General features: G+C 33.1%; 5 protein-coding genes, 1 long non-coding RNA gene and 2 pseudogenes across 9 annotated transcripts; 3 read left to right on the plus strand and 5 right to left on the minus strand.

Moving 5' to 3' along the window:
- Window positions 1-455: 455 nt before the first annotated feature.
- On the minus strand, window positions 456-3,065 carry LOC108487953 (receptor-like protein 9DC3). Its single transcript, XM_017792283.2, has 4 exons — window positions 2,792-3,065; window positions 1,129-2,187; window positions 835-1,032; window positions 456-745 (listed from the first exon to the last, which is right to left on the minus strand). Exons 1-4 carry the CDS (start codon window positions 3,063-3,065, stop codon window positions 456-458), a joined length of 1,821 nt encoding a protein of 606 aa, XP_017647772.2.
- A 10,954-nt stretch (window positions 3,066-14,019) lies between these two features.
- On the plus strand, window positions 14,020-15,137 carry LOC128279249 (amino acid transporter AVT6E-like; annotated as a pseudogene).
- Window positions 15,138-23,405: 8,268 nt separating this feature from the next.
- LOC128293285 (uncharacterized) lies at window positions 23,406-24,552 on the plus strand. Its single transcript, XM_053029072.1, has 4 exons — window positions 23,406-23,596; window positions 23,677-23,769; window positions 23,847-23,948; window positions 24,107-24,552. The coding sequence occupies exons 3-4, from the start codon at window positions 23,922-23,924 to the stop codon at window positions 24,449-24,451; spliced, it is 372 nt and encodes a 123-aa protein (XP_052885032.1). The 5' UTR covers window positions 23,406-23,596; window positions 23,677-23,769; window positions 23,847-23,921; the 3' UTR covers window positions 24,452-24,552.
- A 2,042-nt stretch (window positions 24,553-26,594) lies between these two features.
- On the minus strand, window positions 26,595-27,513 carry LOC108487951 (receptor-like protein 9DC3; annotated as a pseudogene).
- Window positions 27,514-27,928: 415 nt separating this feature from the next.
- Window positions 27,929-30,049, minus strand: LOC108487950 (receptor-like protein 7). Its single transcript, XM_017792282.1, has 3 exons — window positions 29,283-30,049; window positions 28,805-29,168; window positions 27,929-28,708 (listed from the first exon to the last, which is right to left on the minus strand). The coding sequence occupies exons 1-3, from the start codon at window positions 30,047-30,049 to the stop codon at window positions 27,929-27,931; spliced, it is 1,911 nt and encodes a 636-aa protein (XP_017647771.1).
- A 3,007-nt stretch (window positions 30,050-33,056) lies between these two features.
- LOC108487949 (receptor-like protein 53) lies at window positions 33,057-36,864 on the minus strand. Its single transcript, XM_017792281.2, has one exon. The coding sequence runs from the start codon at window positions 36,678-36,680 to the stop codon at window positions 33,330-33,332; it is 3,351 nt and encodes a 1,116-aa protein (XP_017647770.1). The 5' UTR covers window positions 36,681-36,864; the 3' UTR covers window positions 33,057-33,329.
- Window positions 36,865-39,861: 2,997 nt separating this feature from the next.
- LOC108487578 (uncharacterized) lies at window positions 39,862-41,722 on the minus strand. Its single transcript, XR_001871684.2, has 2 exons — window positions 41,629-41,722; window positions 39,862-40,360 (listed from the first exon to the last, which is right to left on the minus strand). It is a non-coding gene; the product is annotated as an uncharacterized LOC108487578 (long non-coding RNA).
- Window positions 41,723-43,301: 1,579 nt separating this feature from the next.
- On the plus strand, window positions 43,302-48,831 carry LOC108489736 (uncharacterized). Of its 4 annotated transcripts, XM_017794452.2 has the most exons (11): window positions 43,302-43,631; window positions 43,881-43,967; window positions 44,533-44,657; window positions 44,926-45,535; window positions 45,602-45,671; window positions 45,827-47,160; window positions 47,413-47,492; window positions 47,599-47,694; window positions 47,774-47,847; window positions 48,205-48,334; window positions 48,513-48,831. In XM_017794452.2, exons 1-11 carry the CDS (start codon window positions 43,547-43,549, stop codon window positions 48,594-48,596), a joined length of 2,775 nt encoding a protein of 924 aa, XP_017649941.1. In that variant the 5' UTR covers window positions 43,302-43,546; the 3' UTR covers window positions 48,597-48,831. The 4 variants fall into 4 exon arrangements, with proteins under 4 accessions (XP_017649941.1, XP_017649939.1, XP_017649940.1 ...); XM_017794450.2 differs by having other exon boundaries at window positions 44,926-45,671; XM_017794451.2 differs by having other exon boundaries at window positions 43,884-43,967; window positions 44,926-45,671.
- Window positions 48,832-56,951: the final 8,120 nt, after the last annotated feature.

Below are 56,951 nucleotides of genomic sequence, written 5' to 3' on the forward strand. Positions count from 1 at the left end.
TATTTTAATAAAAATTTGAAAATATAAAAATACTTTTTGAACTATAATTCAAGACTAAATTCAAAGACATGAAAGAAGAGATAAACAACACCACCATACAAAATGTTACACTCAAACAAACCATCACAGATAGTACGAAATGCAATGAAAGACAGAGGAATTGGTACAATAATAAAGACAGACACATACCAATGCAACCCTTCACCATAGGCAAAATTGTCTACAGAATAAGAAATTATGAAAATACAACACTAATTCTTGAACATTAGTTGCAGTAATTAGATCCTTCTTCATCTATTGCTGCGATTGCCTTTCTTTGACTTTCTTTTTCGCCTCTTCTCATGTTGGTTTTCAACCAAATTCATCAACCAATTCGGTTTACCATTCTGGAAAACAACATATCCCACGAACATTCCGAACACTACTCAGCATCCATAACCTATCAACGCCACTTTCTAACCAAAACCAATGTTTGATTTTGAGCCATCTTTTTCAAGCACACTTGGAGGTGGTGGCTCAATGATGTTGCAACCTTTTGAGACCAGAAACCCACATAGTCCCTTTTTTCCTTCACATGAATCATTTCCAAATGTGTTGAACTGTTTTCCTTGAGGAATTTGACCATGGAGTTGATTTTTAGAAACATTTAAGGACGAAAGATATGCCAGCTCTGCCAATCTATTTGGAATCGTCCCAGACAACTTGTTTGAAGATAGGTCCAACCATTCAAGGCTTGTCAAATTCCCTATTGAGGTGGGGATACCGCCATTAAGGTTATTATGAGAAGGTTGAGCCCTTTCAGTAAGTTAAGCTTCCCAATAACCTTTGGAATACCCCCTTCAAACTGATTGTTTGATAGATCAATGATCATCCACATGTTAAAAATTTTCACCAATTCCATATCTTGTCCTTTCGTAACAATTCCAATGGAATAGGTATAGAAGGCACTCTGATCATACATCCTCATGTACGACATTGTACTCCCAATCTTCTCTAGATTTATCATAGCCTTGAAGCTGTTGATGTATCTCACTGGTAGGGGTCCAGAAAAATAATTACTTGAGAGGTCAAAAATTTAGATTTTAGAGAAAAAAGGGCTAGACTTGGAGCTATTGACATACAAGGAACCATGCATATGATTTGACTTCAATACAAGAACTTGTAGCTGTGGAAGACTTCCCAACCAATGAGGAAATGTATCATTGATCTTGTTGTTACCAAGATCTAGCACTTCCAAACCTTTACAATTAAGGATGGATGGTGTCAAAGGCCCTTCTAACAGATTTCCATTTAAGTTGAAATTACTCAGTTGGCATCCCTTTACAAATGTTGGAGGAATCGTCCCATAAAACTTGTTCTTCTTCAGATTCAAGAATTCAAGGCTGTTGCTCAAATTTCCAAAACATTGCGGAATTGTTCGACTCAAGTTATTGTGGGACAAATCAAGAATTTGAAGAGCACTGGCATTGCATATTAAAGAAGAAACCTCTCCATTGAAACTATTATTTGAGATCAGAAAGATATTGACCGTCGAAGCTAGAATCGGAAGATTTTCACGGATCAAATCGGAGCTTAAGTCAAGAAATGCAATATTCTTCCATGGAAATTGCTCAACTTCTGTCAAAGAGTTATGGGATACATTTAAATACCTCAAAGAGTCAATCCCCACCTCTTGCATCCACTGTGGAATCTTGCCTTCAATTCTGTTGTAAGAGAGGTCTAACCAGTCCGAACTTTTAAGCCCTTTTAAAAATTGGAGGAATTCACTAAGATTGCAAGATGACAATAATAAGCTTGTAAGATTAACAGTAGAAGTGCTATTAGATGTTAAGGATAGGCTGTTATATGAAAGGTCAACATATTTGAGATTTGGAAGGTTTGAGAACATGTTCAACTCTATGACACCACTAAGATTATTTGAGGATAAGCTGAGCCCGATAAGATTGAGAAGTTGGAATATTGAAGATGGAAGAAGACCTTGGAGTTTATTATTCTCTAACCATATCGATTCTAGTGATTTGGATTGGAATTCTTTGATATGCCCATTGATTTGATTTTGAGAGAGATCTATTTCCTTTAAGGTGGGAGCAGTATACAACCATGAGGGAAGTGTTCCATTGAATAAATTGTTAGATAAATCTAGTAATATTAGATCAAGAAAAGCTGCTACCTCATCTGGAATGGAACCTTTAATGTATTTCCAGCAATTGTTAAGTCTTTAAGCCGCGTTAGGTTTGGAATTGACAATGGAAATTGTCCACTCAATTGGTTGTGTGACAAGTCTAAATGAGTGAGTTGCAAGAAGTTCCCCAATAATCTTGGAATTTGTCTACTCAATTGGTTCATCGACAAGTCTAAATGAGTTAGTTGCAAGAGGTTTGGCAAATCAAAAATATTTTTTGGGAATTTTCCTTGCAAATCACAACCACCAAGACTAAGAGACCTTAGAGAAGAGGATAGATTCATGAAGACATGAGGATTAACAGAAGACATGTTGATTCCATCCAAAAACAAATGTCTGACCTCGGTTAGGTTGTGAACAATTCCCTCCAGAGCATGTTTGTCAAAGAGGAGAGATCAAGTGAAACTAATTTTGACAGGTGGGAGACTTGGGACGGGACTTCTCCTACAAACCCTGTATTGAAAAGGTTGAGGTAGAATAGGCTTGTAAACTGATCGAACTCGGATGGAATTTTGGAAAGATTAAAATCATTGTGGGCAAGGTTGAGTTTTTGAAGGTGAGGAAGAAGGAAGAGAGTGGTATTAGAAGGGAAGTTGCCATATAGCCAACTGCAGCTCAAGTCAAGGGCAATCATATGAGCATTTAGGTGGTCACAAGTGACCTCATCCCATAAGCAGCAATCTTTACCCTTCTTCCATGAGTTTGTCTTGGGATAAGATTTAAGTCCAGCAATACCATTGCAAAGGAAAGAAGCATCCTTTGCTATGGAAAAAGAGTTATTGAACTGGATTAGTGAAGAGCAAGAGTGAGATACTGAAGAAGAAAAAGAAGCATAAAGATGGGGAAAGAAGAGGAATAGGGAGAGAAAGAGATAGGAGACCATGTTATGTTTGTAGAGGAAGATGAAGGATATGAATGGTATTTATAGAAAATGAATAAAAGTTATAAGTCTACACAACATTTTATTTGTTTGGAAGATAAAGAAAGCGTTACATATTTTGCCAATTGACGTTTGTCTATATTAGAAGATACCCATTCATTGCCCATACCTTTCCCATACCTTGGAAAGGTCAAAGTTATGGGCACCAAATATTTATTTAGTGTTGGGCATGGAATAATAGTAATTTTTGGTCCCTAATTGTATAGGGACTTTGCAAGGTGGCCCTTGAACCTCAACTATAAATAGGCCTAACCATTGCTCATTCTAATCATCCCACATTTGCCATTCTCTACTTAAGGCATTGTTCTCTCTCCATATTTGTAAAGTTTTACTTGTATTTTGGAGTGAAATATATTTGGTAGTGCCCAAGGACGTAGGCGAGATTTGCCGAACTTCGTTAAAATTCTGGTGTTCTTTACTATTTATTTTCCATATTTTGTAAGTGTGATTGTAGTGATTTATTGTGCTATTAAATTACGATGAAGGGATATTATGGCTAGGAAAGACTTGGTACTTAAGTGATCCTCGTGATCCACCTCTCTTTCCTGGGAATTGAACTTAGTGTGATTTTTTTAGTACAATAATTTTACTCTTTCACACCCTTTCGCGCAATAATTGGAATCAGAGCCAGATTCGTACTTAGAGAATATGACCATTTACGGTACTATTCATGTATACAGTACTATTCACGTATACAGTACTGTTCACGTATACAGTAGTTGGGATTGATGAGAAAAATGGCAGCAGTATCGTCATCAGCAATGACTATTGTGACAAATGCAAAATTTGAAGTAAAGAAATTTGACGCTATCAACAATTTTGGTATGTGGCAATGTGAGATCCTGGATGTCTTATGTCAGCAAGAGCTAGATATAGCCCTTGAAGAAAAACCTGACAAGATGGATGACAAGGAGTGGGCCAAGATCAATAGACAGGCGTGTGGTACAATTCGCCTATGTTTGGTCAAAGAGTAGAAGTACTCTGTCATGAGGGAGACATCAGCGAAGAAGTTATGGGACACACTAGAAGAAAAGTTTCTAACGAAAAGTCTTGAGAATAGGCTTTATATGAAAAAAAAACTTTATCGATTCACGTATGCACCCGGTATGTCGATGAATAACCACGTGAACTCATTCAATAAAATTTTAGCAGACTTGCTAAATTTGGATGAGAAATTTGAAGATGAAGACAAGGCATTATTGTTGTTGAATTCCCTTCTTGATGAATATGATCATCTTACCACCACATTGCTTCATGGGAAGAACACGATCACATTTGATGCAGTCTGTAGTACGTTGTATAAATCTGAAACTCGAAAGAAAGATAAAAGAGATCACAGAGATACAACTGCAGAAGTCTTAACAGTAAGAGGTTGTTCATACAGCAGTAAATCTGGTAGAAGGGGAAAGTCCAAAGGGAGACCCGCCAAAGATGAATGTGCCTTTTGCCGTGAAAAAGGGCATTGGAAAAAGAATTGTCCTAAGCTAGAAAAGGGCAAGGCTATTTCTAATGCATGTGTAGCAGAGCATGATGAGGAGTCAGACTTTAGCTTGGTTGACATGGCAATGGCATGTCAAACGGATGAGTGGATTTTGGATTCAGGATGTACTTACCATATGTGTCCTAATAAGGATTGGTTTTCTAGTCTTAAAGAGCTATAAGGTGGAATTGTTCTTATGGGCAATGATAGTGCTTGTAAGACAATGGGAGTGGGTACAGTCCAATTGAAGAATCACGACAGCTCAATTCAAGTCTTGACAGATGTTCGCTACGTACCTAGCTTGAAGAAAAATCTCATCTCATTAGGGGCCCTAGAATCTAAAGGGCTCACAATCACTTTGAGAGATGGATTACTAAAAGTAGTAGCTGGGCAATTGACGGTGATGAAAGGCACAAGAAGAAATAACTTGTACTTTTTAAATGGAAGTACAGTTATTGGATCAATATCAACAATTTCTACAAAAAATGTAGATTCAGAGGCTACCAGATTATGGCATATGCGATTGGGACATGCTGGTGAAAAAGCTTTGCAGACATTGGCGAAGCAAGGCTTGTTGAAAGGTGCAAATTCTTGCAAAATAGAATTCTGTGAACATTGTGTTCTGGGCAAGTAGAAGAGGGTAAAATTTGGTCCAGCAATTCACAATACGAAAGGAATTCTGGACTACGTTCACAGTGATGTGTGGGGACCTACCAAAGTGGCTTCTTTGGGAGGTACGCATTATTTTGTTACTCTTGTTGATGATTATTTAAGAAAAGTATAGGTGTATCTAATGAAAAGAAAAATTGAAGTTTTGGATGCATTTCTGAAATGGAAAAAGATGGTAGAGACTCAGACTGGTCGAAAGGTCAAACGACTTCGATCAGATAATGGCACTGAGTACAAAAATGATCCATTTCTACAAGTATGTTAAGATGAGGGCATTGTGTGACACTTCACTGTTCGGGATACACCACAACAGAATAGGGTGGCAAAACACATAAATTGAATTATACTGGAGAAAGTTCGATGTATGTTGTCCAATGCTGGATTGGGCAAGAAATTTTGGGCTGAGGCAGTTACATATACGTGCCATCTAATTAACCGTTTGCAGATGTGGAGATGTGGACTGCAGGTGGAGCTTGAAAAGGTTAACAATGATCCAGTTAATATTGAAGGGACAAATGATGAAGAGGTTCCTACCCAAGAACCTCTATAGCAATAAGATTCAATTGCATATAAGAGGCCAAGAAGAGAGATTCGTAAGCCTGCTCGCTTTGATGATATAGTGGCCTATGCACTTCCAATTGCAGATAATGATGTTCCTTCTACTTACACAGAAGCAATAAGTAACCCTGATGGTGTAAAGTGGAAGCAAGCAATGAATGAAGAAATACAGTCTCTTCATAAAAATAGGACCTGTGAGTTGGTGACACTACCCAAGGGAAAGAAGGCAATTGGATACAAATGGGTATATACAAAGAAGGAAGGATTTCCTGATAAAAATGAAATTCGATACAAGGCTAGATTGGTAGCAAAGGGTTACGCTCAAAAAGAAGGAATAGACTAAAATGAAGTGTTTTCTCCAGTTGTGAAGCATTCGTCTATTCAGATTTTGCTAGCCTTGGTCGCATAATATGATCTTGAACTAGTTCAGCTTGATGTGAAGACCGCGTTTTTACACGGTGATTTGGAAAAGGAAATCTATATGACTCAGCTAGATGGATTCAAGGTTGCTGGAAAAGAAAATTGGGTTTGCAAACTAATAAAGTCGCTCCGAGGCAGTGGTACAAGCGATTTGATCAGTTCATGAAAGGGCAAAGGTACACAAGAAGTAAATTTGATCATTGCGTGTATTTTCAGAAACGAACTTTCATATACTTGATCTTATATGTTGATGATATGCTAATAGCATCTAAGAGCAAAGTTGAGATTGAAAGATTGACGACTCAACTCAATCTCAAGTTTGAGATGAAAGATCTAGGAGAAGCTAAAATGATTCTCAGCATGGAAATATGGAGAGATAGAGCTCATGATAGAGTTAGCTTATCTCAAAAGCAGTATTTGAAGAAGGTACTATAGCAGTTTGGCATCAACGAGCAGACAAAACCTGTAAGTACCCCGTTGGCTCCTCATTTCAAGCTTTCTGCACAACTATCTAAGTACCCTGTTGGCTTCTTATTTCAAACTTTCTGCACAACTATCTCCTTCGACGAATACGGAACGAGAATACATGTTGCAAGTTCTGTATTCTAATGCAGTGGGTAGCTTGATGTATGCAATGGTGTGTACAAGACCCGACATTTCACAGGCAGTTAGTATAGTAAGCAGGTATATGCATAATCCTGAAAAAGGACATTGGCAAGCTGTGAAATAGATTCTACGGTATATTCAGAAGACCGTGGATGTTGGATTACTGTTCAAACAGGATAATACACTTGGTAAAGATGTTATTAGGTACGTTGATTCTGACTATGCCGGTGATTTGGACAAGCAAAGATCAACCACTGGTTATGTGTTTACACTTGCTGGAGGACCAATAAGTTGGAAGTCTACATTGCAGCCTACAGTTGCATTGTCAACCACAGAAGCCGAGTACATGGCTGTAACAGAGGCTGTAAAGGAGGCTATTTGGTTACAAGGTATGGCTAAAACCTTGGGGTTGGTTCAGGAGCATATTAACGTGTATTATGATAGTCAAAGCGCTATTCATTTAGCAATGAATCAAGTCTATCATGCACGTACAAAGCATATCAACATACGATTCCATTTTGTGCGGGAAATTATTGAAGAGGGGAAAATTTGTCTTCAGAAGATCAAGACTGCAGATAATCCTGCATATATGATGACCAAGGTAGTAACAGCAACCAAGTTCGAACATTGTTTGAACTTGATCAATATCCTGCAAGTTTAACAGTTCAAGAAGGCACTATCAAGTATTGTTGTCAAAGGCAAAAAGAATTGTGTGAAGATAAGATTATCCTAATCAAATCTTCAAGGTGGATATTATTAGAATATACCCATTCCTTGCCCATACCTTGCCCATACCTTTCCCATACCTACCCATACCTTGGAAAGGTCAAAGTTATGGGCACCAAATATTTATTTAGTGTTGGGCATGGAATAATAGCAATTTTTGGTCCCTAATTGTATAGGGACTTTGCAAGGTGGCCCTTGAACCTCAACTATAAATAGGCCTAACCATTGCTCATTCTAATCATCTCACATTTGCCATTCTCTACTTAAGGTATTGTTCTCTCTCCCTATTTGTAAAGTTTCACTTGTATTTTGGAGTGAAATATATTTGGTAGTGCCCGAGGACGTAGGCAAGATTTGCCGAACCTCGTTAAAATTCTGGTGTTCTTTACTATTTATTTTTCCATATTTTGTGAGTGTGATTATAATGATTTATTGTGCTATTAAATTACGATAAACGGATATTCTGGCTAGGAAAGACTTGGTACTTAAGTGATCCTCGTGATCCACCTCTCTTTCCTGGGAATTGAACTTAGTGTGATTTTTTAGTGCAATAATTTTACTCTTTCACACGCTTCCACGCAACAGTCTATTTAGAAACATAAATTTTATATTTTTAGATAACAACGGCATGACTGATCATTGTCACAAAAAAATTGGAGAGTAAATTCGAAAAATGGTAGGTGGTTTCACAACAGAACCGTTAGTATGTTCTGATAGCTATTAATTACAGTGGAAGATATTGGATTGTCTCCCCAACACAACTTGGAAGTGAAAACATTTGCCTTGAATCTTCGATCCTACCTACGACAAGTCTTCACCCATATGTCAGATGAACCATATCATGAGTGCAGGTTTATATATGCAATCAAGCTTTACTCACTACTTCAACATCACAAATCCAGGGAATCTGTATGTATGTATGTCTGTATGTATGAAATTTGCAGGTTTATATATTTGAATTCAAGCATAGAATATAAATTCAATGAATATCAGTTAACATTAGATTAAAAAATACCCTTTCTGCAAACAAGCTCTCCTTTTTGTTTGTTTTGATTAATGCCAATTGAAACTCCTCCTGCCAAATGGTAACATGAAATAAAACTCAGATACGAAAAAGCATTTCGAGTGATCATCAAGTCCCAAAACTTGTCAAATATAACAAAACAGCATCGGTTTAATAAAACATGAAGTAAAAATAATAAAAAAAAGATAATAAAAAAAGGTTAAATTTTGCAATTAGTCACTGTACTTTATGAAAGTTATGGATTTAGTTATTTTACTTTAATTTGGTCATTTTAGTCCTTGAACTTTCAAATTCTAAAATTTCAATCCTCACCAAAACAAAAAAATGTTAAATTTATTAAATTAAGTTTAGCTATTTCCACGTATTACTCACTAAAACCCTAGTTAACAGATTAGCAAGAATCATTTATGTCGAGATTGAAATTTTAAATTTTAAAAAGTATAGACTTTAAATGATTTAGTTGTAGAATATGAACTAAATCTACACCTGTATGCATAGCACAAAGCTGGTGATTGAATTTAACCAAATAAATTTAACAATTACTGTTTGGGTTAGGACTAAAAGTATAAGGACTAAAATTGATCAAATTAAAATATAGGAACTAGATCTACAGTAGGGACTAATAGAAGGATTTAACCTAGAAGAAATACCTTGTTAATCAGCCCGTCATCTATCACCGCGCTACTTGTCTTCTTGAAGAGCTCGTAAAGAGCTCCTATTCACATCCCATATGTTCATATATGGCTTATAAGACAAAAGTTAAAACAGCCTTTAGTTCATCTACATTCCACGTCTAATCTGCAAGCATAAAATATTAACCTTTGAACTCCATAATAACAACACCAATTTCTAACAATTGCAGAAGAATGTCCAATAATTCCACCTAAATTAACAACAATTTGCAGCATCCAAATTGGAGACCATGCTTACAAATTGTGTGTATTAAGTGTCAAATGGTTTAATGTATAATTCCACAGTCATTAGTGTATAAAGTTGAAACCAGAGTCGCCTATATATGTTGAATAATAGTATCTAAGAAACATATTTTCCACCAGACTGCAAATTCTAACTTGTTTATACTCTTAATGAAGCTACCTAAAAGATATGATGAATTCCACTGCAAATTTTGTATTGCTTGGAATGAATTGACTGTCATTTTCTATTGCTTGCGACAAAATTTTGTATTGCTTTAAATTTAAATAAGAAATAGGAGAAAAAAAAGTACAAGGAAAGAAATTTTGCTAATTCAATTTCCCAAGTCTTTATTCAAAGTTGGTTCTAAATTAAATTGGAGTGAATATTACTATTTCTGTTTTTTGCCAACTAGAAAATTAAAAAAGAAGAAAAAGATGATCCCATATCAAAAGACTATAATAGCTAAAGTTTGTTCCAACCATTAGGTGAGAAAATTTCACATTCATGCATTAAAGTTCGAGTTACCTTTACAATTGTCTTTATGGTGGATGCACTTTTTGAATTATATTAACACTGCAAGTTTGTAACACCCCAAACTCGGCCTAGACGTTATGGCCGAATCTGGCATGTCACATCAAAGTGTCCTTTGAAATCGTACTTGTTGGTAAAAATCCGTTTCCAAGCTAAAAACCCTTTTATTTCTTTTATCAAAATAGCTCGTCAAAATGTTTGTCATGTTTGTTACTTTTGATTTCTCAATCTGATTTAAATCGTGGAAGCTTTCTTTTAAAACCATGAAGTTTAAAATACGTGTTTTTCGAAAACAATTATTATTATGAAAACTCGTTGTTTCTTAGACTAGCATTTTAAAATAAGTGATCAAAGCCCAATTAAAAATTAAAATCCACCAATGGCCTTATTACATAATTAAAAACTCAAAAGTAAATAATGAATAAAGTCCAAAGCAAGACAACAGCAGATGTGTCGCCACCTCCAAGTTCCTCATAGCGTCAAATCGTCTATGGCTGGGGATTACCTGTACAATTAAAAAGGAAATGGTGAGTTTACGACAACTCAGTGTGTAATCCCCTATCAGTCAACCAGTAAACAGTGCATGCAATATCAGTCTGGGCCTGAGCTCTATTCAATAACAGTATAGTTTGTAAATGTCTTATTAAATTCTCACTTCGAGGAGTGCTATGTTACTCCAATAAAATTTCTCCTAATTTATATTTGAATTCAAGCATAGAATATAAATTCAATGAATATTGTAATCTAAATTTATTTGGAATAGTTACTTTTCATTCGTTAATTATTTCTGTTTTAATCAAGTAAAAAATTAAAACTAAAAAGACATAATGATTTATTTGGCATTTTTTAACTTTACAAACAAAAAATCATTTTAGCTGTCCAATTTTTTTTGTCTCTTTTAGCCTTGAAACTTATATAGTTCGTAAAATCACAAAAAAAAAGATGAAAAAGTTAATATCTGTTAACTAACAAAACTAGCACTTACGTGGCTGATGTTGACCCTTAGTAGTTATGACATAACCTACGTGGTTGTTAACAGATACCACACCAACACTGTTTGTTGATGTGACAATGCTACATGATTAATAATCACTAACATGGTAGCGCCACGCCATCACCCATTGGTGACATATTAACTTTTGAGTTCAACTCAAATTACTCTTTCCTTGGTTATAAATTAAGAGGATAACTAATTTGGATGGGAATTGTTACTTTTTATTAACTCAGTTGAAAGCACTATAACACGTAAAGTTTGGTCCTATTGCAGAATTCACATGCAATGCGGGACATTTACATTATGTAGAATTCAACACATGTATGGAAATATTTGTATTTCCACAATCATCATGTTATTAGTGATCAGCAGCAAACTACTTCCTTTTTACCATATATTTTTCATTCATAAAATTGATTACCTTTTTTTTTTAACCAAAGAAGTAAAATAACTAACATTCATGAGATTACAAAGTCTTCTTCCTTATAACACCTCAAGTTTGGTCCCAAATTATTTTCCACACAAAAGAATAAAGAGGAAGAGGACTGCTTCAAATTTAACTATCAATTGTCTATTCACTATACTTTAACCTCACAAAAAAGACCAAGACCAAGACTATGACTATCAATTGTCTATTGACTTCATTGACTTCACACTTGCTGTTGCTTCCTCCCATCACTCTCACCCAAACTTAATTTACAAGCAATGTGGAAATTTCAGACATTTGCCCCACAATGTATAATAATTCACTGCAGGAAAATAGGGCTTTAGCGGCGTTTTTAGTAGCATTTTATCAACAAACGCTGCAAAAATTTTAAAATACAGAGCAATAGCGGCGGCGCTTTTGGTAAAACGCCGCTAAAAACCAGATCATTAGCGGCGCTTTCGGTAAAACGCCGCTAAAAACCAAAGCATTAGCGGCACTTTTGGTAAAACGCCGCTAAAAACCAGAGCATTAGCGACGCTTTCGGTAAAATGCCGCTAAAAACTAGAGCATTAGCGACGCTTTCAGTAAAACGCCGCTAAAAGTCATATAACCCCTATACCCGAACAAAAATCATAAACACTAATCTTATAACCCCTAAAACAATAATTATTAAAATTTATGGTTATACAATATATTAAATATTCTCTTATATAATCGTAAAAGAGATATATAGTATTGAATTTAAAATATTAATGAAATTAATTATCATTATAGTTTAAGATATATGGTTTAGGGTTTAAGCAGGTTTATGAGTTAACTATATATGGTTTAAGATTTACGGTTTAGGAGTTAATTAGTATTTGAAGGTTTATGATGAATTATGGGTTTAGGGATTATGATTTAGGGTTTAAAGGTTAGGGTTGAAGTTTACAATGGGAAAATTATTAACTTCTTAAGAGATAATTTTCTTTCCAGATTCTTACATGGGATGCTATTAAGAAAGGGTGATTTTGAATGTGGAATTAGCATTTGTTGAACTATTAGCTAGAAATTAACTGAAGAACATTTAAGATTCATGCTATTTTGTATATACTCATATTATTTAATATAAGAATATAAACATATATATATATATATATGTGTGTGTGTGTGTGTGTTTTAATTTGTACTACACTAACATTGGCCACACGAATTCCTAATAATATGTATACGATTATGGTTTAAGGTTAGCAATTTTTTAATTACTTTATAGTTTGGGCTTTATGGTCTAGGAGTTATGGTTGGTTTAAGGTTACCGAATAGTTTTGGGGTTTAAAGTTTAGGGTTAGGGGTTTTGTGTTTGTGGTCTAAGGTTTAGGGGTTTAGAGTCTCAGGTTTAGGGTTTTAAATTTAGAGTATAATTTTGGATTTTAATTTAGAAGATAAATGTATATTAGATAAATATATATATTATTATTTGAAAAAATATATAAATATATATATGAAAAGTGGTTTAGTGTGCAATTGTGTACATGAATTCTGTAATTTGATGTAGATCTTGTAAAATATTTACGCGTTATTGATATAATAAATAGCATCATGTATTTTTAAATTAATTTATATGCATACATAATATGTATTTTAAAATGTGTATTAAATCAAAATTAAAGTTTCAAATATAGTTAGGGTTTAGAGTGTAAGTTTATTGTTTGAGGTTTAAAGTTTAAGGTATATTATTATTGAATATTAAACCAATATTTAGAATTTTATGAGATTCTTAGGAATTTGGACTAAACCTAATATAAATATATGAAATATAGATATTGTACTACACTAACATTCATCACAAGTATCATTATTTAGATATAATTTAAAAGAAATTCTAAATATATAGTTTTAAATTTTGATCAATTTTATAAAATATTAAGGTATTAGCGGCGTTTATGCATAAAACGCCGCTAAAGATAAAAAATAGCGGCGTTTTTCAAGAAAACGCCATAAAATTTAATTATACATTACAGTAAAACGGCGTTGTTTCCTCTAAATAGTAATGGCTTTAGTGGCGTCTCTGTAATAAATGCCACAACTCGTATTAGAACGACGTCGTTTTGTAGTGTAGATAAAAGAGGCGTTAGTGGCGCTTTGCTGAAAACGCCGCAAAAGGTCTCATTACAGGCGTGTTGCTGAAAACGCCACAAAATTTCCATATTTGAAACGGCGTCGTTTTTTCTCTCCTGAGGTTTATGCCCTTTACTCGAAATCAGTCTCATTTTTTGCTAAGTAATTTTCCCTCATTTCGTCTCTTCCTTCCCTAAATCCCTAAAACACTTCTCTTTTTCCCCCAAATCATCCCCTAATTCCCCAAACCCAAAATCCCTAACATTTTCCCCAAGTCTCCTTTTTTTCCCTTATTCTGTTCCCCCATCCCCAAAATCCCTAACTATTTTTCCTTTCTTCTCGTCGACAGTCATATGCTTCATGGGTTTGAAATGATTAGTTTTTGAGTCCCCTTCAGATTAATGTGTAGTTACTGTATTACTTGCTTTTTTTTTGTTTGAAATGGTTTGAAATGGGTTTGATCTCGATGATTATACCCTTGTTTTAAGTAAACCCAATACCGGGTTTGGTGTTTCTGGTGCTGTTTTTAACTTAACCACCACAATTATTAGTGCTGGAATCATGGTTTTACCTGCTACTATGAAGGTTCTGGGTCTTGTTTTAAGGATTTTTTTGATAATCCTGATTGGGATTTTGTCTGAAATTACTGTCGAGATGTTGATTAGGTTTGCGGTTTCTTGTAAAGCTAGATCTTATTGGGAAGTTGTGAAAATTGCAATGGGGAGAACTGCTAGGGTTTTGTCTGAGATTTGCATAATTGTCAACAATGCAGGTATCCTGATAGTTTATTTGATTATTATGGGTGATGTTATGTCTGGTTCGGTTCGTCATATTGGGGTTCTCGATCAGTGGTTAGGACTGGTTTTTGGGATCATAAGAAGTTATTGGTTTTGGTTGTTATGGTTGTTTTTCTTGCTCTATCTTTGCGTGTTAGATAGGATTGAGTCATTGAGCATGACTTGGTACGCTTGGTAGCTCTCATTGTTGTTTTCGTTGTGGTTTGCTTTTTTGTTGCATTCATTAAGCTTATTGAAGGGAAGATAGAGGCTCCAAGGAGGAGCCAGATTTTGGATCGAAAATGGCAATTTTGATTTCTTGGTAGTTATCCCTATTATGACTAATGTATATGTTTGCCATTTCAATGTTCAACCTATATACAATGAGCTCGAAGGTGATGTTTTGACCAATTTTGATAGGAATCTGGGAATTCGTTTTTTAATCGCTTTGAATTATATTTACTCTTCATTTGGTTCTGGTTTTCCCTGTTATTCACTTTTCCCTAAGGCAAACTGTGGATAACTTGGTGTTTGAGGGATCAACTCCTCTCATGGAGAGTAAAAAGGTCTTTGGCATTAATGAGAATATTGTTAGTGCATATATATATTGGATCTACTATGATCCCAAATATATGGACAGCTTTCAAATTCTTCGAGCAACAACAACTTTTTCCTTAGGTTTTACGTTCCTTGCTCTAATTGCATTGAGGATAAGTCGCAAGAAGAGAGCATGAGCTTGAAGCAGTAGAGGAAATTTTGTCGTGGTTAATGTTAATCTGGTGTGATAGTTAGCATTCTTTGGGACAATCGGGAATATTTATACCAAATTGCAATGATAATATGTATACAATGTAACTTACTGTCTTTTAATGGTATTGAGCTTGGTCCTATTTCTCCTGTTAATGGTATACTATTTCTCCTGTTAATGTTATACCAAATTGCTGGCTATTTTTTTTAATAATTTTATTTGTTTATTCCCACCTGTTATTATGCAATATAATTAATATTATACCAATCATTAAATGTTGTTTATTTTTAGAACTCATTTGATTGTTTTGTCGACCAGAAACAAACTTCTGTTCTTCAAATGCAATGAGTAGGGAAGTCTCTCGACATTATTAGAGATTAATCCCAAGCATCTCTAAATAAACCCTCAAGAAAACATTTCCAATTCAATCAAGGTAAACATTGTCTTCCCTAACATTTATGTTTCTTTCAACATGTGTTTCCTTTTATGTTTTCAATGTTTAATTAACATTTAATTACATTCCTAAATTTTTAATGTTTTTCCTAACATTTAATTAACATTTAATTACATTCCTAAATTTTTAAGCTTATTTCATCCACTATTTTTTGTGTTTTGTATCGATTTGGCTTCCTTCGTTAAGTTTCCTGTAGAAGCTTACTTATCTTTTATTTTTAAGAAACAGATTTAGGTAATGGAAGATGTATGCCTGTGTGTTTGTGTCTCTATATATGTATGTATTTGGTACTAGATGAAAGCTTTATTCCAGTTTTGAAATATAGACCAAGTTTTGCATACATTGATCAATTTCTGGCTCTTTTCCTTTGAATACATGGTTCTCTTGATACTAAATACTCAGGTACTTTCTGCATATTCTATGATTCTTATTAGATAAGTTATATATCAACAGTTATGTTAGTTTCCATCTAGGCCTCTGTAAATATAAAGTTGGTATTCTGGTTAGAAGAAGTTAATGTTTATGAGTTTTGTGGAGTATGATTCTGCACATGCAAAGTTGGTTTGTTTCAAGCTGTGCATTTTCATGTATACATAATAATGGTGATTCCATTTTGGTTTTTTAGATGTTCTTTTCGTCTGTTTTCATGTTTCTATCCAACTTATGTGTTTAGTGTGGACTTAGATTGATTTAAGAGTTTAATGCTGTCTTGTTGCTCACGTTTTATATAAAAAAATTGTTATATTTTGTTTGAAAATGCTTTTCAATTTCTAATTATAAAATGAGATGTCAATTGAAGGTTATGGTGAAAAAAGAAAATGGCACTGATAATGGTGTTTAGAATGGCAAGCTTATATTGGATATAGTAAATTGCAGCAAGACTCAATATATTATGATGTTTTTCATGGTCATTGGCAAATTCCAGTTGATTGGGGTTGAAGCAATTGATTTTAATATTTAATATTTAATATTTTTAAATGCCTTTAAAAGTTATAACTAATTTTTATCAAAACAGTATTAATTATTATTTGAAGTATTGGATCCTTGAGTAGTTCCTGTCATCAGATCCTTAAGTTTCCTTTGTCCCATTGATGATAAGTGTGCTTTCTATACAGTGTAGTCTTTCCAGATTTTGCTGAGGTGTACAGCTTCATTTATTGCTTCCTGCTCTTCCTGCAAGTATTGGTTCAACTGAAGCTGTCATTTAATCTTCGAATTAAAATTTGGTACTGATATAGATAAAGTTTTTATATTTGCTTAAACTGAAATATATTTGGTGCTACTCTTATAACCTTACATCTGTTCTAGGTACTATCGAGCACCTGAAATAATATTTGGTGCAACTAAATACACCACAGCCATTGACATTTGTTCTAGGTACGTACAGGCCGTTTAGTTGCAAATTTTTTTTCCTTATTTCTATGCATTTTCACTTTAAATTACTTAAAAAATATTACTTTTTGGACTCCAGCCTCTGTTTGCTGGTGAGAGTGGAGTAGACCAAGTACGTTTTATTAAGGTACGTTTTAAATGTAACAGCCTAATTTTCAGTGGTATCGGGAATAGATATTTGAGATCACTAAATCTGACGGGTGAGTTAAAAATTTAATAAATTAATACCTATGAGTCAAATGCGAATATAAAAGCATTTTTGAATTAGTGAATTTGGTGATTTAAAAGAATTAATTAGGTAAATTGGGTCGAGAATGAGGTATCGAGACCTCAACTTCATAAGTCGAGCCATAAATATTTTTAGAAATATTTATGGAGTGTTGGTGAGGTAGTATTAAAATTTAGTCAGAAAATTTTTACGTTTGGGTGGTTAATTAAATAAAAAGGACTAAATTGAAAAGGGTGTAAAAGTTGCTAGAAGGATTAAATAGCTCAATTGTCAAATGAGGAAGGACCTAAAGTGAAAATAGTCCTAAAGGAGATATTTTGGGCGACAATAGCCGAGAAAAATCAGGAAATGGATGAAATAAGGGCAAAATTGGAAAATTGCCAAAATTGGCTAAATAAAAATGGGACTAAATTAGAATATCTAGAATTCTCTTCATTTTCTCTTCATATTCATCAGCTGAAAAACAGCCATGGAGACGGGTTCAAGCTGGTTTTCATACTCTAGCTTCATGTAAGTTTAATTCTTGTTTTCTCCTTGAAATTTTTATGTTTTTGTGACTTTTACAACTAGGTCCACTTGTTGAATTCATTAGTTTTTGATTCTATGAAAGAAATTGAAAGTTGTTGTGAATATGTGCTGGAAGTATATGATGATTTGGCATGGAATTAGAGCTTTAAATTATTTATATGCTGATTTTATTGAAAGAATTGAATAGAAAAGTGAATGTTTGGGACCTAATTGTAAAAGAGTTTGAAGTTAAAGTTTCATACGGAAATTTTGAATTTCAAAAATTATGAAATAACTTATAATGTCTAGAAAAAGTGTTAATTGAGAAAATTATCTTAATTGAGGGGTTAATTGAGCAAGGACGGAATTGTATGAATTGTGAAATTTGGGGCAAAATGGAAATAAACATTTTGCACTAAAACTGTTTTAGATAGCAGCGGTAGTCTAACTTTGAAAAATCACTAAAAATTATAGAAATCGAATTAGAGGATGAATAAAATATGAAATTAAAGCTTATTGAGTCTAGTTTCTTATAAAAGAAATTATGTAAGCAATGGAATTGTAAATCATCAGATACAATAACTTTTGTGAGACAAGGTCAGAATGATTTCGAGTTCCCCTGTTCTGACTTTGGAAAATCATAAAAACTTGGATAAAAATAATTAGGGGCTTAAATTTATATGTTTAGAATTCTGAATGAGTCTATTTTCAAGATAAATAAACGAGGACATCATTCGAATCCTGTACAAGAAGATAATTAATTTTTAGTAAAGAAGGGTCAGAACTGTCAGACAACAGAATAGGGGAGACTTCAATGAATAAACTGTATTAATTGGCCCAACCAAAAATTATGAAATTTTTATGGTAAGAAGGTATATGAGTCTAGTTTCAGAGAAAATTATCAGATCTTAATTTGGAGTTCTATAGCTAAAGATAAAAATAATTTAGTGACTATGACACAGATGGATAGCTTGAATATTCACATAAGTAGATAATGAAAATTATGGATAATGTTACTTACAAGTGTGTTATTTATACTAAGGATGTGGATGGAGAGGAGGAGGAGGAAAAATATACATATATATGAATGACTCGTGTATAAATTGATCACATGCCCGGTTATAATCGATGAGTGTTGGATTAGAAATGATATAATGTTTTATTTGGAATATTTATTATGAAATTATGATTATCGTTATAATACAAAAATTGAACTTGTGAGTTTATATGGCTAAATTTTAGTGATTATTTGTTAATTTTATAAATTTTATGATGAGTTATTTCATATGTATTGGTGATAAAATCGTGAATAATGTAAAAGCATGAAAATTGAATAAATGATCAAATTGAGCATTTCAGTTCAGTAACAATATGAATTGAAGGAAAAGACCATGGTTGGACCATGGAAACAAGTGATAAGTGATAGCTTCGACTACACTTATCTGATCAAGGACAAATGAAAGTGATAAGTAATAACTTCGGCTACACTTATCTGATTAAGGACAAGTGAAATCGATAAGTGATAGCTTCGCTACACTTATCGATCAATGGCAAATGACAAGCTGAAAAGTGGTAGCTTCACTACGATCGATGAAAAGTGGTAGCTTCACTACCGATCGATGAAAAGTGGTAGCTCGGCTACGATCGATGAAAATGGTAGCACCACTACCGATCGATGAAAATGGTAGCCGGCTACCTAATCGATGAAAAGTGGTAGCTCGGCTACGATCGATGAAAATGGTAGCACCACTACCGATCGATGAATAGTGGTAGCTTTGGCTACAAGTGACAAGTGACAAGTGACAAGTGATTTCGTATAAGACCATATCGGGATAAGGCATCGTGTGATATATGCTATTGTATAAGACCATATATGGGATATGACATCGATGAGATATGTGATTACGTGTAAGACCATAATGGGCTATGGCATCATTATGTAAAGATGTGTAAGACCATAGTTGAACTATAGCATCGAAAAAAAACGAAGTACTCAATTCGTAAGATGTTCACTAATTTGAAGAAGTTTGGTAAGTATTACATGGAATTATGTGACATAAGGAAATACGAGTTGATGAGACATGAGCATAAAACTTGGTTGATGGATGAATTCATTTGTGATTATATATTTCTACGCCTTGAGTGTATTATCCGTATGAATTGGTACTCCAAATGAGTTAATGAGAAAACTTCTAGTATGAAATAATCTGAGTTCGAAATGAAATATCATGAAAACGTACTTGAAATACATTGGTATGTATTGTATATGCTATTTGAATTCATAAATGTGAAAAGCAAATGTATGTGGAAATATAAAATGATGATATTTGTACATGGAATTTATTGATGAATACGTACATCAAAATTTATATGATAAATTTTAGTGAACATTGAAATTGGGCTCAATAAGTGATTTGGCAATTTAAATCGTAATTGGTAGGAAGAGTTAATGAATTGCATATTTATGAATTGTTACACTTCTTTGTCTAAAATATGAGGAAGTGATGGTAATTGATACATGGAAATATGAAACTATGATATATATAAAAATATGGAATATGTTTGATAAATGTGTTCATTCATAATTATAGAATTATGTACCTCATGTGTGCTATTTGCATAAAGATGATATTTCAAATACTTTAGTGAATAAAGCTTAAATATGAAATAGTATGAAATCGAAACAAATTGTTATGAAAATGTATTTAAATTATCTGTAAGTGTTTCATGCTTCTCGGTAATGCCTCGTACTCTATTCCGGCGACAGATACGGGTAGGGGGTGTTACATTAAATATTTTAAAGATTCAAAGTATATAGGCATCGTCGGTGGTTAGATGAAAATCATAGATATAGATTTCAGAAGGCTTTATTTGACGGTACTGAAGAGTTGAAAAAAGCTCCTGAGTAGACCATTGGATCTGAAATCTTATTCATGTTAAAAGATATGGATTTCAGTTACGGAAAGCTGAATCAACCATCTAACAGGTAAACAAATAGACGATCAAGGGATAAATCTGATGATGAATCTGACGAGGAGGATGACCCTAATGAGGCGGACTTGTGGAAGAAAAGAAGTATTTTTTTTGAGTTGCCTTATTGGGAGCATCACATATTACGCCACAATCTTGATGTGATGCATATTGAGAAGAATGTCTGCAAGAACATCATCCGGACAATTTTGAACGTCGATGGTAAATCAAAAGATAATCTTTAAAGTCGACTTGATTTAGTTCACATGGGAATTAGGCGTGATCTTCATCCCCAAGTACTTCCTAATGGAAAATATTGGTTGCCGCCTACAATTTTGCAATGTCAAAGGAAGAGAAAGAAATGTTCGCACGGTGTTGAAGGATATAAAGGTTCCGGATGCGTATTCATCAAATATATCTCGATGTGTAAGTCTTAAAGATCGAAGACTATATTCATTAAAATCACATGACTATCACATCCTGATGCAAGATATACTTCCAGTTGCTTTACGGTGCTGTATGTCAAAGAAGGTAACATCCTCGTATAATTGAGTGTCCAATATAATGAAAGCAATTTGTGGCAAAGTTCGAATGTTGAAGAACTTGAAAAGTACAAGATCGAGCCGCTTTGACATTATGCAATTTGGAGAAGATCTTTCCACCTCCTTCTTTACTATTATGGTGCACCTTGTCATTCATCTCCTCGTGAAGCAATAATTGGTGGGCGGTTTTCTATCGTTGGATGTATCCAATTGAAAGGTGCTAATTTATTTCAAAGGCATTCACCTTTATACCTATAGTTACCAGTTTGATAATGTTGTATACGGTGTTTAGGTTCCTAAGCAAATTGAAGTCTTATTGCCGTAACAAGCGTTATCCGGAAGGATCAATTGTGAAGGCTACTTGGCGAGAGGAGTGTATTACATTTTGTTCTAGATATTTAGATGTTGAAACAAGATTGAATAGACCAAGTAGAAATTCGGACTCAATGATCCTAACTTGGACAAAACTTATTTATTTCAAAGTTATGGAGAACCAATCGGCAAAGTTGAAATTGTAGAATTAGATGACCGATCTTGGATACAAGCACATAGATATGTTCTTTTCCACCACGATGCACTTGAACAATTACGCAAGTAAGTTCTAGAATATGATAAATATTCTTCTTTTTTTGATTTGTTTATTTTTTTAATGAATTAAACATGTGTTTAACATAGTGAGTACAAACAAATCTTAAGATCTCGTCCACGCTTACGAAGATTACAACATCGCGAGATTAATAGGTTATTCACAAAATCTTTTCATGAATGGTTAAGCCAAACGGTATGCAACCCAACATTTTATTGACAAATAATAATGTTTTCTCATAACATTTATAATTACTCAATTTACTTTCGATCCAATAGGTTTGGAGTGGGAATGTCGTTAATGACGAAGTTAAATGGCTTTCCCAAGGTCCGAATCAAGTAGTAAAAAGATATAGTGGCTTCATCATGAATGGATTCAGATTTCATACTGAACATCGCGAGAGATTGAGGAGAACTCAAAATTGTGGAGTAGTTGTTAATTCTTTAATTACAAGTTACGCTAGTGCTAGGGACAGTAATCCTGTCAAGGGAAATGTGGAGTATTATGGACTTCTAACTGACATTACTGAGTTGGATTATTATGGAAAATAGAAAGTTGTCTTATTTCGATGTGATTGGGCTGATGCTAATACTGCTCGCGGAATTAAAAATGATCAGTTTGGTTTTACAATGATGAATTTCTCTCGATTAATTCACACTGGAGAACATTTGATAGACGAGCCGTATGTATTTTCTTCTCAAGTTAAAACAAGTTTTCTACTCGAAAGATCCAATTGATGAGGGTTGGTACGTTGTACTCTGAAACACCCCTAGAGACTTGTTTGACATGGGGAATGGAAGTAGAGATGCAATCGGTGAAAGATCAGAAACTTTGCCTTTTCCAGAACAAGACTTAGATGAAAATATCCCTAGTACTAGTACACAATTTCAATGGGTTCGTTAGGATGTAGACGAAGATATTTACGATTTATGATGTAGTAAGATTTTATGATTTTTTATTTATATGTAATGATACAATATTAACATTGGTCATGTTATATAATTTAACTATTTTATATTTACTATTGTTGTTATTTCTTACTAAAATTTTATCTATTTTATGTGTTGCAGGAAAAATGCCTAGAGAAGATTAAGAGATCTTAGTATTGTACAGAATACTACAAATTCAGAAGAAGTAAGTACTAAACAGCAGACAATTGTTGGATCTTCAAGTGTGCCGGAGACACTTGACGAGTCTGTAGAATTTCAAAGTAATGTTAAGTTTATTTTACAAATTGTATTAAATTTTATTACTGATTTATTTTTAAATTTCAATATAGTAATAATTTATTATTTTTCAGCTGAAAATGGTGGGACGCGCAGAGGTCGAGGACGTACGCTCCTAACAGATTATTTAACTTAAATTCTGTCGAGCGTGCCAAAGTAACTAGAAACAGCCATGGTCAGCCTGTTAGACAAGAAGCTCGACTTTTAGTAGGCTATTTGAGCATTATAGCACGAAATGCCAATATGTTGCCCATCAACTACGAATCATGGCATAACATGCCTGATAGCAATAAAAATCAAGCTCTCTCTAATATTAAGGTAACAAAACGTTAATGTAATTATAATACTTTGGTTTAAGTTTCATTTATATTTACTTCCTAAACTTGTATTTTTTAGGACAGGTTTGCTTTAGAGGTCTCTGATGCCTATATCAAGAAGGCATTGGGTAAAAAATGGAGAGACAATAAAAGCATTTTGAAAAAAGAATATTTTAAAAAACCCATAAGCCTCGAAAAAAAATTGCAAAATGTCCCACCGGGAATGCTGAGGTACCAATGGGAAGATGCGGTTTGATTTTGGAATTCGAAGAAAGGAGAGGTATTATGTACTTGCAAACTCTTATAAATTTTTTGGTTTATAGTATTTACTATATACGTAATAATAATTTCATTATGTAGGACCGTGAGCGAGTTGGAACAAGCAGCAGGCAAAAACAAAAATTTACACACACGGCAGGGTCGAAAAGTTTTGTTTGTGTAGCTCAGGCCGAGGTACTATGGATTTATTAAATCTATCAAGTATTAATAACTTTTTACCATTAAATAATATTTTTACTACTATATTGTAGGAAGCCTCGTCTGGTCAAAAAGTTGGACGCCTTCAACTTTTTGACATTACGCAAAGGAAAAAAGATGGAACTCCGATGTCATCTGAGGCTGCAGAAATTATGGTATATTTACTTAATAAAAATTGATTCATTATAAATATTTATAATATTTAATTATAATTTTTAATTAAATGCGCTTTTATTAGTGTAATTTAAATAATATTATGTTGTATTCTTTTTTATTGTATATTTCGTTTCTAACTCTTTAACTGATTTATTAGGAGAAACTAAAAGATAAGAAGGCAGAGTATGAAGCGACTGCTTCGACTGATAGTTCTGTTAATTTTGAGGATATTGATAACAGAATTATTAATGAAGTTTTGGGTCCTGAAAGGTATGGTCGGGTTAGATTTCAAGGATCTGGTGTTAACCCGACCCAATATTTTGGATCCACCTCGCACCAATACATGCCTTCCGGGAGTCAAAGTCAAGCTGAAGTTCAGAGGTTAAAAGATCAGATAGTTCAGATACAAGCTAGCACAGATGAGCAAATTTCTCAACTTAGAGTGCAGGCAGCAGCGAGGGAGGTGGAGCAGAACAGGAAATACAATGAACTCCAGCAGTAGCTTCAGTCTATGATGACTATGTTCCACCAATTTCAAAATCCGCCATCATAGACATTTGTTTTCTTGTAACTTTTAACATTATTTTAAGAATATTTTGAATATTCATTTACAATTTATATAATATATTTTTCGTATAATTTTGTATTATTTAAATTTGCGTGTTTTGGTTGGGTTGGATTTCATGGTATATTTGCTGTTTTTTATTGAATTTCTTGCAGGAGGGTTGGATATAGGTGTAAAAATACATATTGCAAAACTGGGCAAATTAACGGCGCTTTTTAAAAAAGCGCCGCTAAAAGTACAGGTCTATAGCGGCGTTTTTTATAAAAGCGCCGCTAATGGTCCTAGTCTTTAACAGCGTTTTTTATAAAAGCGCCGCTAAAGGTCCTGGTCTTTAGCGGCATTTTTTATAAAAGCGCCGCTAAAAGTACAGGTCTATAGCGGCGTTTTTTATAAAAGCGCTGCTAAAGGTCCTGGTCTCTAGCGGCGTTTTCTAAAAAAAAGCCGCTAAAAGTACAGGTCTATAGCGGCGTTTTTTATAAAAGCGCCACTAAAAGTACAGGTCTCTAGCGGCGTTTTTACAAGAACGCCGCTAAAGGTCCTGGTCTTTGGCGGCGTTTTTATAAGAGCGCCGCTAAATGTCCTGGTCTTTAACGGTGCTTTTATAAAAAACGCCGCTAAAGGTCCTTGTCTTTAGCGACATTTTTTGCGGCGCTTGCAAAAAAACGCCGCTAAAAGTCTGTTTTCCTGTAGTGATTCCACACCATTTACAGTATTGACTACATTTACTTGAGGGAGAACAAAGACATGAATGCTGGAAATTTTAACTAGTTTGTACCGTCAATGAAGCTACCTCAATTCCTGTAATTGGATTAATCTCATGGTTGCTGCAATGTTTTGACAGTGTAATCGAATGTTAAATATGTTACTCTGCAATGCCATTGTAAATATTACTGTTAAATTTGTTGATAGATATATAGGTTTGGCACAAAATTAAGAATACACAGGCAGGTTGAACTATTCCATGTATGAACCTCTGCAACATAAATACAAGTTTGTATTTCATTTGAACTCCCTAAACTACTGAGAAATTTAAGATTGATGAGATTATAAAGTAGATTAACTTAGCCTTCTTCCTTAAAATACGTAAAGAATGTGAATTTCTATTCACTTACTATGTATGGCTGTCAAGCAATGTAGAAATTTGCACACAAAAGAACAAAATTTTGCACTTCAATTTGACATAATCACTTGGTCCTTCAATTTTATTTAAAAACAAATCATTTTAACTCTTTATTTAATTTCCTCTTTGAGTTTTTAAATTTGCGTTATTAGATTGTTTAGTATTTTGAGTAACTTTCAATTTTGGAATTTTAGATTTTTTTAAATTTAAATACGAAGTGCTCTTCTTCTTCTCCAAACCCACTATTTTTTATGTTAAATTTCAACTCAAGGTTTTAATTTCAGCTATAAATAAAACATATATTATATTTATAATGATCTACATGAAAAGAAGGAAAAAAAGCAAAGAAAGATAATATGAAGAGCGTATAAATCAATAAAGCAAATGAAAAGCGAGTAGGATTAAAGTGAATAGGTATTTAATATTTTTTTATGAAAGTTCAAAGACTAATTATTTATGAGATTGGATGTGGAAAAATTAGTTAGAAAATTATTTTTTCTCGCACCAATTGATTTTTATATAAATTTTTATTTATTTTAAAATTTTTAAATTTTGTTACAATTATTTTTATGAAAATTTTAAAATATAAAAATACTTTTTGAACTATAATTCAAGGATGAAATTAGCTATTAATCATTTAAATAAATAAAGCATACACATGGATTAATTAGTTAATCCACAAGCAATAATGTTGGACATTTTCATAAGGTAAATAGGCATAACTAGAAAACATGAGAAAAATTACTATTTCAATTAATTTATTTGGGAAAATGAGAAATATTACTAAAAGGCTAGAAATTCATGCATCCTTTAATACGTACCCTTCTACTGTCTGCATTGTTCCATGTTTCAATTCATTACATCATTCCTTCAACTCTGCTATATATTTTTACTTTCTCCATATAACCAGTCCTTTTACTGCTAACTTGTAAAAAAATTATGAAAATACAACAGAGATCATTGAGCCATTTTGTTCTCCTTTCTCCTTTAGTGGGCAGTAGCAAAGATTATGGAGACTAAATTCAAAGTCATGAAAGAAGACATAAACAACACCACCATACAAAATTTTACACTCAAACAAACCATTACAGAGAGTACGAAAAGCAATGAAAGACAGAGGAATTGGTACAATAATAAAGACAGACACATACCAATGCAACCCTTCACCATAGGCAAAACGGTCTGCACAACAAGAAATTGTGACAATACAACACTAATGCTTGAACATCATTTGCAGTAATTAGATCCTTTTTCGTCTATTGCTGCGATTGCCATTCTTTGACTTTCTTCTTCGCCTCTTCTCTTGTTGGTTTTCAACCAAATTCACCAACCATTTCGGCTTACCAGTGTGGAAAACAACATATCCCACGGACATTCCGAACACTACTCCGCATCCATAACCTATCAACACCACTTTCCAACCAAAAGCAATGTTTGATTTTGAGCCATATTTTTCAAGCACATTTGGAGGTGCTTGCTCAATGATGTTACAACCTTTCGAGATCGGAAACCCACACAGTCCCTTATTTCCTTCATATGAATCATTTCGAAATGTGTTGAATTGTTTGCCTTGAGGAATCTAACCGTGGAGTTGATTTTCAGAAACATTTAAGGACGCAAGAGATGTCAGATCTGCCAATCTGTTTGGAATCGTCCCAGACAACCTGTTTGAAGATAGGTCCAACCATTCAAGACTTGTCAAATTCCCTATTGAGGCGGGGATACCACCATTAAGGTTATTATGAGAAAGGTTGAGCCCTTTCAGTAAGTTGAGCTTCCCAATAACCTTTGGAATCTCCCCTTCCAACTGATTGTTTGATAGATCAATGATCATCCACTTGTTGAAAATTTTCACCAATTCCCTATGTTGTCCTTTCATAACAATTCCAATGGAATAGGTATAGAAGACACTATTTTCCTTATCAAACGCCCCATCTCCACCCCCACCCCATGTACGACATTGTACTCCCAATCTTCTCTAGATTTATGATAGCCTTGAAGCTGTTGATATATCTCACTGGTAAGGGTCCAGAAAAATAATTACTTGAGAGGTCAAAAATTTGGATTTCAGAGAAAAAAGGGCTAGACTTAGAGCTATTGACACACAAGGAACCATACATATGATTTGACTTCAATACAAGAACTTGCAGCTGTGGAAGACCTCCCAACCAATGAAGAAATGTATCATTGATCTTGTTGTTACCAAGATCTAGCACTTCCAGACCTTTACAATTAAGGATGGATGGTGTCAAAGGCCCTTCTAACAGATTTCCATTTAAGTTAAAATTACTCGGTCAGCATCCCTTTGCAAATGTTGGAGGAATCATCCCATAAAACTTGTTCTTCTTTAGATTCAAGAATTGCAGGCTGTTGCTCAAATTTCCAAAACATTGCGGAATTGTTCCCCTCAAGTTATTGTGGGACAAATCAAGAATTTTAAGAGCACTGGCATTGCATATTAAAGAAGAGACCTGTCCATTGAAACTATTATTTGAGATCAGAAAGATATTGATCGTCGAAGCTGGAATCGGAAGATTTCCACGGATCAAATTGGAGCTTAAGTCAAGAACTTCAATATTCTTCCATGGAAACTGCTCAACTTCTGTCAAAGAGTTATGGGATACATTTAAATACGACAAAGAGTCATTCCCCACCTCTTGCATCCACTGTGGAATCTTGCCTTCAATTCTGTTGTAAGAGAGGTCTAAGCTATCCAAACTTTTAAGCTCTTTCAAAAATTGGGGGAATTCACTAAGATTGCAAGATGACAATAATAAGCTTATAAGATTAGGCAATGTATGGTTAACAGTAGAAGTGCTATTAGATGTGAAGGATAGGCTGTTATATGAAAGGTCAAGATATTCGAGATTTGGAAGGTTTGAGAACATGCTCAACTCTACGACGCCACTAAGATTATTTGAGGATAAGCTGAGCTTGGTAAGATTGAGAAGTTGGAATATTGAAGATGGAAGAGGACCTTGGAGTTTATTATTGTCTAAACATATCAATTCTGGTGATTTGGATTGGAATTCTTTGATATGCCCACTGAATTGATTTTGAGAGAGGAATATTTCCTTTAAGGAGGGAGCAGTATACAACTATGACGGAAGTGTTCCATTGAGTAAATTATAAGATAAGTATAGTGATATTAGATTAGGAAAAGCTGTTACCTCATCTGGAATGGAACCTTCTAATATATTTCCAGCTATTGTCAAGTCTTCAAGCCGCGTTAGGTTTAGAATTGACGATGGAATTTGTCCACTCAATTGGTCATAGGACAAGTCTAAATGAGTGAGTTGCAAGAGGTTTCTCAATGATCTTGGAATTTGCCCACTCAATTGGTTGTCTGACAAGTCTAAATGAGCGAGTTGCAAGAAGTTCCCCAATGATCTTGGAATTTGTCCACTCAGTTGGTTCTGCGTCAAGTCTAAATGAGTGAGTTGCAAGAGGTTTCCCAATGATCTTGGAATTTGTCCACTCAATTGGTTCCCGCACAAGTCTAAATGAGTGAGTTGCAAGAGGTTCTCCAATAATCTTGGAATTTGTCCACTCAATTAGTTCATCGACAAGTCTAAATGAGTTAGTTGCAAGAGGTTCCCCAATGATCTTGGAATTTGTCCACTCAATTGGTTCTGCTTTAAGTCTAACTGGGTGAGTTGCAAGAGGTTCCCCAATGATATTTGAATTTGTCCACTCAATTGGTTCCCCCACAAGTCCAAATGGTTTGGCAAATCAAAAATGTTTTTTGAGAATTTTCCTTGCAAATCACAACCACCAAGACTGAGAGACCTTAGAGAAGAGGATAGATTCATGAAGACATGAGGATTAATAGAAGACATGTTGATTCCATCCAAAAACAAATGTCTGACCTCGGTTAGGTTGTGAACAAGTCCCTCCACGGCATGTTTGTCAATTGTTAATTGCTCAGAGTCATAAATCCAAGAGAGATCAAGTGAAACCAATTTTGACAGGTGGGAGACTTGGGATGGGACTTCTCCTACAAACCATGTATGAGAAAGGTTGAGATATACTAGACTTTCAAACCGACCAAACTCAGATGGAATTTTGGAAAAATTAAAATCATTGTAGGCAAGGTTGAGTTTTTGAAGGTAAAGAAGAAGGAAGAGTGTGGTATTGGAAGGGAAGTTGCCAAATAGCAAACTGCAGCTCAAGTCAAGGGCAATCACATGAGCATTTAGGTGGTCACAAGTGACCCCATCCCATGAGCAGCAATCTGTACCCTCCTTCCATGAATTTGTCTTGGGATGAGATTTATCGCAATACCAAGAAGCATCATTTGTTATGGAAAAAGAGTTCTTGAACTCGATTAGTGAAGAGCAGGAGTGAGATCCTAAAGAAGAAGCATAACGATGGGGAAAGATTAGGAGTAGGCAGAGAAAAAGATAGGAGGCCATATTATGTTTTTAGAGGAAGATGAAGGATAGGAATGGTATTTATAGGCAACAAATAATACTACAACATTAGTGTTACAGTCTTTTTTTTTTGCTTTTACAATGAAAAGCTATGGATATTAGATTTTCAAAATTTTTGAATTTTTCACAATCATCAACAAACCACCTACTCTTCTTTTTACCAAATATTTTTCATTCTTAAAATTGGGTGCTATTTTTTTTAGCAAAATATTGTATTTCATTTGAACTCCCTAAACAACTTAAAAAAATATTAAGATTGATGAGATTACAAAGTAGATTGACTTAGTCTTCTTCTCTATAACACGTAAAGGATGTGAGTGTCTATTCACTAGCCTATCAACCAAAGCTAATTAAAATTTAATTTTAGCCATTCATTTAATTTTTCATCTTTTTTAGCCCTTAAACTTGCATTATTTGTCAAATCATCTCAAAATAGATAGAAAAGTTAATGTATGTTAACTTTACCGACATGGCATCCACATGATAGCACATGTGTATGTCACACCAACAATTAATTAATTTTTTTAAAAAATTCAAATATCACACCAATAAATTTAATAGAAGAATTTTAACAGTGTTAACAAATAAAGTTAAATTTTTAGATTTAAAAAGTAGAGGACTAAATCCTAAAAATATAAAATAAGTTTGAGAATATTAGAACCATCAAAACTTATCTTATTCATTTTTCATTTGTTAATTATTTCTTTTTAATCAAGTAAAAACAAAAATTCATTTTAGATTTCCAATCTTTTGGGGATTTTTTGACTCATGCTTTTAGGAGAAGGAGTGATTATAGAAAAGATTATGTAAATTTTGTCACTCTATCCCCTATTTATAGTACTAGGAAACCTAGTCTAGTCCTATTTAAATTCTAAAAGATAAATACAGATAAATAAAATGGAGATAAAAGCTAAAATAAAATCTAAATAATAATATCTAACAATTATCCTAATATAATTAAATTAAAATAGTCTCTTATTCATAAAATATCTCTTCTTTGCACTTTTGCCCTCATAACTTCCATACTTGCATTTTTAACACCACTTTTTTTCTCTGTCACATTTTGACCCATTTTATCTTCAATTTAATGCTTTTTGCCATTAAATTTCCTTTTGCCTTCCATTTAATCCCTAAAAGATAAAAGACTATAAATAGCTCAAATTATTATCAACCTACGTGGTTGTTAATAGATACCACACCAACACTGTTTGTTGACGTGACAATGCCACATGATTAATAATTGCTGACATGGTAGCGCCACACCATCACCCATTGGTGACATATTAACCTTTGAGTTCAACTCAAATTACTCTTTCCTTTGTTATAAACTAAGAGTATAACTAATTTCGATGGGAATGGTTACTTTTCATTAACTCAGTTTAAAGGACTATAACACATAAAGTTTGGTCCTATTACAGAATTCACATGCAATGCGGGACATATACATTATGCAAAATTCAACACATATATGGGAATTTTTGTATTTCCACAATCATCATGTTGTTATTGATCAACAACTACTTCCTTTTTACCATATACTTTTCATTCATAAGATTGATTACATTTTATTTTACCAACTCAACATTCATGAGATTACAAAGTCTTCTTCCTTATAACAGCTCAAGTTTGGTCCCAAATTATTTTCCACACAAAAGAATAAAGAGGAAGAAGACTGCTACAAATTTTTTGTGTTATTTTTATAAAAAGCTAAGATATTCAAACCATTTTTAAATTCTATTTAAAAGTTTAAAATAGTATTTTAATTAAAAAGTGAAATTTGATTAATTAGAAAATAAAAATATTTGTTAAAAAAGATTTATTTGTTAAAAATGAATTTATTTAAAACATATATATTAAAAAGTAATAATTTAAAATATTATAATTTAAAATATTATAAAACAATTAAATAATATTTAAATTATTATAAAACTAATAACAAATTTGAAAGTTTAAAATATTTAAATATTAAAAATAATATTTAAAATTTAAAAAGTAATTTCAAAATATATATTTTAAAATTTAAAAATATATATTAATAAAATATTTTAAATATATATTTCAAAATTTTAAATTTAATAATAATAAATAAATAAAATAAATGAGACAAAAAGACAAAAAAAGGTTAAAGAGAAAAAAAAAGTACTGACATATGGCTAGACTGGTGGCACCATTTAATTTGGCTCCACCAGAAAAATGGGTAATTTTTTTAAGTCCTCCTATATTTTAAAAAATTTCAATATTTCTCTACTATTTATACAGATGGCGCCACTCTACATGGTGCCATGTGTATCAGTACAAACATTCCCAATTCACTTCTTTTTCATTTTCCCAAAAACTCAATTCACTTTACATAATGAAAAACGAGTAGGATTAAAGTGAATGAGTATTTAATATTTTTTTTTTGTGAAAGTTCGAAGACTAATTATTTATGAGATTGGATGTGGAAAAATTAGTTGGAAAATTATTTATAAGATTTTTAAATTTTGTTACAATTATTTTTATGAAAATTTGAAAATATAAAAATACTTTTGAATTAGCTATTAATCATTTGAATAAATAATGCATACACATGGATAAATTAATTAATGCACAAGCAATGTTGGACATTTTCATAAGGTAAATAGGCATAACTAGAAAACATGAGAAAATTTACTATTTCAATACTGGTCAGTTTTGTTACCTTGGAATTCTGATTAGTTTATTTGGGAACAGGAGAAATATTACTAAAAGGCTCGAAATTCATGCATCTTTGAATCACCAATTCAATTCATAAGCTTAACTAAAGGAAATAAGGACATTACGTCCACCAATTAAAGCAACCTATATGTTCCCTTTTACTGTCTGCATTGTTCCATGTTTCAATTCATTACATCATTCCTTCAACTCTGCTATATATTATTACTTTCTCCATATAACCAGCCCTTTTACTGCTAGCTTGCAAAAAAAATTATGAAAATACAACAGAGATCATTGAGGCATTTTGTTCTCCTTTCTCCTTTAGTGAGCAGTAGCAAAGATTATCGAGACTAAATTCAAAGTCATGAAAGAAGACATAAACAACACCACCATACAAAATTTTACACTCAAACAAACCATTACAGAGAGTACGAAATGCAATGAAAGACAGAGGAATTGGTACAATAATAAAGACAGACACATACCAATGCAACCCTTCACCATAGGCAAAATGGTCTATACAACAAGAAATTGTGAAAATACAACACTAATGCTTGAACATCATTTGCAGTAATTAGATCCTTCTTCATTTATTGCTGCGATTGCCATTCTTTGACTTTCTTCTTCGCCTCTTCTCATGTTGGTTTTCAACCAAATTCACCAACCATTTCGGCTTACCAGTTTGGAAAACAACATATCCCACGAACATTCCGAACACTACTCCGCATCCATAACCTACCAACACCACTTTCAAACCAAAAGCAATGTTTGATTTTGACCCATCTTTTTCAAGCACATTTGGAGGTGCTGGCTCAATGATGTTGCAACCTTTTGAGACTGGAAACCCACATAGTCCCTTATTTCCTTCATATGAATCATTTCCAAATGTGTTGAATTGTTTGCCTTGAGGAATCTGACCATGGAGTTGATTTCCTGAAACATTTAAGGATGAAAGAAATGACAGATCTGCCAATCTATTTGGAATCGTCCCAGACAACCTGTTTGAAGATAGGTCCAACCATTCAAGACTTGTCAAATTCCCTATTGAGGGGGGGATACCACCATTAAGGTTATTCTGAGAAAGGTTGAGCCCTTTCAGTAAGTTAAGCTTCCCAATAACTTTTGGAATACCCCCTTCAAACTGATTGTTTGATAGATCAATGATCATCCACATGTTGAAAATTTTCACCAATTCCATATCTTGTCCTTTCATAACAATTCCAATGGAATAGGTATAGAAGCCACGACCTTCATGATCATTCACCCCCATGTACGACACTGTACTACCAATCTTCTCTTGATTTATGATAGCCTTGAAGCTGTTGATGTATCTCACTGGTAGGGGTCCAGAAAAATAATTACTTGAGATGTCAAAAATTTGGATTTTAGAGAAAAAAGGGCTAGACTTGGAGCTATGGTCATGCAAGGAACCATGCATTTGATTTGACTTTAGTACAAGAACTTGTAGCTGTGGAAGACTTCCCAACCAATGAGGAAATGTATCCTTAATCTTGTTGTTACCAAGATCTAGCACTTCCAGACCATTACAATTAAGGATGGATGGTGTCAAAGGCCCTTCTAACAGATTTCCATTTAAGTTGAAATTACTCAATTGGCATCCCTTTACAAATGTTGGAGGAATCGTCCCATAAAACTTGTTCTTCTTCAGATTCAAGAATTGAAGGTTGTTGCTGAAATTTCCAAAACATTGCGGAATTGTTCCACTCAAGTTATTGTAGGACAAATCAAGAATTCGAAGAAAAGTGACATTGCAGATTAAAGAAGAGACCTCTCCATTGAAACTATTATTTGAGATCAGAAAAACATTGATCGTCGAAGCTGGAATCGGAAGATTTCCACGGATCAAATTGGAGCTTAAGTCAAGAACTTCAATATTCTTCCATGGAAACTGCTCAACTTCTGTCAAAGAGTTATGGGATACATTTAAATACGACAAAGAGTCATTCCCCACCTCTTGCATCCACTGTGGAATCTTGCCTTCAATTCTGTTGCAAGAGAGGTCTAAACTTTCCAAACTTTTAAGCCCTTTTAAAAATTGGGGGAATTCACTAAGATTGCAAGATGAAAAAAATAAGCCTGTAAGATTAGGCAATATATGGTTAACACTAGAAGTGCTATTAGATGTTAAGGATAGACTGTTATATGAAAGGACAAGATATTCGAGATTTGGAAGGTTTGAGAACATGCTCAACTCTACGACGCCACTAAGATTATTTGAGGATAAGCTGAGCTTGGTAAGATTGAGAAGTTGGGATATTGAAGATGGAAGAGGACCTTGGAGTTTATTATTTGCTATATCTAAATATTCTAGTGATTTGGATTGGAATTCTTTGATATGCCCACTGAATTGATTTTGAGAGAGATGTACTTCCTTTAAGGATGGAGCAGTATACAACCATGACGGAAGCGTTCCATTGAGTAAATTGCCAACTAAGTCTAAATATATTAGATTAGGAAAAGCAGTTACCTCATCTGGAATGGAACCTTCTAATGAATTTTTTGTCATAACCAATTTTTCAAGCCGCGTTAGGTTTAGAATTGACGATGGAATTTGTCCACTCAATTGGTTCTCCCACAAGTATAAATAAGTGAGTTGCAAGAGTTTCCCCAATGATCTTGGAATTTGTCCACTTAATTGGTTCTGCGACAAGTGTAAATGAGTGAGTTGTAAGAGGTTCCCCAATGATCTTGGAATTTGTCCACTCAATTGGTTGTCTGACAAGTCTAAAAGAGTGAGTTGCAAAAGGTTCCCCAATGATCTTGGAATTTGTCCACTAAATTGGTTCTGCGACAAGTCTAAATGAGTGAGTTGCAAGAGGTTCCCCAATGACCTTGGAATTTGTCCACTCAATTGGTTCTGCGACAAGTCTAAATGAGTGAGTTGCAAGAGGTTCCCCAATGACCTTGGAATTTGTCCACTCAATTGGTTCCCACACAAGTCTAAATGAGCGAGTTGCAAGAGGTTTCCCAATGATCTTGGAATTTGTCCACTCAATTGGTTCCCCCACAAGTCTAAAAGAGTGAGTTGCAAGAGGTTTCCTAATGATCTTGGAATTTGTCCACTCAATTGGTTATACGACAAGTCTAAATAAGTGAGTTGCAAGAGGTTTCCCAATGATCTTGGAATTTGTCCACTCAATTGGTTCCCCCACAAGTCTAAATGAGTGAGTTGTAAGAAGTTTGGCAAATCAAAAAGGTTTTTTTGGAATTTTCCTTGCAAATCACAATAAGCAAGACTGAGAGACCTTAGAGAAGAGGATAGATTCATAAAGACATGAGGATTAATAGAAGACATGTTGATTCTATTCAAAAACAGATGTCTGACCTCGGTTAGGTTGTGAACAAGTCCCTCCAGAGCATGTTGGTCAATTGTAAATTGCTCAGAGTCATAATTCCAAGATGAGAGATCAAGTGAAACCAATTTTGACAGATGGGAGACTTGGGATGGGACCTCTCCTACGAAATTGGTGTGAGAAAGGTTGAGATATACTAGACTTTCAAACCGACCAAACTCAGATGGAATTTTGGAAAGATTAAAATCATTGTAGGCAAGGTTGAGTTTTTGAAGGTGAGGAAGAAGGAAGAGAGTGGTATTGGAAGGGAAGTTGCCATATAGCCAACTGCAGCTCAAGTCAAGGGCAATAACATGAGCATTTAGGTGATGACAAGTGACCCCATCCCATGAGCAGCAATCTGTACCCTCCTTCCATGAATTTGTCTTGGGATAAGATTTAAGGCCAGCAAAATCATCGCAATACATAGTAGCATTCTCTGTCTGAGTGATGGAAAAGGAATTCTTGAACTGGATTAGAGAAGCAGCTTCGTGGTGAGAGCAGGAGTGAGATACTGAAGAAGAAGAAGAAGCATAAAGATGGGGAAAGAAGAGAAATAGGGAGAGAAAGAGATAGGAGGCCATGTTATGTTTGTAGAGGAAGATGAAGGATAGGAATGGTATTTATAGGAAACAGATAATACCACAACATTAGTGTTACAGTCTTTTTTTTTTTGCTTTAACAATGAAAAGCTATGGATATTAGATTTTCAAAATTTTTGTATTTTTCATTCTTAAAATTGGATGCTGTTTTTTTTAGCAAAATATTGTATTCAATTTGAATTCCCTAAACAACTAAAAAAAGTAAGATTGATGAGATTACAAAATAGATTTGACTTAGACTTCTTCCCTATAACACACCTAAAGAATGTGGTTGTTTATTCACTTGCCTATCAATTAAAGCTAATTAAAATTTAATTTTAGCCCCTAAAAAAATTTTCTATCTTTTTTAACCCTTAAATTTATATTATTTATCAAATTACCTCAAAATAGATAGAAAAATTAATGTTTATTAACTTTATCAATATGTTATCCACATGATAGTACACATGTATCTTACATCAATAATTAATTAAATTTTTTAAAAAATCAAATATTACACCAATAAATTTAATAGAAGAATTTTAACAGTATTAACAAATAAAATTAAATTTTTAGATTTAAAAATAAAGAAATTATATCCTTAAAATTAAAAGTATAAAGATTAAACATCAAATATAAAAGTAAAATAAGTTTGAGCATATTACAACCATCAAAACTTATCTTGAAGCTGGGATAGCTCAGTTGGCTAGAATGTGTGGCTGTTAACCAGGTCAACCTCCTACTAGCGTTTCACTTTTGGTTAAATCTCATCTTTGGTCCTTTTAAATTCATTTTTGCATTAATTTGATTGCTTTCAAGCATTGCAAATTACACAACAGTCTACAAATGTCTTATTAAATTCTCACTTTGACGAGTACTATGTTACTCCGATAAAATTTCTCCTAGTTTATATTTGAATATAAATTCAATGAATATTGCAATCTAAATATAAATATAAAATACCGTATTCTTTTAGTTTATATTAATTAAGTGTTATATTTATTTGCGAATAGTTATTTTTCATTCGTTAATTATTTCTATTTTAATCAAATAAAAAATTAAGACTAAAAAGAAATAATGATTTATTTGCCATTTTTTAACTTTACAAGCAAAAGTTATTTTTTAGCTTTACTAACAAAACAAGTACTTACGTGGCTAATGTTGACCCTCAGTAGTTGAGGGCAATACCTACGTGGTTGTTAACAGATACTACACCAACACTGTTTGTTGACATGACAATGCCACATGATTAATAATCACTGACATGGTAGCGCCACGCCATCACCCATTGGTGAAATAGTAACCTTTGAGTTCAACTCAAATTACTCATTCCTTTATTATAAATTAAGAGTATAACTAATCTTGATGGGAATGGTTACTTTTCATTAACTCAATTTAAAGGACTATAACACGTAAAGTTTGGTTCTATTGCAGAATTCACATGCAGTGCGGGACATTTACATGATGCAGAATTCAACACATATATGGGAATTTTTGTATTTCCACAATCATCATGTTAACAGATACCATAAATAGCTCAAATTATTATCAACCTACGTGATTGTTAATAGATACCACACTAACACTTTTTGTTAACTATACTTTTAACTCCAAAAAAAAGACTAAGACTAATGACTATACTTTACTCGACAAAAAAAGACTAAGACTATCAATTGTCTTTTGACTAAGACTATCAATTGTCTTTTGACTATACTTTAACTCCACAAAAAAAAAAAAGACTAAGACTATCTATTGACTTCACACTTGCTGTTGCTTCCTCCTAATTCTCTCACCCAAACTTAATTTACAAGCAATGAGGAAATTTCGGACATTTGCGGCACAATGTACAATAATTCCACACCATTTGCAGTATTCACTACGTTTACTTGAGGGAAAACAAAGACATGAATGCTGGAAATTTTAACTAGTTTGTACCGTCAATGAGGCTACCTAAAAGCCATTAAGGATATATATCAGTTCCCGTAATTGGATTAATCTCATGGTTACCACAACATTAGTGTTACACTCTTTTTTTTCTTTTACATTGAAAAGCTATGGATATTAGATTTTCAAAATTTTTGAATTTTTCACAACCATCAGCAACCACTTACTATTCTTTTTTCCATATATTTTTCATTCTTAAATTTGGATGCTATTTTTTTTAGTAAAATATTGTATTTCATTTGAACTCCCTAAACAATTTAAAATAATTAAGATGAGATTGACTTAGTCTTCTTCTCCGTAACACATAAAGAACGTGAGTATCTATTCACTTGCCTATCAACTAAAGCTAATTAAAATTTAATTTTGCCCCCTAAAAAAAATTTCTGGCTTCTCCCCTGTTTTAGCCATTCATTTAATTTTTCATCTTTTTTAGCCCTTGAATTTGCATTATTTATTAAATTACCTCAAAATAGATAAAAAAGTTAATGTCTGTTAACTTTAACGACATGGCATCTACATGATAGTACATGTGTATATCATACCAACAATTACTTAAATTTTTAAAAAACTTAAATATCACACCAATAAATTTAATAGAAGAATTTTAACAGTATTAACAAATAAAGTTAAATTTTTAGATTTAAAAAGTAGAAGGACTAAATCCTTGAAAATAAAAATATAGAGATTAAACTTCATATAAGTAAGAGCGTGTGGCTGTTAACCAGGTCAGATGTTCAAGCCCTCCTTCTAGCGTTTCATATTTGGTTAAATTTCATCTTTGGTCCTTTTAAATTCATTTTTGCTTTAATTTGATTGCTTTCAAGCGTTTCAAATTACACAATAGTCTGCAAATGTCTTAAATAATACTCCATTTTTTAACAACACCAATTTCTAATAATTGCAGAAGAATGTTCAATAATTCCACACAAATTAACAACAATTTGCAGCATCCACTCCATTTTTAATCGACAAATTGGAGACCATGCTTACAAATTGTGTGTATTAAGTGTCAAATGGTTTAATGTATAATTCCACTCCATTTTTTTTTGAATTAATTTTTTTTATTCTGATGAATCTTACTGCAAATTATAACTTAAATCTAAGCTATGTTCTTCTACTCGTCTATGAGTACTAATCTACCATACCGATCATCAAATTGTCGCTTGGAGCTTCCTAGCCAAACTTCTTCTTTTTTTAAAAAATAAAAAAACCTTAATAATCCATTAACTTAAATAAAAACTTTTGAATAATTAAGAGATCAATCTCACTTGAAAGAGTTAACAAAAATTTTAGAAATGTGTCGTGATCCTGTAAGAAAGTTTAAGACAACTAAAACAAGGGCCTCTTTTGTAACTAAAGGTCTTAAAACTTCCATCTACAATCATCAAACAAAGTTTTCATACCATTGACAATGGTGCTCGTTGAAGTTGAGTTTGCCACAAATAAGCAGGTGTTATTCCAAGAAAACGATTAGGCACACCACCAACATCAGGTTCTCCTGAATCACCAGTATTATTTGCAGCTGCACCACTGGTTGCAGCACTATTTGCATAATTCAACGAGTTTCAACTCGAGCTGATAGTGAGACTGGTACTAGTACTATCAAGCGGACTCCGTGACATAATACTCCATTTCTCAATTTCTTCCTCATCAATTTCCCCATCTTTAGATATTAGTGGAAGTCTCAACCTTTGAGCCGCTTCTGTAACAACTAATCGACGCTCTAGAGTCTCATAAACCTAAAGCTCATAAACACAGAGTAAAAACCCTTATCATCAAAATTTTACTCCTTGTAATTTGAAAAACTTTTATATTTAGTCCCTGTACTTTACAAAGTTAAAAAATTAGCTCCACCTACATTTTTTATTTTAAAAAATAACAGCCCAATCATCAAAATCATATGTATTTACCGAAGTCAAATTGACATCATGACTAGGTTGCCCTCATGTAATGTAACATATGTTTGACTGGAAAATAAACATGTCAAGTTGACAAGTTTAAATAAAAACTATCGAACTATAATTCAAGGATCAAATAATTAATTAATTAATCCACAAGCAATGTTGGACAGTTTCACAATGCCAACTTTCACTGCAGATTTAGTTACCCATAATCATATTTAGCTATATGTACCCATTTTACAGTCTGCACTGTTCCATGTTTCAGTTCATTACATCATTCCTTCAACGCTGCTATATATTATTACTGTCTCCATATAACCAAACCTTTTACTGCTAGCTTGTAAAAAAATTATGAAAATACAACAGAGATCATTGAGGCATTTTGTTCTCCTTTCTCCTTTAGTGAGCAGTACCAAAGATTGTCGAGACTAAATTCAAAGTCATGAAAGAAGACATTACAGATAGTACGAAATGCATCGGTTTAATAATGCATGTATATGTATATATATATAATAATAATTCCTTTGTGTTCATTTTTCATGGTTCATTTTTCATGCATTGGATAATAATTGAAAACAATAAGGTAATGCATATCAGATGAATGATGAAATGCCAAACAGAAAAAACCAAAAAAAGAAGAAAGATAAAAATGATCCAATAAAACAAAAAAAGAATTGTCCATTTTATCAATTCCACAAAAATTACAGTGGTTGACCACAAATCACCAAGCTTTGTTACACTCATTAACATCAAGAATCTATGATTACACCAGACATTGTTATTGTTAAAAGGATGTGTAAACAGAACTTTCTAATAAAAGAAACAGTTCAAAATCATATACCCATCAAATCAAACACATTAAAAATGCCAATTCAACCCCCCAAGCAGATCCAATCTAGCCAATTCAACACAAAATTAACAACAAATGATTGAAAAATAGAAAAAAAAACATAACTATAATAGATCTACCAAAGACTGGAAATCTAGACAGAAGATACTCACTTTTAAGCTCACGTAGATTTTCAAAAAAAAAAAAAGCTAGGTAATTTTCTCCAGAAACAAACAGAGAAAAGAAAACAGAATTGAAGGGAAAATTACGGTAATACCTGGAGAGAGTAATGTTGGGGTAGTATAGAAAATCTATGAAACTGGGTGTGAGTTAATTGGGGAATGAAAAAGATGGTGATAAGGGTTGTGGAGGAAATTGTAGAGTCCAATATTTATATATATGCAGACATAAAATTGAAAAATAATAAAATTTAAAAATTAATTTTCTTAAAAATGGAAAATGATAAATATGAATAAATAAATGAAAAATAGATAAGTACAAACTTTTATTTGTATAAGTTGTGAGTTCAAATTCTATCGTAATGTTATTTTAATAAAAAATGAAAAGACAAAAATATTATTGTATTAAATATAGTAATATTTCAATAAAATTAATGTTTGGTTAATTCGTGACATTAATTTAATTAATGATTTAATTTAATATTAGATTATGTCACGCTCACGAGTGAGATGAAAAATTTAAAAATGGTTTAAGGATCAAATTATGGTATTTTAATTTAACTCATCAATTTTATTTTTCTAGATTTCATATGATAATAGGCGAATCTAGAGGGATTGGTAGGTTCCACCCTAAAATGAAAATTTGTTATTTAGGTGTTTTAAAAAATTAAAAATTTAAATTAATAAAAATAAAATTACACTTTGGTCCCTTATAAAATTAAAAAGTTTGATTTAATTATTTAAAATTTATAAAGTTATAAACTATAAAAAATAAAATTTTATTTGACCCTTGAAAATTGTTTTGGCTTCGCCTACATATGATTTTAAATGACAAAATTATTTTCATGGTAATGTTTAGTATTTTATAAAAGGAAGGTTTTCGATAATTGCTCAATTAATTTGAGACGTGTTTAAAATGTGACACTAACTCAGTAAGTCCCTTAAACAGGGGTGAAGCCAGAAAAAATTTTGGGGGACGAATGAAATTTTAATTTTTTATAGTCTATATATTTATAATTTTTAAAGGATTAAATTGAATTTTTATAATTTTAAGAGGGTCAAAGTGTAATTTTACCTTTACTAATTTAAAATTTTAAAAAAATTTAAATGGCCTAAATGAAAATTTCCCATTTTAGGAGGCTGGGGCCCTGGTTTCGCCCCTACCCTTAAATATAATATTAAAATTTATTTTTAAAAAATAAAACTAATAAAAATCTAGAAAAAAACAAACAAACTATAATAAATGTTAAGACTTTGAATTTTGTCACGAATTAATTGTGCATAAATTTGTTGGGTAATGACGAAAAGAACATTGCTTCACAAAATAAATGGTATTATATCTATTTTATCATTTCAACCAAAGTATTATTATTTATTATATCTATATATTTTACTAAGTTGGTGTCACCTTTTATTTGATTATTGGGTTTCGATGTAATTACAAGATAGATAATATTGTATCAGTGGACATATTATTTTTGTTTTAATACAAGTACATATAGATGTGTTTTCGATGCACTATTTTGAATTTATCAATTTTAAAATTATTCTTATTTATTAGTTGCTATATTTAAATGTTTTATTGAGTATGTGTCACCTTCAAACGAGTTATCAATTCAATAATAGATTTAAAAATTTTTTAATAAGTAATAAATATTATTTTAATTAAGATATTATTTTATTTAAAATATCACATAATAAATTTTTAAAAAAATTGAAAATGAATTTTGTGAAAATAAAACTACGAGGAGGTGCGGCAAATTTTAACCTTTAATGTAAGGAGACTAAAACGGTGACGTATATCGATTTAGGGGAAAGCGGGGGTATAGGAGGAAAACAAAACCCCGCGACGCCTCCTCTCGAAGCCATAATTCCTTTTCGAATTCAAATTCTCAAAAAGATTTAAATAAAAAGAAATCCCCAAATTAAAATTCTCCAAATCATAGAAAAAACCCTAATAAATTTATAATATTGAAAAAAGATTTATCTTTGAGCCAGAAGTCTAAATCAAAATCGATGGGGAAGAGAAAGGAGCGTCGTCTAGCTGCTATGAGCAACGCCGGCCGCCGTGTTAAACTCGATCTCTTCGCGGAACCCCCTGGTAATCTTTTGTCTCAATTTTCCCCTTTTTTTTCATATGAAAAACCCTAGAAACTATTGAATTTGATTCACTTTAGTATCCTGTAGTGCTTGAAAGAGCAAAAAAAGGGAATGCTTTTTTGGTTGTTGAAAAAGGTTTTGCTTTTGATATTAGTTGAAGTAGTTGTTTTAGAGTTATTGGAAAGTGAATAAGGATATAGATTGGTTTTTTGTTTTTTTAACTTTTGGTTTCATTTATTGAAACTTTTAGAAGATTTGGGTGGCTCCTCAGTACATGAAGAAATCGATGGGGAACTGAAACATCATGCTGGGTTGCCCAATTCATTATCTTCTCCAGGTGGGTTCCGTCAGTTTTCTTCAAAAAGGACTATGTAGAGAGAGAGCATGAGTGGTCTACATTATTTTGGTGGAAAATTGGAATCTATGCCAGACATATATGTTGTTTGCCCCAGAATTTGTTTTCAGATTGTAGGGTGTCAGCTGTGGTCTTGGGAACATTCATACCGAACTGATTGGACCCGATCAGTGTGATATTTTTTTGAACGAGTCCCAATCTGTTATGCACTATTTCGCTGCATCCACGCGATTTGCAGATTTCTTCTGGGAAATTTTTATCTCGGTTCGTATGTCTCTTGGCTTTATTTCCATCATGCCTCCACTGACTTCTTTCTTTGATTTGTAACAGGTGGCTGTCATGAATTGCTCATGCGTCTATCAAATTTATATGGATTTTGTTCAACCTTTCTTTTATTTATTTGTTTCTTGTTTATGGAAGCTGTCACCTCTCTGATCTATCCTAAATGAATGTTTTCTCAGCTTATGTTTAAAGTTTTAGATATAGCAAGAACCATTAAGTACAAATTGTTGTTTAAAGATTTAACATATTTATGGTGTGTCTTCAGGTCAACAACCACCAAATCCTTTGCTGCTACTTGGCCAGTATAGTGATGATGAGGTGGATGAGGAGTCAGATAAAAGACTAGACCATGGCATTTTGGATGGTTCTGTATCTGACCACGATGACAAGGTAATTTTGGGTTTCCTTACTGTTGTTTGTGAAATTATGCTTTGTACGACCTAGGTGGGAACCTTTGGACTGGATATGAGGTTAGCTTGGTTGTGTTGGCTGCAGTCCAAGTTGTTTTCTTTCTATTTTTATGGATCTATGATTTGTAACTGCCAGTTTCACTCTTTTAACTGAAATAATGGGGGAGCATTGTGGGTTAAATTAGTAACTTGCTATGTTAGACTTGCATGTGGTTTTCATTCACATTCTCATCGGTTATTTTTATTAGGCTAAGGGGCCCCTAAGTGAGACTTGCAAAGATACAGAAGCTGATGCAGGTGAAGGTCTTGATACTCTAAAGGTTAATCAGCAGAACATAGAGAAAGATTCTACTCCGGATGCTGTCCATAACTTGGTAGAAATTGATGAGAAAGCAGATAATAATGTTACAAACGAATCAGTCGAGAATGATTCTACAGAACAAAATGCTGTCGCTGGAACTTCTGAAGTACAGGTAACTCAAGATGCGGGTTCAGGCTGGAGGATTGTAATGCATGAAGAGAGTCATCAGTATTACTACTGGAACACTGAAACTGGTGAAACTTCATGGGAGGTGCCTGCTGTTTTGAATCAGATAAACCAATCAACTTCTGACGAGAAAGTGCCTACTGTTGAAGATATGGAGGCTTCTCAAGTGGATGCACGTGATTTGAATCCAACACCAAGTACCCAACCAGTTGTTGACAATGTGATTTCTCAGAGCAAGGTGCATGATAATGAGCCAAAGTTAGAAGAGCTGGACAGAGGAGGCAAAAGTGAAGCTTTGAGGGATAAAATCTCTGATGTCAATAGAAGTGATTTTCAAAATAGCTTAGATGCTGTTGATACCTGTTTGGCTGGTGAGAGTTTAGATTGCTCTGGGAACTATGCCCATGATGTGCTTGCTAATGATGATAATAAAACAGGGGTTGATTGCTCTGCTCATCTTTTGAGACAAGGGGAGTGTTTGCTAGAGAGACTGGAGTCACTAAACGTGTAAGGAATATCTAATTGCTTTCATTTCTCTATTATTAGGTTATTTGCTATTACTTTTAGCCAATATATTTTTACTATTTCTTTTGTTTAAAGTAGAAGACTAGAATTCTTCAGTTTTCATTGTTATTTGTGATTCTAATATGAAATATTTTCAGCTCTGAAGACGATCTGCAAGCTCAGGGCTGGAAGTCTAAATGCATTTTAGAAGTTGAGATTAGACTTTCGGATATCAAAGCGTTGGTTTCGTATGGATCATCTTTATCACCATTTTGGACACATTGTGAAAGGCAGCTAAAACGGCTTGAAGGTATTATTAATGACAAAATTTACCAGCTTGCAAAATCAGCAATTATGGAAGAGGCTGAAGAAACTCCAAGCTCTTTTGGAGAAAAGCTCAAGATAAAGGAAGGTTCATACAATGAAGTTGAAGCTGATGTAGATGTTATTGATGCAACTGCTTCCGCACCTGACATTTCTCATGTCTCTACTAATGCTGATACATCAACAGTAGTCATTGGTGATGTTAATAATCAAGTTCTCTCCAGCAATGCTGCCCATATGGTAAGTGTTCCTACTGAACATTGTGAACGGGAAGTCGAAGAAGGTGAACTGGTAGACGGTGATACGCTTTCTGGAGAAAATTCTAAGACTGAAGTCCATACCGGAGAAGATGATGATATGGATGTGGACATGGAAGTTGAAGATGTAATACCACCAAGCGCAATGCCACTCATGCAACAAAACCCTTCTTCTGATTACTCAGCTGTTCCTCCACTTCCGAGTGAGGAGTGGATTCCTCCTCCACCTCCTGATACTGAACAAATTCCACCACCTCCTCCTGATAATGAGCAAGTTCCTCCCCCACCACCTGATGAGCCTCCTGAACATTCCTATCCTCTTGCCCCATCTCATATAGAGACTACACCTCTCGCTTACGCAGGACAATACGGCCTAACTTATCCTGATGCCAGTTATCAGTATTATGGACATGCAGTTAATGAAATTCCTGTTGGTGGTTTCTATGGACATGCCGATGGATCTCAAATTGCTGTACCTCAGGCCCCACTTTACTATCAAGCAGTACCTAACACATACTCTGATAGTGCATCAGTATCCGTTAACTCTGTTGAACCTATAATATTTTATGACCTTCAAGGTAGAAGAGCATCATCCGTGCCTATAGCCGGGACTACAGAATCTTTTAATTTGCCTAGTGAAGTGGGTACAATTAGTTCCAGTACTCTTGCTTCAAATCAAGTCGAATCTGGTGGCGATATTGCATTAACAGGAACTGATGTGCGAGCCAATGGTCCTATTGTTAATGAGAAGACCGAGGTAGCATCAGTTGGGAGCTCATCTACTTCGGCCACTATTGAAGCTCCTGCAACTCTTTCTGTTAGAGAAAGTTCTGCTGCTGCCGCCGCGGCCGCTGCAGCCGCATCTGTAGCAGCTGCAACTTCATCATCAGCTCCAAAGGTTCAATCTAAAGGTATAATTTTGGGTCATAAATGTTATGTAATTTTATATTATGATGGTATAAGTAGCAGAGACATTCAGAAATGTTTTGAGCTTGTCTTAACATTCAAATCTTCAAATGAACCAAATGGATATTGGTTTTATCTGTTTTATGCATCTCTATAAATTGCACCTGACTAGTAACTCCATTTGTTACTTGAAATTGCTGATAGTTGTCTCATTTGTTTACTGGAATTGATTGATACGGTACCCTTTGTTGTTTCAGCTGCACGAACTAAAAAGCGGACAGTTGCTGTCACATCCTCCTTAAGGTCGAATAAGAAGGTCTCCTCTTTGGTGGACAAGGTATAACAAATTTCCTGTTACTCTGGAGATTTCATTGCTCCTTTTTGATGTTTATATTTTTTTTGTTTCTGAAACCAGTAGAGTTAAAACGCTTTTCTTTTATCAGTGGAAAGCTGCCAAAGAGGAATTGCAAGAGAATGCAGAAGATGAGCCTGAAAATGCTTACGAGAAATTAGAAAAAAAGCGACAACGAGAAATAGAGGTCTATAAGTGAACCTTCATTGAATAAATTGTTTATTCATGTTCACTGGTTCTTGTGCCTTACATTTCTTTGATTTCAGGAATGGCATGCTCAGCAACTTGCCAGCGGAGAGGCTAAAGATAATGCAAATTTTCAGCCTTTGGGTGGTGATTGGTATGTATATTATATTTTATAAGGTAAACTATAGTAGAGGTCATCCAACTATGTTTTTTTTTTTCTTTTTAGTCGCTCAATTATAAAAAGTTACAGAATGGTCACTAACTTAAAAATGGAAACACCCAAACATCCAAAATAGTTGGGTGACCAAAAAAGGAAAAAAAAAAAGTTTGGTGACTGCTAATGTAGTTTACCCTATTTTATAGTTAAATAAGTTTCCTGTCCTGCCTCTCTTATCCTATTATGTTTTTTATTGATCTTCCCCAAATGTACAAATAAGCTCTTATGTGATTTTTCATCAGTTTTGGCCCTTTACTTTTTGGTGATATGCTTTTTTCTCGATAATAAACATAGGCGTGAAAAAGTAAAGCGGAGAAGAGCGCAGAAGGCTAAAGAATCTGCGGAGACTCCGGTGGCACATCCTGATGGAAACCAACAACCTGATTTAGATGAACTCTCAAGAGGCCTCCCTTCGGGATGGCAGGTAAATGAACATTCCTATTCCAGTTTCGGTTACATATTTTGCAGAACCAGTGTAAAATGCCTTCGAGTGGCTTCGACGTTATGCTATAGGCTTTAAGTTTATTTATTTTCTCAACTTGGTTAGCAATCGAATTTCTGGATCGGGATTTCATCCGTTGTGGCTGTTCTTTTTGATGCAGGCTTATTGGGACGAAGCTTCGAAACAACCCTATTATGGCAACATTAACACGTCGGAGACAACTTGGATTAGACCAACAAAATAAGTTTTTGAGATTGATTATTATTATTTATTTGTCATAACAAATTTTGAGTTGGATCAATATATGATTTCACGTTTCACTTCTCTCTCAAATGTACATCTTTCTAGAGGCAGCTTAGGAATGAATCAGGTAATTTCCCCCGGTGTAGCCATTGTTATGTTCTCAAAGGTTCTTTGCTTTTGTTTGATCATCAGTTTATACTAAATGGTATAAAATTTTAATATTTTATATTAATAAACATTGGTAAACCTGAAATTTTATATTGAAATACATTGATGTTAATAAATATCATTAGGGTGAACTGTGTTTTTTTCTTATGATTCCCCAACTTGAAACTATGGTATTTGTTTTGAATTGGTGTTATCTTGAGATGCCAAAGAAGTATTTAAAATGGTTAAATTTTGCTATTAGTCCTTGTACTTTATAAAAATTGTGGATTTAGTCTTTAGATTGTGATTTGATCATTTTTAGTTTTTGTAGTCTTGACTCAAATAATGACAGATCTAATTATTAGTAGTTTATTATGTGTACAATTGTAAATTTACTTAAGTTGGATAGAGAAAATATAGAATTGCATATTCGTTGCCATTTTCTTTTTGTTCCCAAGAGAAGATAAACAATGGGCTAGTGCCAATCTAAATAAGAATGTCCATTGAAGATCCTGTTTATGTAAGCTGTCTCCCATTCCGTGGTAGTTTGTTTTCTAGTAATTTTTCTTTGTTTCTTCTAGAACAAATTCTGCATATAGACCCTTTATTGCAATTACAATAGTGGCTATCAATGGTCCAATAATTGCTCCCTATGGTAGAAGATAACATTTTCAAAACCAACGGCCAGCATCAAAAGTAAAATGGCACTACACTATGTTATTCGGGCTCTGGTTAATGTCAGATATAAATATGTGTTTAATATGAATATGTTTATAGTCTCTATATTTTTCGAAAATTAGAATTTTTATTCTATTTTTAAAATTTAAAATTTAAGTCTAACCATTAAGACTATTAAATTTTTTTAAAATTTAGTTTAACAAAAAAAATTGAATTAACAATTTGACTTGAATTTTAAAATTTAAAAATAAAAAATTAAATTCTCATAAATATAAGGATTAAATTTTAATTTTTAAAAATATAGAAACTCTAGACATACTTTATCCTTATTTTTCGTACATATTTGGAGATTTGTCTCCAACTTTATGTTTGAATACGCATCGAACATAGGTACTTTAAAGCAACGTAGAAGAGCAAATGGTTGTAAGCGTTATATATCAGAACGTATTCAAGTGAGACATAAGTATGTTCAAAATTTTCAATATTGGGTAAACTAATCCCTCGTAGGAAAATCTGAGCTATGTAATTCTTGTTAATTTTAAAAGTGCGTAACTAAAGATAATTAGTTGTAGCGTTAATGTATTGCATCAATTGTACATAACTTTGATCGATATAATAATAAATTTAGCCCTCAATACTTACATATTTTGTCAATTTAATCTTAATTCTAAAAAAAGAAACAACTTTAGCCTCAACATTTACATAAAAGTTGTGACCTAAATTTGTTAAATCAAGACCATGTTAATAGGATGCGTAAATTTTGAAGACTAAATTTATAATTATATCAATCAAAATAATTGACAAAAACGCTAATACCGCGATTAATTGTCCTTAGATGCTCAATTTAGAAATTGATAGAGATTAACTTACTTAACATCGAAATTGAGAAAGATCGAAAACAACTTTTTACTAAATTTTCATGTATCAACCGACATTCCATGTCCGAATTTACATCAAGCATAAATACTTCAAGAAATGCATATGTTTTGGATAAGAGAATGTTATGGAATCAAAGATGCGTATAAACAAAGACTTGAGAATGAAATTGGAAAGTGTGGGGGACACATCACACTATAACCTTTAACCTTTCTAATTTGATTTTTTCATTTAACTCAAATAACTCAAAAATCGATTTAAAAATAACTACGTTATTTCGAGGTTTAAATATTATTTAGACTTTTTTCCGACCCGCTTCATTATATGAAATTCATATATTTTAAGTTTAAATATTTTTTTGAAGAATTATATTTAAATATGAACTTTAATTTCAAAAGATTGATAATATTAAAGATAAGTAGCAAAAATTAAATTGAAGTGGAGCAGAGATGGATACATCCAACACCCATGGAGGGAGTACTGATTTTCAAGATTGTACATCCATATCAGAGCGAAACGGATGGTAGAGCAGTGGTGGAATTAACAGTATTCGCCCCGCCTTGCTCCATTGCCATCCCTAGTTCCATCAATCTAGTTTTAAAATTTTATATTACTAAAAATCATTAAAATATTCAAACTTTTAAAGAAAAATAAAACTACAAAAATTCCAAAATGAATAAACTTACAAAATCTTAAAAATTTTAAAAAAATAAAAACTAATAAAATTTTCCATAGTTTCAAAAGTTAAAAACATTCAAATTAATCTTCAAAAATTGAAAATTTTGTAAAAAATTGTTAAATTTAATAAAAATATAATATTAAAATTTCTAAAATTGGATGTGGGGTATTACATTTAGTGATATCAACGAATTTTTCGATTTTATTTGAAATGAAAGTGTGACAGCCCTAGTGTAACCCTAGTCGGGAAGTGGTTTCGGGACCGCAAAGCCGAGTCATAAAAATAATTAATTGTTATATTCTATGCTTATTATGTGTGAACATGAGTATGTGGAAGTTTCGTTCTCTAATTTTGCCAATTGCATGAGAAATTATTAAATAGGGATCAATATGAGACATGGTGAAATATGATAGGCTAATTTTAAATGGCTTATTAATGCATGATAACATAAGGGTGGACTTGCATGTCAAATTTCCCAATTTCCTTTATAGTGGCCGGCCATGTCATGATGCCCATCCCCTAGGTTGAATTTCAATGCAATTAATTATTAGTTAACAATTAAAAGAAATAAAAATAAAGAAATGATGGGATAAAAGGAAATAAACTAAGGAGAAGTGGGAGGAAAAACAAAAGTGTTCATCCTCACTTCTCCATTGCCGAAACTAGAAGAAAGAAAGAAGAAAAAACTTTGGTTGGAATTCGGCTAGGGTGTTTTGATACAAGAAGGTATGTTCTATGCCACTCTTGAAAATGCATGCATAATTTGGAGGATTGGTTTAAATTTTACTTGAATCTTGGATTGAAACTAGGTTGTTTAGGTGAGTTAAATTTCGGCCTTGGAGCTTAAAATTTGTTAGTAGAAGTCTTGATGATATAGATGGATAGTTAGGTCGAATGTGTTGAATTGTTAATTGCTTTAGCTTGAAAGTTAAGTTTAAAATGGGTTGAGTGATTGCCGAATCTAATTTAGGGGTGGAGGATTGCTTTCATGTTATATTGAATAGGTAGAGGTTGTAATGAGGTTGAATTTGTTGAATTGATAGTTGGGTAACAAATGAAGCATTCGGCCATATGGGGTAAAATGGGATGTTCATTTTAGTTGTTGTTTCATTCTTGTGAGAAATGGGTCAAGTGTTCATGAAATGAAATTTTGTGATTAGATGAATTAAAAGTGATAGTATAGTTGATATATATATATACATATTCGGCCATCACTTAGGAGCTTATGTGGTGTTGAGTTTAAGCTTTGCATATTCGGCTATATATACATATATATGTAAGCCCATTCGTGATATTACCTTAGGATTATGTATGTATATAACCGACAAAAAAATGAGAAAATTAGCAAGGGTGATTGCCGAATGTCCAAGTATGCATATGCATGTGTGATCGAATTATTGATAGTATGGTGATTGCATAAGGTTATTAGCCGAATAGCTCAAAAGCATAAGGTAGAAAGATATGAATTTGCCATGTGTCTCCTATGCTATGAAATCATTAATATTTTGATATAAATATTTAGCAAGACGGTTAAACTAGTTAATTTATTGATACAAGAAGCTCAAGAAGTTAAAGGAGGCGAATCAAGCAAAAGCAAAGGAAAGAATATCGAGTAGCCGAGTTGGAACCGTTTTACCTAACACAAGGTAAGTCATTAAGCATATATTTGGTATTGATTTAAATGATCGTAATACCTATGCAATTGTGTTTAATGAGATGAAATGCATACAAATGTATATGTATGTAGAGATGAAATTGTCGAATGTAAAAAGAAAGTGAAGTGTATAGAGTGGTTGGTTTTCGGCACTAAGTGTGCGGGCAATAAGTGTTCACGGTTGTGAGATTGGCACTAAGTGTGCGAGCTTGAAATGCATGGCACTAAGTGTGCGAGCTTGAAATGCATGGCACTAAGTGTGCGAGTTTAAAGTACATGGCACTAAGTGTGCGCGGTTGATTATTAAGCACTATGTGTGCGAGCCCACTACATATATATTTTCTATCAATTATTTACATTAGGGGTGCGACTTTATCGAGTTGATCATGGACAGCGGAAGGGGCAAGTACCTTGAGTTCATGGCGAATGGACGTTATGTTTATACTTGGAATTGAGCTGGGTAAGTTTTGAACCTACGTGACGATTATAATTGAAGTCACGCACATAAGGTTTATCGTGGAATAGACGGAAGGTCATTTAGTTGTATGATTGTAACGAAAATGAAGTGATGTATGGAAAATGCCTCAAATATCCTATTGAATAGTATATGAAATGTGAATGTATGACTGGGTATGAGATTGAACCGAAAGGTCTAAGGAACTATGGTATAGTTCGGTATGGATGGAGTATTTAGCCTCGTTTCATTGTTTCATTTTGTGATAATTTTATTAATGGATGGTTGTGGAATGCTTATGACTTACTGAGTTATATACTCATTCGGTGTTTGCTTGTCACCTATTTTAGGTTTCTTGGACTCGTCCTTTTTGCGTGCTTGGAACCGTCATCGAAGTCATCACACCGACTAGCAACCATTTTGGTACTTTCTTCTTAGTTGGTCTAGAAGAACATTTCGGCATGTATAGGCTATAACGTTTTGTTTGAAATTTGGTATGTAAACTTTTAGCCATGCGAAAATGGCATAAATGTTCGGCTTAATTTGGTTCTATGATGTTTGGACACAAGTCTTGATAATTCGGTTTTGGTTGAGTATTGGTTGAGGCCTACTCGATTATTATGCCATATGTCATGGCTGATTATTTTCGGTGTTAAATTTATGATATGGTAATAATGTAGTAGGGAGATGCTCGGTAATGATTAGCCTTTGGCATGGCTAGTCATGGTCATAAATTGAGATATGTATGATGAATTATTAGTTAGATCAAGGAAAAATCATGAAATAGGCATAGTTTATTTTAGTAATAGATGCTGACAGCAGCAGTGATGTGAGATCGAAAAATAAAAAAAAAAGTAGAAAGGGAATTAAATAGTGAATAAATTATGTAATCGAAGCTTGACGAGTCTATTTTCATATGGAAGAAACGAAACATCCATATGAGCTGTATGTTAGGAGATATTTAATTTCTCGCGGAACAGGGCCAGGGCGAATTCTGGATCCCCTGTTGTGACTTAGAAAATTCACCGTAAATCTTATCGAAATAATTAGAGGACGTGCTTTACATGTGCAGATTCAATATCGACATAGGCATCAAAGCCCTGTACAGGGAGATGTTTAAATCGTAAGGTACAGAGGTCAGTGTAGTCGAACCTTGTAACAGGGGAGACTTTAACAAATAAACTGTACTAATTGGCCCAACCAAAAATTCTACAAAAATTCTACCGTATAGATATATGAGTCTAGTTTTGGGGAAAATTTACGGAATTGAATTTCGAGTTTCAGAACTCAAGATATGATTTTTAAAGCGACTACGATACAGTTAGCCAGCTTGCCTGGAACAAAAAAAAAAGGGGGAAATAAATGAAGTAAGCTCGGTAACACCTCGTGTTCGATTTCCGGTAACGGTCACGGGATCGGGGTGTTACAGAAAGAATAAAAATTATATAAATCTAAATTTTAAATATATTTTTATTATTATTTTGGGATGAAATCATTTATAGCATTGATTAGGAACATATTTGAAAGCTAATATATGGAGAAGATTTTTGCTAACTTATTAATTGAAAGCTACTTCTGAGGAATTATAAATTTGCTTTGATTGTAGTTAAGCAAACCATTAAATGTGTAGTTAAGTGAATGCTTGTCAATGTTTTATTTATGAGGGTGAGAGAGCACTTACCTATTAAATAATAATTTAATTAATTAATTTTTTAACAAAAGATAAAATAATAAAAGTTAACAAGGAGTCGAACATAGAACCAAAGGGTAAACTGAAGTCTTACCACTAAATCAATACACTCATCTTTAACATTAATTGAGCGAAAGCAACATATAAGCTGGGACTTCAAAGTCTGAGGTTGAAACAAAAATTAACAAAAATTTAAGGAAAATGATTTGAGCACAAGATCTCTCACACACAAATAAAACTTTTAACTACTGAACCAAAACAAATTACTTGACATAATTTTTACAACCTTAATTTAAAACGAGATGTGACCACTCGTGGTTTCACTAACCAAATTTCTTCTAACCCAGTTTTTGGGTTGTGACATTTATTTCATGGTAATCATTATATCTTTCTTCATGAAAAATCAATTGTTATCAAATAGTAATTAAGTCATTTATCATAAAGACGAACAATTTATAACCACGTTTACTTTTTATCGACCATGTAATGCCAATGAGATGATATTATTTATCCATGTTTTGGGCTATGAATTTCATTATTGTAAATGACGCTACATACTGCAAAAGTTGTATACCCAACACACCGGCTTTAGAACTCAGGCTTTTATTTATATCAAAGTATAAGAGTCACGTATATATAATTTTCATCCACTCAGAATTAAGGTATATCACACTTTGAACATAACAAGTGAATAAATTCATAAATAAATTCAAGATCTATTCTTCTCGGGTCCAATTTGATGTACTGCCAGTCCAGTTAGTCACATCTATGCTTTTATTTTCTGGGAGTCATCTGCTCCGAATGAATAAATGGCATTGGTAGGGCTAAATATACAAGCTACACATAACTTTGATATATTGTTATTCTGCCCGAAAATAGTCAAAATTTATTTCTAAGTATAAATTCTATTTTTCGAGAATAACAATTTTATTGGTTTAGAGAGAGATTTACTTTCCTACTGAAAGTAAGAAAATTATTTTTGGTTCTGTTTTTGATTCATGATTGTTCAAACCCATACTTGAAGCGATTTGTGGAACTAAAATAGCGGAGATTGTCGTTCGGTTGAAAATCAATAATGTCTAGGATCCATCTCACATAAAGCACATGTATTTTTTGGGGGGAAATTCATTGCTATAAATATTACAAACCGACTTGGTTTTCAAATCTTTATTTTTTCGATGTTCAAAAAAACCGTTTTCAAACAGGATTTTTTCCAACAAGAACATCAAAGCATAGAAATCAATAGAAAAGCCTTCAATTCATTAATTTCTTCATTTTCTCTGGTGCATATTCATTAAGAGCTTATTGTAATATATTTTCTCACTCTCAAATCTTTGTATTTAAAGCTTCAATTTGCAAACACACACCTATTAAAGGTTCATTATTAGTTTGCTCATATTCTCTTTGTTGTAAAGAGAACACTTAAGGTTTTTGAGGCGTACAATCTTAATAGTTGAGCCACAAAAGCTAGAGAGTTTTAGTTAAGCCATAAAAACTAGGAAACGGTTCTATCTTAGCCTTGGAGAAAGATAGGGATTGTAAATGTTATACATTTTCCCTGAAAGGTAATAATTCAAGTATGGTGAATTGAGAAATCTTTGGTCAAGGTATACCAAGGTCATAAAGGTAGGTCATTGGGGCCGAATCACTATAAATCGAATTGTCCAAACTTTTCTTCTTTTTCCTTATCATTTAGAAAAGTTTATAGAAAATTTTAAAATATCAATTCACTCCCACCTCTCGATACTTTCAGGCCTAATAAAAACAACCCATAATTAAAATTTTCAAAACTCAAATTGATTCGATCCATATCCAACTTGGTTCATCCAATTTTGAATTTTGAGATTGCATATTTTTTATTCAAATCACATGTTTCCAGAGGGTAAAAAATATTTGATATCTAATTTCACACATATAGTTCCAAATGGTATGGAATCAAATGTGTGTACCAACTAGGATTTATATATATTTTCAGAAATTACATTTGGTGATATTGAAATAAAGTGAAAATAGTGGGGACACAACTGACAAAAATGTTTAACCTTTCCCTTTCCTCAAACATCAAGTTATCTAGATTTTTTTAATAATTTTAAAATAATATACATTCCATTAATCATAATTATAATTAATCATTTTAAATAAAAATTAAATTTAAAATTTCAACCTTATCATTAAGTC

The sequence above is a fragment of the Gossypium arboreum genome, chromosome 5 (genome assembly GCF_025698485.1).
Source record: "Gossypium arboreum isolate Shixiya-1 chromosome 5, ASM2569848v2, whole genome shotgun sequence".
Taxonomy (NCBI): domain Eukaryota; kingdom Viridiplantae; phylum Streptophyta; class Magnoliopsida; order Malvales; family Malvaceae; genus Gossypium; species Gossypium arboreum.

Bases quoted from the DNA above. Each gene is read 5' to 3' on its own strand.
- LOC108487953 (XM_017792283.2), bottom strand. From the start codon at position 3,065: ATGGTCTCCTATCTCTTTCTCTCCCTATTCCTCTTCTTTCCCCATCTT. The intron at 1,033-1,128 runs GTTCCTTGTATG...GACCCCTACCAG, and splicing joins GAAGTCAAATCATATGCATG to TGAGATACATCAACAGCTTC. The intron at 746-834 runs GTATTCCAAAGG...CCACCTCAATAG, and splicing joins AAACAATCAGTTTGAAGGGG to GGAATTTGACAAGCCTTGAA.
- LOC128293285 (XM_053029072.1), top strand. From the start codon at position 23,922: ATGTCATCTGAGGCTGCAGAAATTATG. The intron at 23,949-24,106 runs GTATATTTACTT...CTGATTTATTAG, and splicing joins CTGAGGCTGCAGAAATTATG to GAGAAACTAAAAGATAAGAA.
- LOC108487950 (XM_017792282.1), bottom strand. From the start codon at position 30,049: ATGGCCTCCTATCTTTTTCTCTGCCTACTCCTAATCTTTCCCCATCGT. The intron at 29,169-29,282 runs GTTAGACTTAAA...ACAAATTCCAAG, and splicing joins AACCTCTTGCAACTCACCCA to ATTATTGGAGAACCTCTTGC. The intron at 28,709-28,804 runs GTAACAGCTTTT...CCCTCCTTAAAG, and splicing joins AAGGTTCCATTCCAGATGAG to GAAATATTCCTCTCTCAAAA.
- LOC108487949 (XM_017792281.2), bottom strand. From the start codon at position 36,680: ATGGCCTCCTATCTCTTTCTCTCCCTATTTCTCTTCTTTCCCCATCTT.
- LOC108489736 (XM_017794450.2), top strand. From the start codon at position 43,547: ATGGGGAAGAGAAAGGAGCGTCGTCTAGCTGCTATGAGCAACGCCGGC. The intron at 43,632-43,880 runs GTAATCTTTTGT...TGAAACTTTTAG, and splicing joins TCTCTTCGCGGAACCCCCTG to AAGATTTGGGTGGCTCCTCA. The intron at 47,695-47,773 runs GTCTATAAGTGA...CTTTGATTTCAG, and splicing joins AGCGACAACGAGAAATAGAG to GAATGGCATGCTCAGCAACT.